Below are 72,089 nucleotides of genomic sequence, written 5' to 3'. Positions count from 1 at the left end.
ATTTGTGTGAGGTCCGTAAACATCGGAAGTGTCGAGAAAAGTGATGCCATTGTCAATGGCGTGGTGGATCAAGGCGATCATGTCGGATTCGGGCTTCGGGGGCCCGTAGAAGGCGGACATGCCCATGCATCCTAAGCCTTGTGCTGAAACCTCTAGACCTTGCGAACCAAGCTTGATCCTCTTCACTGCCCCTGCCATTTCTCTTCTATTATTCTTTTAACTTTCTATTGAGTGAGGTTGCTGTTCTTAAGCGAACAATTTATATTTATAGTTCTTTTTTACCAACTCTGTGGACCTCACGAAACTCGTAATGCTAACGTAATGGAATATGTTGGCATTTGCCTCTGTAACTTTACAAAATCACACAACAGAGTTGTTAAATAAATAGTCGATACGTCATAATAATATTTATTAATTATACGAGTAACATGATACTCCAAAAAATATTCAAAAATTTTTCCGAGGGAACGATAGAAAGTTGGCCCAAACTGGCGGCTAAGCGCTGGTCAAACAAGTTAGGAACATTATTGCCTTTCAGCGGGCCCCACAAACTCGTAATATTAACGTAATGGAATATGTTAGCATGTAATTTTTCAAAATCACCACTTTCGGAGAGCAGTGAAACCTCTACAATTGAACGCCGTCCATTGATGCCCTTGAAATGGACTTGGCCATGTGTCCCATGTTATTATGAGTTGTGAAAACTAAAAAGCCACAAAAGCAATAAAGACGAGAGAGTCTTTAGAGATTTCAGTCCTCTTCCACATAATGTCGGGATTTTTTTCCCCCCCCCCCCCCCCCCCCCAAGATAATGTGAAAAATTCAATCCGCTATGAGACTCATGTAGATTTTAAATTGTGATTATATTGTCAATAATGATGGTCAAATATTTATTTTTTTTATTTGTAAATCTTTTAACAAAAAAAATAAGGAATGGATAAATTTTAAATTAATTATTAATTTTTTTAAAATTCAAATTTAGTGACTAATCAAATAAAATTATTTAAAAATTATCTAGATCTTACGGACCCAATCAAGTGGCTATATGGGATAAATACAATTAAAGAGAACTTATAATTACTTTTATAAACAACCAAAAATATATTGAGACCACACTACCACGTAAAAGACTTTTAACGGCCTTTGAAATATGCCGTTATATGGTTAAGATGCTGATGGCATAAATTAACACGCCGTTGATTCATAAGTCGGAGAAAGTCATATACTTTTTAACAACATTTATACCTTCCGTTACACTAAACTTTACTACTACTTTGGAAATGTAGTGTGAAACTGACCTTTTTTTTTTTTTTTTCTCGTGAAGCGATATATTCTCAATTAATTATTTTTTTCCTTACCTTCACATATACATAATTATAAAGTACATACGTTTACATGACACATAATCTCATTCATCATCAATTAGTTTTACCAAAAAAAAAGAATTACACAATGAATTCTGAATAAACAATTTCGCAATGCTTTTTATTTTAACTTGTATGAGTCAATACAGGAAAAAAGATACTGATAAAGTTATATTACATTGGATAAAATAATATTTACAAAGACTTGAAGTTCATTATCCTAGAAATATATATTACTGTTTAATGACAGTTCACCATCCCAGACTTGGAGTTCCTTTTCCTCTAAAAATGATTAATTCTTTTCTTTTCAAAGACCAACAATAACATTAAATAAAACCTTTACATACTAAAAAATATAATTAGACTAATACATGATAATAATATTACCTTCAACTGAAAATTTTTGTAAAAACTAGTACGTATTCTATAAGTACATATTGTAAAATTGTACCTTTTTTCGAGATTTCATTTCATCAATTAATTCGCAGTGGGTACTTGACGACACGAGTCCCTCAATTATTCTTTTTTTTTTATTGTTCTTTAGCCACATATGTACTATATGATAATAGAAAACAGAAAAAATTGTAAAACTAAAATGCTGAAAAAACCAATTAGACATAATATTATTCATGGTAAAACAATAAAAATACAGGGTTTAACAAAAAAAAATAAAAAATGAAATTGATTGATTTACCTTCTGCGCTCTTCGTCAAATGAGATTAAAAAAAATTAACTACCTATTGTGGCTCTCAAATTAAAGGGATTTTGGAGGATAGGTGCCATGAGGATTTGATAAATAAGTTTTAAAGCAAATTGATGATTGATAAAACAAAAAATATGTTATTGATTGAAGTAGAAAGCTTATTTAGGGGTAGAGAGAAAGAAGCCCGAGTCTGACAAAAGGGAAACCATGAGAATTGAAAAGGGAAGACGAGATTTTTTAGGCATGAGTGAAATAGAAAAAGTAAGGAATTTCCTATTGTTACAGATTAACCTGCAAAGAGAGAGATATCATCTAATTGGGGGTAAATACAGAAAAGTATTTAATTCCCTAGCTTTTAGGATTTTGATTTAATGGCATATGAAACATGCCATACAAAATGAAATATTAATGGCATGTAAATTATGCTTTCAAAAGTATCACAGCAATTTAAAATTTACGCCATTATTTAACAATAAACTAAAGTTATCTATGACATGTTTTTACCATCTGCTATGTTATTATCTCTTATCCTGATGATATTTTACAATGCCTTTGACCATTTACAACAGCAAATAATTATATTATGCAGTAGATATCGTGCCATAGAAAGCCAATTTTGTTGTAGTGCCAACTTAAAAGTCTACAACACGCTTATAATGGAAAAAAGTGTAATTCTAAACTATCGGGAACACCTGTCACAGTTGATCTATAAGCCCCTCTTAAAAACATACAATATTCTCTCATGACGTGGCCGGCACAAAAGCCAAATCAAGGGCTGCGCCGGCTTTACCTGCACCACAAGCAAAGGCCCACGATTTTGCATCACCCTTTACAGCATCTAATATAGGGAGCTGGCTACGGTACATTGTCTGTTACGTACACACCCAATGGTGGAAGGACACACATGCACAGGAGAGAGAAATTACTTACCCAATGCACCCTTTGTGAAGCTGGCTAAGGTGCAGCTGTTAGGTACAGCGTCTGTACCTTAGCCATCTCCCTAATATAGATGTAACCTGGACATTTAAATTAGGAATTTAGTTTTAAAAAATTAATTTAATTTGGGGTACTTATTGTTTCTAATGTTTATAATGAGGTCTAATATTTCAAATAAATAATTCATTGCCATTATTTTTAAAATTTAAGAAAAAAATAATAGAATTTGAGTTTTTGAGAATCAAATATCTAAAGAAACAAAATTTTATGGCTATTGGGATTTTAATCGAGTCTCCAAAACCATTAAAAAGGACATTCACTAAATTTTAAGTATTTTGTTACATAAAAAATATGTCCGAATTTTTTTTTTAATTTTTTAAAAAGGGACTTAAAATACATTTAAAAGAAAAATAAGAGTCCAAAAGGGTTTGAAGCTCCTCCTGTCCCTTAACTAGGTCTTCATCACTCGTTTTCGAAAATTTTGATTTAAAAAAAAATACCTTTTTTAGCAAAGTTTAATACATTTTATTATCTCTTTCGAACTATTTGGCTATGGCAACTAGTGAGGAAAAATTTGTCTTCTAAAATTCTATTATCTTAGAACCCAGGTTTAAGGTCATGTTTAGTATCGAGGTGCTGTAGCTTTTGATCTACAGTTGCTATAAAAAAATTTATAATTATAAATTAAAAGTTAATAATATATAATAAATGTAATTTTTAAATAAGAATTTTGATAAAATTTGTAAAGATATAATAGATTTTTCATCATGCAAGTGTAAAATGAAATGGACTTAGTTTTTCAAGTTATAGTAGTTATTGTTTATCAAACACTTTAGCACTATAACTTTTAAGTTACACCTGTCCAACTTTAATCACAAATAAGATATAAGTATGGAAATTGCTTGGTGAATCATCTTTATAAGTATTTAATCTAATCTGCAATAGACTTTTGGTTGTGATTATATTGTCAAAGGGTGGGTAAAATCTAAATCAATTATCTTCCAATCTTTGTATCAAACTCATTTATTAGTCCACTGGCTATTATTATTATTATAATGGTGCATTTGATATTATTTTTGTTTTGCCATTTCTCGTTTTCCAAAAATTTGTTTGGGACACTTATTTTTAAATAGTATTTAATTTCATATAAGAACGATTTGGTCTCATTCTCTAACTTTAGAGAAGAAAATTGGAGAACAAGGCATTCATGATTTTCATTCTTCAAATAGGTCGTACAAATACCACTTGGAAAAAAATAAACATAAAAATCGTGCCCCTTATCATGTGGGCACATTACCAATATTTATTTCATAATGCAATTCTAATTACCTGTTTAATACTTTTTAATTAATGTTTCTTTTTTCTACAATAGTAATTGTATTATTTTAATAATTTTAAAGGTTCTCTATAAGTAAGATTTATTTATTTTTTATTTTTCATTCTAATATTAATGATAATCCCTAAAAAATTATTTTAATTAATTTTCCTGTAAATAAAATTTTAAATAATAAAAAATAATTGAAATTTCAAATAATAAAAAGATTAATTGAAATATATTATGATTAAAAATATTTTAATTCATTTAAAGATATAATAGCATATTTTTTTCTCGCTCTCTTTCATTGTCTTCATTTTTTCAAACAAACAATTCAACATATTCTCAAATTTTCATTTTATAAATACCATTTTAGAAAGAATCTATCAAAAAAATTTTTATTTTCATTAAAAACTAATTATTTATCGTTTATTAAAAAAATTATAAAAATTTCAATTGAAAAACAATACCACATGCACCATAATTCTCTACTAAAAAGTACACAATTTTCTCTCATTCAATTTGATGACGTGGCTGGCACAAAAGCTAAATCAAAGGCTGCGCGGGCTTCACATGGGCCTTTGCCTAGGTCCTACCCACCAAAGGCAAAGGCCCATGATTTTGTATCACCCTTTAATCCTTGAGTTGGACTATTGACACTCCTCTAAAATTCTTTTAAAACCCTTTTTTCAATTATACTAAACTTAATACCAAAATTACCCTTACTTCTAAATAAACACATTTAATTTGTGAATGTTTTAATTTTTTATTTTTTTTCTCGCTCCTCATGAAAAAAAAATTTCGGTGATAAACTTCTTGATAAAAATTAATGAATCAAATAAATTATCTTTAAGATTATCATGTAAAAAGTTTTAGTACAAACCTAAAAAAAAAAGTCAAATAATTTTATCAGAATATGTTTTATTTATTACTAATAAATTGTCTTATTAATTGAAGAAAAATTTATAGTGAAATTGAGAAAAAAAAATTACATGTGTGAGTGTGATAGCAGAGAAAGTACAAGAGTTTTTTCTTTTTTCATTTTTAAAGAGAGAAAAAACAAAAGTTTGAAATGAGATAAAATAGATGTGAGACATATTATAATATTTTTCTTACAATGTAATTATAATAGAATAGAGGTTTTAAAAGAATTATGGAGGGGTGCCAATAGTCCAATTCTTAATCCTTTTAGAGTGACTGCTGTGGATGTAAATGGACTATGATTCCCTTTTCACTATTTTGATTTTTCAAAATACATTTTTTTTGTTAAGTTTAATACATTTTGTTATCTCCTTCAAACTATTTAGCTATGGCAATTGGTAAGGGAAAATTGTCTTCTAAACAATTTATTACCTAAAGCCTATGGTCAAGTATTGGAACCTATCAATAGTATTGTGGTGAATCGTCTTTCAGGGATTTCGGTCATCTTATAAACATTGTAGAGATTGATTTTTTTTTTTCGGAAATATGTGAAAATAAATCCAACGCTATGAGGTTCTTGTAAACTATTAATTTCAAATCAATAAAATATTAACAATAACAGATTAAGTTCAATCTACCACAATCGAGTATAAAGTTGTACCATGCATGTATCATAAATCAAGACTGCTCTCATACAATTATTGGCAAATTAGGCCTAAAAAAGATTTTTTTTATCTAATAAAATTATCAGAAGTCAAGATTTTTTCCTTGATTATGTAGACATGCATAGGATTAGAGAAGTACCTTAATTTTCTACTGAAGATCTGAAGAAGACTACTTCAATTTTTTCCACTAGTATTATTGGGATCTATAGATTATGGTTGCAATTTTCTCTATTATCCTCAATAGTCTCCTTCGCACGTGTGGGCATATAGAGAACTTTAATTTCCATTTTCTTTTCTTTATATTGGCAGTTACTAGAGTTAGAGTTTAACTATAAACTAAGTTAGCAAAGGATATCCATGAACTTCCTAGCTCTAACTTCATAGTTAAGGCTCAGTCATATCATAACACACCAAAACAGCTAAGTTAGCCCTAGGCTACTCTACTAAAAGTCCAAAGTTGCTCTCTAGGGAACCATGTAACAAATAAAAGCTTAATTAATTAAGACTCCTTTTAAATAACATTATGCATGATCTCAAACCAATAATTACCACTTAATTGACTCTTTATTTGATAATCGTAATTAAATCTAGCCTATGATAAATTATGCACCTTTGTAATTACATATATATCCCTAAGTCACTATTTATTCTAACTATCACTTTTAATATAGGGAAATTATCAAAAATATTGCAACACTTTAAGGGTGTATCAATCGTTTGAAAGTTAATGAAATTATAGCGAATTGACGATTTTTCCCTTGAAAATTATCACTCATATACCCTTAAAATTTCTTATTATCACTTATATACTCTTAAATTATTACTTGTATTATATGAAAAGACCAGATTACCCTTTGACATCATCATATTTAATGGTTTGGTGGACGGCAGATACATTTTGTCAACTTAGGGTGGACGACTGATATATCCTAAAAGTATTGTAGTAAATTTAATAATAGAGTAAACTAAGGGTATACGATTGATAATTTTCCTTTAATATATTTGTAAATAGATTAGAAATAAATGTTATTATTTAATAAACAATTTATTGAATAAAATTGACCATAGATTTAAATGATCAATACAGGGATGACAAAATGCGACCTTGGGTCGAGCCTTTTAAACCTAGGTCCAAGTCAATTAGAGGAAAAGTATAAGGGCCAAGCTTGGCTGGGCTGGGCTTGGACTTTTATTTATTTATTTTCAAATTTTTTAAAATTGTTGTAAACTTGAAATGAGTTAATAGTCAGCAAGTTGTTATAATCAACAATAAATTAAAAAAATAAATATTTTAAAATAAAATAATAAATAAAGAAAATGAAGCAAATGAAAGTTTAGAGATTTAATATTTTAGCACTAGATTTTCGAATTCAAACACACTCTTAATTAATTAAAACTTAAAAGAAAGTTTAATATTATAATTTTAGTTTTTTTAATCCATTATTGATATATAAATTAAGGATTTAAGCTTTCTTTCTTTATTTTTTTAAATTTTCTATTATTTTTAAATTTTCTATTATTTTTTAAATTTTAGTTTTATTATAATTTATAATTTATTTTTTTCAAAAAATAGAGGACTTGCATCTGGGCCAAACTTTTTCCCTTAAGCTCTTGTCCAAGCCATTCATGTGGAGGCCAAGGACAAAACCCATGGGAATGGGCCGGGCCAACTTAGGCTTGGGTTGGCCCGACTTTTTTTGCCATCACTATGATCAAATACCACAAATAGCTTAGTTAAGTATTATTTGTATAGATTCCATCTTGTAAATACATATATATCTATGATTCATGAAATTACATCTCAAAACTATCGATGTTTTGACCGTTTATATAAATCTTACTTCATGATAACTCAAAAAACATAATACATGAATGTGTAGCAAGTGCCTTTAGCCTCTATTAGGGCTGTATTGCACACTCAAGATTAAGGTCGATCAAGTTTGTGTAAATTATGATCAGCAATATATGTTAAACCATATCATAATTCACTACAATCATGTTCATTACATAGATATCTCATATAAATAGTAACTTTTTTATTTGAAATCTCTACTTTAGTAATCAAGATAAAGTTACTTAACGATAAAAATACAAAAGATATAACCTTATAAAATAAAATGTCATTTTATTAATAGATGTGAATAATCTTTTATTTATAAAGAATTTGCGATTTTTATCTTCTATTTTGATATCATATGTGAAATACTAACTAGGCAACCCAAGAGGGGGGGTGAATTGAGATTTTAAAAATTATCTTAGGCAAACCACACAACAATTTAATCTAATGCTTTAATAAATTCGAAAACAATAAATTCAATAAAAGCACAATAATAAATGAGTAAGGGAAGAGAAAGCAAACTCAATGATTTTTACGTGGTTCGGCAATCCCTGCCTACGTCCACGCCTCCAAGCACACCGGGCTTGAGGATTTCACTAAGCTAGCCTCCCAAGGCTTCAAACGCTTACAATTGACTTTCAAGTTGTCAATGGACCTTTACAACAAGAGATTATCCCCAATCTCTTAACCCAAGTGTATCCCAACACTTACAATCTTTTAACTTGATCTTACAAAAAAGATTACAAATGAATCTCTCTCACACAATGTGTTTGATCTCAAGTGAAAGCTCAATGTGTGAATGAATGAGATGAATACAAGAATTTAAAGCTTAATGAAAGTTGTATTCTCAATATTTTGCTCAATGATGATCGTTGGAATTCTTCTTGTTTGAATTGGATTGAGCTTATTTATAGTTGGAGCTGAAAAACTAGCCGTTATAGACTGTCTGCTCGAAAACGGTTCGCCATTAACCATTAACGGTTAACCGTTTAGGCCGGTCAAAGTTACCATTGGACCAATTTTCAAATAAACGGTTTACCGTTTAGGCTTACCATTTCGCCGTTAAATTCTAGAGACCTGCAAAATAAATTTGGTTTAACCGTTCTTACTAAACGGTTCAAAGTTAGCAATCTAGAAATAATCGGTTAACCGTTTTCAGTAAACAGTTCACTGTTATTTTCCAGAATCATCATTTTAACAATACTTTGCAGAAGATACTTTTTGGAAATTATCGGTTAACCATTTTAAATAAACGGTTAGCTGTTTGCTACAGTGAAATTATTTTTCAAATTTATTGTTTGACCCCAAAACTTTATAAAACTATATTATGACCCAAAACGTTATGAAAGTTTACAAATAAGTCCAATTTCAGAATTTTTAAATAATGCTTTGTTAATCTCAAAACTTTCTGAAATTATGATATAGCCCAAAATGCTATGACACTTTTCAAATAAGTCATTCTCCAAAATTTCAAGTAATACTTGTTGATTTCAAAGTTTTCAAAACTCTTTCAATTAAATCATAAACTTGAAAAACAACCAATATAAAATCATTTTTCCATTAAGTATAAAACCTTTATATTATGAAAATAATGATTTATTTAAAATAATTTGAACTTTTAAAAACTTAATCATTCTTAATCTTGTTTGTTATCATCAAAATCAACATTATGGATGCATGTATGCTAACAATATGCTCAATGCATAAATCACATACATTATAAATAAGGGCTAATAATATATGCTCAAAGAAATATTGAATAAATAAATTCTAATAAATTCAAAAACTGTTATTTTATTGCATGCTTTTAGGATACAAAATAATAATAAGCATAACAGTAATTATATTGTCAATAATGATAGTCAAATACTTATAATTTTTTTTCCTTGTGTTTTTTTTAAGGGTAAAGGGTAGTAAACCCAATTCAGTTTTTTTGCTTCTAATCTTCCAGGATTCGAACTTTAATAGCCCTAAAAAAAAAGAAAAAAACCTACATGGAAATCAGCTAGGCCCTTGGGGGCGGCCAATCAAATGCTTACACGCACTATGCAAAATTAAAAAGAACTTATGATTACTTTTGTAAACAACCAAAAATATATTGAAACTGTTTAAAAATCTACTATGTCCTAGTAAATACTCCAGAATCTACTCTATATTGTTGAGGAAAATGATTAAAAAAAACCATGGAATTCAAATTATTGTGCTTAGTATTAATGGAAACACTGCTATTATTATTAGTTCTAGAATATAATTCTCTACTGAAAAATACAATGTTATCTCATTCAGTGTTGTTGTGGCTGGCACAAAAGCAAAATCAAAGGCTACACCAGCTTCACCAGGGCCTTTGCCCAGGTCCTACGACCACAAAGCAAAGTAGGGATGGCAATTATATTCGGATCCGACCTGGATTTGGAAAAATTCGGATCTGCATATAAAAAAATATTGATCTAGATATGAAAATTGGGATCTGCACTAATCCAGATTCGGATGCAAGTGCATTCGGAAACTGAATATCTGGATCCGGATAAATTTTATTTTAAATTAAAAATACATATTAAAAATTAGATGAAAAATTAAAAAATAAATTTATTTGTAGATTTATGATGTTGTTGTATATTATTCCCGTTGAATTATTAATTGTTGATTATGATTGCATTTTATTTGATATTATTAGGTAGATTATTGAATTTCATTTTAAATTAAAATTGAATTAAAAATACATATTAAAAATGAAATTAAAAATTAAAAATTAAATTTTATTTGTAGATTTATGAGATTATTGTATGCTATTCATATTGAATTATTAATTGTTGAATTATGATTGAGTTTTATTTTATATTATTAGGGAAATTATTGAATTTTTAAATTATATATTAAATTATTGAATTTTAATTTTTATGGATTCGAATATTTAGAATATCCGCCCTCATCCATTGCGGATATTACCCGCATCCGGATCCGCATTTTTTTTGAGGATCCGTATGCAAATGTAGAAATATGATTACGGATCCGGATGCACCTACATCCGGATCTGAATATGCATTTTACCGACCCTAAAGTAAAGGCCCGTAATAATTTGTTTATACTATATTTTTGTTAGGTGGTGAATGGTGATATTTTTTATTTCTTAAAATACCCTCAGTTTAACTAGAAACTATGTTTGCTCATTGTCGCATGAGCAAGAGAAAATTCATTATTGAGAAAAAATTATCAGTTGATTCAAGAGGAGTTTTTATGAACAATAAACTTTTGGCCAAATAATCCAAATCTTAAACAAATTTGATGGAATGCAAAGTGTAGATGAGGAGAAAAAATTCAATAAAAGACTAAAGATTAAAAAAAACACGAGTATTATAACACTGAATAAATTATATTGAGTTTGAAGATGTGAAACATCAGTATAATTTTTTTCAACTTATCATATGTCTATAATTGTAATTTATGTTATGGATATTTTGGTAATAATTAATTTTATTAAAATGTGAGTTTAATGAGTAACCTAGCGGGTTTAAATAGCCTCACTCTTTAAAGGGTGTCAAAAGACTACTCTTTGTATAATATATATACTCCACTAATGGTGCGTTTACTTCATGAAATGAGAATGAGGTGGAATAGGAATGGGCTGAAATGAGAATGAGATTTCAATGTTTACTTGGCAAAAATAAATGAGAATGAGAATGTGCTAGAATGCCATTGATGTGTTTACTTGGCAAAATAAATGGGAATGAGGAATGGAAATGAAAATCAATTTACCAAAATACCTATAGTATTATTAATAACAATAATAATATTATTATTATTAATAAATTTTATTAACTTTATTATTTTAGTTATTATTAATTATTGTTAATATTATTTTTATTAATATTATCATTATTAACATTTATTATTATTATTATTATTATTAACTTTTATTAAGTTTTTTGTTTTAGTTATTATTTATTACTGTTAATATTATTTTTATTAATATTATCATTATTAACATTTATTATTATTATTATTAAATTTTATTAATTTTATTATTTTAGTTACTATTAATTATTGTTGTTATTTTTATTAATATTATCATTATTAACATTTAATATTATATTTTTGATTAATATCATTTTTATATCTAGATAATGAAAATTACATTATTATGATTATGATTAAATTTTATTAACTTTATTATTTTAGTTATTATTAATTATTGTTATTTTTATTTTTATTATTAATAATAATAATAATAACAACAATAATGATAATATTGTTAATAATGATAAATTAATTATTTTTATCATTATTTTTATTGTTAATAATGATAATATTAATATAAATAATAAAAAAATTAATAATAACTAAAATAATAAAGTTAATAAAATTTAATAATAATCATAATAATAATAATAATTAATGGCATTTAAAATAATAAAATTAATTGTGATTTGAATGAGGGTAATTTGGGAAATATGAAAAAATTAGAGGGATAGAAAAGTAAACATATATTTCGTTCACATTTCCTCATTTTCATTCCCAACCCTCCATGGGAATGAGATTCTCATTCCTTATTCCCAAATTGTGTGAGATCCACACATTTTATTTCCATTTCCAAATAACATTTTGCCAAGTAAACATGGGTTTCATTCTCATTCCTCATTCCATGAAGTAAACACACCATAAGTACTAAAAATTAACCTTGTAGTATTTTTTGAATTATTTTAGTGTTCAATATCTCCAATCATGATATTTTTGAATGAAATATACAAAATGTTTATAATGTGAAAAAGAAGTCAAGGTTTATGTATGGATGTAAATAGGGTAGCAAAATGAATTCGCGAATCAAATTTGTGATTAGGTATAAATGAATTAGGTTAAAAGCTGGTAAATTCAAATTCAATTCATTTATTAAACGAACTCTAATCTTGAGATGAAATCAATCTTTTTTAAGGAATCATTAACAAACATTCATTGAATTTTTCGTTTAACAAAATTAATAAATAAATTGAGTTAAATTTAGAATGGTTTAAATTCATTCATCTACGATTATAAATTTGTAATATTTTATATCAAATGATAATTGATAACCATCAAAAGTCAAGCAAAACAAATTATATTGACCATCCTAACAATATTTAAAATTTCAAACATCCTAACTCCGAAGTTTCGAATAGGGGTGGGCATCGGATCGGATTTGGATAGATCCGATCCGATCCGATCTAATCCGAATAAATTTGGATCGGATTCGGATTCTGCTTCAAATCCGATCGGATGTAATTTGTGCAATCCGATCGGATTTGATTCGGATCGGATCGAATCGGATTAATCCGAATAATCCGATCGGATTGCACTGCTCCTTAAAAAAAAAAAAGAAACAGAAATTAAATGAAAAATTGAAAACTTAAACAGCTAAACCTAATTCCCAAATCACAAAACCACCCACGCAACCCAGCCACGCGACCTGACGCACCACGCAACCCAGCCAAACCAACCCACGACCACAAACCACACACACAGGCCACAACCTGACGCACACGACGACTCACGCCATCGACAACACAAACGGAACGAACCCAGCCGGATCTTGATCAATGTCCAGTTGCCATTCACGACGAGCAGCTGACGGCGAAAGCAACCTCGCGATAGCCGACTTGTTCATTGTGTAAGGTTCCTGTCTTTATTGCATGATTGTCTAAGGAATTAAATGTGCAGTCTGTGATGAGCAAATCAAGAAGACGAAGTGAAAGGCTGCTGCAGAGAGATGAGCTCTCGACTTACCTATATTTGGATGTGTAATTATCATATAACACCCTGAGCTTTTGATAATGAAGCTAATGAAAGAATTGTGTAAGGACTTGTGTTTCATTAATTCTAGATTTCATTAATTTTTGGTAAAAATTGTCAAAAAGGTCCCAAATCCGAATACAATCCGAACCGATCCGAATCCGAACTTATCTGAAATATTCATCCGATCCGAATCCGATCCGAACTATTTCGGATCGGATTGGATCGGATTTGAAGTTCGGATTAAAATCGGATGGATTTTTTTCCAATCCGAATTATCCGAAATCCGATCGGATTCATCCGAACCTGATCCGAATCCGAAATTGCCCAGCCCTAGTTTCGAACCTCAAAATTGAAATTACAAATCCATTAACAATTAGTATAAACGAACCATCCTAACTCCAAATTTTCAAATGAACCAGTGAACTTAAACCCCCTTTCATATTTTGAATTAATCCACCGGTTCGTTTGAAATTACAAATTCATTAACAAAAGAATAAAAAATCCTTAAAATAAAGATTTTGAATTAATGTGACTTTTTTTGCATAATTTCATATTTTAATTGTATCATTCAATAAATGAATCTTAAACAAATAAACAAATCAGTGAGCCTAAACTGATATTCAATTTGTTTATTTAGTGAAATCAATCAAGTGGTCCATTTATTAAATGAATTAATTTTTCAAAACTAAACACTTTTGACGAATATTGACCTATATTGTCACCCTAGATGTAAATCATGTTTTATAAGAAAAAAATATAAAAAAGTTTATATGATTGAAGAAACTGTTGAATCATATTATTTAGGGAAATTATCAGGCATATATCCTTAAATGACACCAGTATCAAACGTGCTACAACACTTTTCAAGTGTATCACTCATATACCCTAAGTTGACAAAACACTTCTGACATCCACTGAATCTCCGCCCCGGCACGGATCGCTTCAGCTAAAGTGATATGAGCAGAACATGTGGGCTAACATGAGCCGACCAAAGATGAATACAACCAGGGAAACATACCGACCAGAGGTATATACTGAGCCGGCACTCATCCCCAGAGAAGCGGGAACATGATCCCACAGAATCGCGGTAGTTGCGCTTTTCCCAAAACCGTTGAAGGACGCGCGAGATCCACGTTTGCCCACAATGTAACAGTTAGAGTCCCATGAGGGGCTGCCACTACCCGAAAAAGGTGGGATGAAGGGCAAACGGAAACGTGGGGACAGCGGCTATAAAAGAGGAAGAAATCGATGAAGAAAGAGAGAGAAAAACTGAGAGAGGGAAAACGCTGCCAAATTGCAACCAGGCCATTTCCTTACAAATTTCTAACAAACTTCTTGAATCCAAATTACATTGTTTTCCCGTAAATACCTTGTGCTAACTTAGGCATCGGAGGGTTTACGCCGGCAAAACCACCGGCGTCTCTGACCCATTTTTGTGAACGCAGGTCTAGTGAGAGAAAGGAGGGTGATACCAGCCTTAGTGGTTCGAACAAACAATCGATAATATAAACGTTGGTGAAAGAATCTGGTCGGTCCAAGGGCGAGCAGATTTTAACATCAACATTTTGGCGCCGTCTGTGGGGAGCTGGATAAAAAGCTACCACCGAATCAGTAATTACCGGAGAAACAGCGAACGATTAGATATGGATGTGTCGAGAAAGGATGCTTTGAGGGAGGATAACGAAATTGTGGAGACAATCACTCTCCGGGAAATTGCAAACGAAGCGCGGGAGAGGATGATGCAAGACCGATTGGAACGGATGGAGAAACAAATGGAGACTCTCGCGACCATACTGTATGAGCTGAGGGATGAGCGGAGAAAGGATTGTGAAACCCCCGTGGGGAGAGATAATGTTGGAGCAGAACCCAGCTTCTGGAGGCATAGAGTTGAGGAAATCCCTCCGCCGGTAGACCAACTTAATGGGGTGCATCCCCACAGAAGCACTAGTCGGGCTTCAGGAGAACGAGTAGATGAAGGGAAGGACCAACCTCGCCCCGGACGGGTACCGGAGATTGATGGCCGAAGGGCCAGTATTGATGAAGGAGAGCTCAGACAGCGGTTGCAAAACGCTGAGCAGGAATGAGCTCAGATAGCTGCGCGTGATCCTGATCATGCCATAGAATTGGAGGAAGAAGTGCGCAGATTAGCGCAAGTGATAGAGGAGATACAGGGCAAGAGAAAGCCCCCGAGCTGAAGGATAATGCTAGATGAAGAATCTCCACTATCAGCTGTGATCATGGGTACCATAATCCCAAGAGATTTCTGCTTCCTCGACCTTAAATACTCCGGGCGAAGTGATCCACTGGTGCATATTGAACGTTTCAACGACGTGACGGGTGTGCAAGGGTTAACACCAGCCCAGAGATGTAGGGTGTTACCATTGACACTGGAAGGACGAGCCCGAGAATGGTACCGCAAGCTGCCACGAGGAAGTATCAGAGGGTACGAGCAGATGTGCCAAGAGTTGGCCGAACAGTTCCGGGAAGCAGTGGCCCTAGAGGATGATATGATGGAGCTAATAGGAATGAAGCAGGAGGAACAAGAATCCCTTCGGGATTTTGTAAAACGATACCACCGAGCCGTGCTTGATTTGGGGCCTTCAATCACCCGCAGACATTGAGGGGATTAAAGGAGGGAGTGAGGATAGGCCGGCTATGGTATAACCTGAGAAGTCCCTTGGTACAGAATTACTCAGCGGGGTATGAGCAGGCAAAGAGAGACATTGAAATTGAAGAGGAAAAGTCGGCGAGGATAAAAAGTGAACAGCTGGAGGAGCTGAGAAGAAAGGAAAGGAGAACCCCGAGTGGGAGCGGATCGGGAAAGCGAGCTGGGGAATCCTCAGCTATGGGCGGAATATCAGCTCGGTCCCGCCCTTACCCTGTAGCTCGGAGACCATAACAGTTCCAACACAGCCGAGCCCAACCTCCGCGTACTTCATTCTCGGAGCAGCAACGAGAATTCAGGCAGATGGCTGCCCGCCCTTATCACAACGCTCCCAGAGCGTTACATACAAGTGGTTCCAGGGCAGGAAGACCAGACCAGCTAGCGACTATACCAGCCCGAGATGACATTCAGGATAGCCGAGCAGTTCAACTGATAGACCAAAGCTTGGCATATAGACAGTACACTCCATTGAAGATCTCCATGGAGGAATTGTATGAGAGGATCGAATGACGAGACCTGCTGTACCCTCCAACCCCTATAACAAAACCGGCTCACCAACGGGATAAGAACAGATTCTGCAAGTTCCACGACACTCATGGTCACACAATCGACCAATGTCGTGACCTATAATAAAACCGGCTCACCGATGGGATAAGAACAGATTCTGCAAGTTCCACGACACTCATGGTCACACAATCGACCAATGTCGTGACCTGAAGATTCAGGTGGAAGACTTAGTGCGGAACCGGTACTTGGATGAGTATGTAGAGGGGGTGTCCTCGATCATCGAATCACAGTATACACGGGATGAAGAAGTTCAGAGGGGTCTGGGAGGTGAACAGCCGACCATCCATGTGATAGCTGGGGGGCCAACATTGGCTGGGGATTCGAATAGAGCACGGAAGAACTATGGGAGATACGCCATGACTGGCAAAGAGGTGCTTCTAAATTTGCCAGCGGCCAAGAAGGCGAAGGTACGGCAAGTTCCCATTATGTGGACGGAGGATGACGAGGAGGGTATTTTGTATCCTCATGAGGATGCACTAGTGATTAAAGCAATAGTGGCTAGCACAGAATTGCGGCGAATACTGGTGGACACGGGCAGTTCAGTTGACATTCTATTTAAGTCAGCCCTAGATGATATGGGGATTTCAGATTTAAAGCTGGAGCGGACGAATACATCCTTAAAAGGATTTGGAAGGGGACGATTAACTCCATTGGGGATCATTGAACTCCCAATTACTGTGGGGACAAAGCTGTTTGAAAGAACGGTGATGCTGGACTTCGTTGTGGTAGAGGAAAGAAGCCCTTATCAGATGATATTGGGGAGACCGTTCATGAGGATAAGCCAATGCGTTGTGTCAACGCATTATTTAGCGCTAAAGTACAGAGTAAATGGAGTGGTAGGCATTGTAAAAAGCGACTAGAGGATGGCAAGGAGCTGTTATGCTACAGCAGCCAAGGAGACATTACAGGTTACTTCTCTGGATAATCGAGGAGATTCTAAAAAGGGCCACCAAGAACCTGTTGAAAAGCTAGAAGAGATTGTTATATGCAGAAGCGACCCGAGCAGAGTGGTTAAGATCGGATCAGGACTGGTCGGGACAATAAAGGACGAGCTGGTAAAGTGCCTACAGTCCCATGTAGATATATTCGCCTGGTCTCACGGGGACATGCCAGGAATTGATCGCAGGGTAGCTTGCCACAAGTTGGCAATCAAGAAGGGGGCAAGGCCGGTGAGACAGAAGAGGAGATGCTTTAACCAGGAAAGGTACGAGGCCATAAACACCGAGGTGGAGAAGCTGTTGAAAGCAGGATTTATAAGGGAGGCCAAGTACCCGGATTAGATTTCTAATGTAGTACTGGTGAAGAAGGCCAACGGGAAGTGGAGAATGTGTGTGGACTTCACAGATCTTAATAAGGCGTGCCCGAAAGACAGTTTTCCTCTGCCAAAGATAGACCAATTGGTGGATTCGACAGCGGGTCATGTTGTGCAAATTTTAATGTACTCGCAAGCGCACGAATCTGTTGTAGTATAGACTAATGGTGACAAGTGTCGATCCTACGAGGAGGTGGATTTTAATTATATATAGAATTAATTTTGTAAATGGGTAGTTGGATTTATGGTGGAAATGATTTGGAATATGCTAATAATTAAATTAAAATGGCGAGAATAAATTCTAAAATTGGAATTGCAATTGAGAGAATAAATTGAAGAGAAAATCTATTAAATTGACGTACTTGGGTATCTGGATCCGTATCAACATGCATCATGGGCTAAATAATCCGTATTAATGCCAATTAAATCATGAGGGGGGAATCCACACCTCATGAACCACGCTCTAATCAATATGGTGCTAAGGGCTTACCGTGCCAAATAATAATAACCTTATACTAGAGAGCCGGTGTAACCAAGGCGGTACTAGACAAGATTAGTATTGTTTGTTGACGAGAAGTCAAAACATCCACAAAAACTAGAGGGGAAGAGAAAATAAATTTACCAAATTAAGCCCATGACACATGTTGAGACTTCACCTTCAACCCAAGCTTGAAAGAAAATTAGCCACTCATAATTGAACTATGGGCAAAATGGAAATTTATTAAAATACGAAGAAAATACAAGATGGAGAAGGAATTACAGAAAATGGATCCCAAAAATGGATTCAGAGATATCAAATTAGGGGGGAGAGGCCCCCTTTTTATAGATACATGGAGTAAATCATGGCCATCGGATTAAAAACAGTTTGGACGCTCAGGATTGCGCCACGTCATCAATTAACAGTCCACGGTTTGACCACGCGGATGAACAGTAACACGGTTTGACCCGACTTTGAACAGTAACGCGGTTTGACCCGGATGAACAGTAACGCGGTTTGGTTGAAAATAATCCTATGTGATGCATGCACCGTACGCGAGATTTTTCGTCCACTGATATGCTGCCACGTCACCATCAACAGTACATAAGAATTTTAGTCCAACAGGATCGTGACACCTCATCAGTCAATGCCACATCATCGGTCAATGCCACGTCATCATCCGTCAATGTGAACAGTGTGGTGAACAGTAACATATAAAGTACCGTACACGTGAATAGTACCGTACATGTGAATAGTGTCATTTTTCCTTTTATGCTCCTCCTAAGGTTTTTGACCATCCTGAGTTCAAAAGTGATGTCCGTTTTGCCGTCTGATTTCTCCTTTATTGTGAAATGACTATAATGCCCCTAAAATACATAAAATACTTAATTAAAATAAAACACATGTAATTAAATCACAAGAAGGTTAAATACATAAAAGTAAGGGTTGTTAGTAAGACTTGAAATGTAAAATGACGGTTTTCTCCTTTATAAATATGCATTTTCTAACATTCAACACACCCCCCAACCAACTTATTGCTAGTCTCTAGCAAATAAAGCGAAAACAAAATTCAAATTCAAAATGATTTTTTTTTTTTTAGAAACACTCGTGTTTATTCAATCAGATTAATGATAGCAATCAAATAAAAGTATAAGCATTATCTCCAGTCTAAAGCAACATCACACCCACATCAACCATCCACATGAATTAGCCCAGTAGACTTTGTTATAGCTACTTTCAAGAATGACATGTCAAACCCCAAAATCTCACTGGAAGTAGTGACACTCTCACAAATAAATTAAACCCAATAAAAATAGTCACTCCAATGAATGGTAATTGAGAGAGAAAATAATAAAGAAGTGATATCACATGCTCTCACCAAGATGAAATAAATATGCCCTCAGCTTAGAAATAATACGATCTCAAGTCAAATAAAATGTTAGTCAACCCACTTTATTTATCTTTTTTTTTTAATTATGCATCACTACATCTTTTTAGCCCATATAACTAGCTTCTACTTTGGACTATAGTTCCCTAAAATCAAGAAGGACTTTTATTAGGACGTAACGTAAGCTAGGGACATGGTTAACAAAGAAGGGAAATAAGGAAAACAAAGTGTATGTTTGAGAAAAATGCAGAGAATTTTTTTTTTGTTAGAAGTTGCAAGGTGGATTTCACCTATTATTGTTATTTTTATTCTTTTGAAACAACAACTTTTGTTTTGTTTTTGTTTTTTTTTTTTTGCTTTTATTTGGCACAACTTCACTGAACAAAATAATTATTTACATTTTTTCAAACATAAATAGGTGATGGACCTTATAAGACATCGGGTAATACTCCAAATCGGAGTGGGTCAAGATGATAAGCTGACAAAGAAAATGTTTTTTTTTTAAAGGTTCAAAAGGGTTAACTATGGATATATCACAAAAGGGATGGCTAAAAAGGCTCAAACGGGACAAAGATGGCCTTTCCATCGTCTTTTAGGGCTCTAAATAATCATCCATATCTACTAGTTAGATGGGCCTCCCAATGTAGAAACACACATTTTTTTTTTTAAGGGTTAACTCAAAAGAAATCTAAAGATCGTATATAAAATAATAAACTGTTAAGCTATATAAAGAATGGGCAAAAGGGTTACTCTCCAAGAAAAATGATAGGTTCAAAAACTCACTTGGTACTTATTATGACATGTTCATTCCTTCAAGCAACTCATATTTGTCTTTAACATCAACATGTAGAGTAGCAAACATAATGTAACATCACTTAAGACCAAAGATAATACAAATACTAAAATTTGAAATTAATTATGTCATCCAATGTTAAAACAAATCACACAATTTTTTTTTTAAACAAAATTCTACCCCTCAACCTATTCTAAACATGAAAGGAAAATATGCATGCAGAAATGTGAAAATGATGCAAAAAAAAAACAAATTAGAAAAAGTACACTTAAAATGATAGAAAAAGAAAATGGTTTTTTTTTTTTACTAAGAAGATGCGTTTCTAGAGGCACTACACTCCATATTCAGCCATCTTCGACTCAAAAGTTGGAAAATGTATATTCACAGAGGAGAAATTAAAAAGAAGAAAAATCAAAATCAAAACTTAATAAAGAAAAAGAAAATGTCTAATTTAATTTTTTTTTTTGAATTTTTTTTTTTTTTTAAACAATGAAGATGCGTTTCTAGAGTAACTACACTCCATATTCAGCCATCTTCAACACAAAAAGTTAGCAACAATTAGTTTCTACAACAAAAAATCAGTAAAAACCTAACCAAGATTCCACAATTGTCGACTATTCCCTCCCCCCAACCAGAATGAAACATTGTCCTCAATGTTTGAAAGGAAAAAAGTAAAGTTTAGAAGACATCACCTGGGTGGTGCAACACAGAAGAAAATATTTACAGGCGGAGAGTTAAATCTAATTTGTACTTCTTACTGCTGCTACTGTTACCATCATTATTTGGACGCTCCAACACAAAGGTCTAGGGGTCTGGCTCCGGTCTATAAGCTTGTAACAGATCAAGTAGCTCATTAGCAATGTGAGCACAAATAAAGAGTTTTTTCACATTAGCGGGAATGAAATAGTTTTTTATTGCATGGTTAAGAAATGCGATAAAGCCATCATAAAAGTTATTGACATTTAACAAACCGATGGGTTTCTGGTGGATGTGCAGATGGGCCCAAGATGCTAGTGTGATAAGTGCCTCTAGTGTTGCAAGATCTCCTGGAAGGAAAATAAAAGCATCAGCATGATTAAGCATTGCAGTTATTCTTTCTTGCATACCTGAGACGACTAACTCTTCTCCAGTTGATGAGTCCGACGAACTGCCCAATGGTGTTAGGACTCTTGGGATGATGCCTAACATTTGACTTCCTCTGATAAAAGCTGCTTCTGAGACCATTTTTGATAACCCTCAGTTACCTCCTCCATACACCAAGTGTAATTTTCTCGCTGCTATGCTTCGACCAAGATCTATGGCTGCCTCTACGAACTCTTTATGTTTGCCATAGGTAAATCCAGAAAGCACACAAATGTTCTTGACTTGTCTAGTTGGAGTAGCTGCCATTGGAATATTTCTCAAAAACAATTTGTGAGTGCTCGACAAAAGAAATCACATTTAAGAGTCTTGGTGACAGTGGGTCACAGTTGTGTATGAGGTAACATGTCAGTGTCAAATAACGCGTAAAACACATGGCTCGCATGTCAAAAAGGAAACAGTAAAAAGGAAAAAGTAAACAGTAATAAGAAAAAAAAACAGTAATAAAATTATTAAAGACAATAATGCACACAATAAAACAAAAATAACAGTAAAGTAAAAGGATATTTACAGGTAGTTGCAACTGTGGCTCACATCTTCCTCTGGTTTTACGTCCAGAAACGGCTTGAACACCCTCTATGGGTCGAGGATAGGCTTCCTATCCAGTTTTCTTATAAACTGGCAAACAGGGTCGTTTATAGTCAGATTCCCGAGACTATATCGTGCATGCTCTTTCTGGAATAATGACCATAACTGGAGAATCGCTCCTTGCACATATCCACTGGAATGCGTTTCAAGAGACAAAAGGATATTATCCAATGACTCCTTATTCAAGCCATCCCTAATGAATTGAATCTTATCTTCCCTGTTATCAGACATCATGCCTAAAGAACATGGGTTTTTATTGCAACTCATTCTGGCACACTTATGACAAGCAACAAAAATTCTTCGAGCTCGTCGTTTTCTTGCATAATTTCCTTTACCACAACCAGGCATGTATGCAATAAATTTTGGAGGTAACTCACCTGCCGATCGTACTTTAGCCTCGATTAACCAACGAATGTCAGCAGGTATGTTATTCCTCATGAGTAATCGCATGCGTTCGGACCGAGCTTTATAGATCGTAAGGAGGGCATTCTGAGGAAGTGAAGGGAATCGCTTGTGAAGCTTCGCTAGAATCTCATTTCTGTCCATACCTTCGCCTCAGAATATCAGTTATTATGGGAAACTGAAGTAACCGACTTGATTGTCACGGAGTACCGTTATCCGCCACTTCACCGGGGTAACAAACTAAAGCACACAAACAGAAAAACAAATTAAAACACACAAAGAAAATTAAAATCGTCCTCTTATTGAATTTACCTCAAGCTCCAACTGGATGTCGTAAACACTTCTCTCAATGTCTCTGAGTTGGCTTTCTAAACCCTCAACATAGGCTACTAACTCTGGTGGTTGTAGAGCCCAAATGCGATGTGTTTTACAAAATTGAATCTGCCTTTTGAGATGAGTTTTGACACGTTGAAGTGGTTTAAGAATGTTCAGGAGGAACGGTCTAAGTAAGGTACTCATGATTAAAAATGATAAAAGAAAACTTAATAATTAAACAAACACACTTATGCAAAAATAATTTCAATTAGCAGAAGAATAATATAAAGAAAGAAAAAAATCAAATCAACGAAAAGAGAAAAAAAAAATCAATTCAAATCTGGTGGGTCACTCAAATTTATTTCGGTGTCTTTTCCATGTGGTTGGTATTCTAGATATGGCTTTAATCTTTGACCATTAACTTTAAACGTGACACCGTTCTTTGGGTCCTTAATTTCAATTGCCCCATGTGGAAAAACAGTATGAACAATAAATGGGCCAAACCAACGAGAGCGTAACTTACTTGGGAATAGGTGCAAGCGAAAATTGAATAAAAGCACTTTCTGACCTGGAGTGAAAGATTTTCTCATAATTTGCTTGTCATGGAAGACTTTCATTCGTTGCTTGTAAATCTTGGCATTTTCGTATGCATCATTGCGAATTTCGTCAAGTTCTGTCAACTGTAATCTTCTTTCTGAGCTGGCTTGCTGCATGTCAAAATTGAATTTCTTGATGGCCCAATATGCACGATGCTCGAGTTCCACAGGTAGGTGGCAAGCTTTTCCATACACTAGCCTGTAGGGTGACATCCCAATCGGGGTCTTGAAAGCCGTTCTATATGCCCATAAGGCATCATCAAGTCTTAATGACCAATCTTTTCTGTCCGGCCTCACCGTCTTTTCTAATATGTGCTTTATTTCTCGATTGGAAATCTCAACTTGGCCATTGGTTTGCGGATGACACGGAGTTGCCACTTTGTGTGTGATTGAATACTTTGTCAAAAGAGCTTTGAATGCTTTGTTACAAAAGTGGGCACCACCATCACTAATTATTGCTCGAGGGAATCCAAAGCGTGAGACAATATTGCTTTTCAAAAATCCTATCACCACCTTGTGATCATTGATTCTGCATGGAATTGCTTCTACCCATTTCGATACATAGTCAACAGCAACCAATATGTATTGATGGCCAAAAGAAGGGGGAAAGGGTCCCATGAAGTCGATACCCCATACGTCAAAAATCTCAACCACTAAAATTGGATTTAGTGGCATCATGTTCCTTCGTGTAATGCTCCCCATTCGTTGACACCTATCACATGAAGAACAGAAAGTGTAAGCGTCTCGAAATATAGATGGCCAATAGAAACCACATTATAAAACTTTAGTCGCTGTTTTCTTAGCGCTGAAATGGCCTCCACAAACTTGTTCATGACATAATATGCATTTCTCTTCACTGCACATCTATTTTTCATATGGCCATCTTGATTGCAATAATGACATACAATTTTATTGTTAATAGATGTATTCTTCACAAAATAACTCTTGTAAAATTTTTGTTTCAAATTCGGTTTATAACTTATGCCACTTTTGTCAAATACACATTTTTGTGAGTTTAGCAAATTGTCCAACATCTTTTGCCCATTTGTGAATTTTAGCATAATTTCATTTAGTTCATTACTCTTCCTTCTAAGCATTTCATTCTCATTTTTCAAGTCATTCATGTGTGACTCTAAGTGCTCATGTGAAGTGCTAGAATTCTCAAATAATGCAATACTATCATGCAATGTTTTATTTTCTAATTCAAGGCATGTAATCTTTGCACTAAATGAATCATTTTCATTCTTAAGCTCTATCATCTTCTTTTTAAGACAAATATTCTTTTTACCAATCTTCATTAACTCATCATGCAAATCATTAAAAGCATCATGCAATTCATCATATGTAGGAAGAACACTTACCTCATCACGTTCATCACATGATTCTTCCCCTATGGCCATGAGAGCTAAATTTGTCATTTCTTGTTGCTCATTGTTGTGCAAATTTTAATGTACTCGCAAGCGCACGAATCTATTGTAGTGTAGATCAATGGTGACGAGTGTCGATCCCACGAGGAGGTGGATTTTAATTGTGTTGAATTAATTTTGTGAATGGGTGATTGGATTTGTGGTGGAAATGATTGGAATATGCTAAAACTTAAATTAAAATGGAGAGAATAAATTCTAAAATTGGTATTGAAATGGTGAGAATAAATTGAAGAGAATTCTATTGAAATGACGTACTTGGGTATCTGGATTTGTATCAACATGCATCATGGGCTAAATAATCCGTATTAATGCCAATTAAATCATGAGGGGGGAATCCACACCTCATGAACCACGCTCTAATCAATATGGTGCTAAGGGCTTATCGTGCCAAATAATAATAACCTTATACTAGAGGGCCGGTGAAACCAAGGAGGTACTAGACAAGATTAGTATTATTTGTCGACGAGAAGTCAAAACATCCACAAAAACTAGAGGGGAAGAGAAAATAAATTTACCAAATTAAGCCCATGACACATGTTGAGACTTCACCTTCAACCCAAGCTTGAAAGAAAATTAGCCACTCATAGTTGAACTAGGGGCAAAATGGGAATTTATTAAAATATGAAGAAAATACAAGATGGAGAGGGAATTACAGAAAATGGATCCCAAAAATGGATTCAGAGATATCAAATTAGGGGGGAGAGGCCCCCTTTTTATAGATACATGGAGTAAATCATGGCCATCGGATTAAAAACAGTTTGGACGCTCAGGATTGCGCCACGTCATCAGTCAACAGTCCACGGTTTGACCACGCGGATGAACAGTAACACGGTTTGACCCGACTTTGAACAGTAACGCGGTTTGACCCGGATGAACAGTAACGCGGTTTGGTTGAAAATAATCCTGTGTGATGCATGCACCGTACACGAGATTTTTCGTCCACTGATATGCTGCCACGTCACCATCAACAGTACATAAGAATTTTAGCCCAACAGGATCGTGACACCTCATCAGTCAATGCCACATCATCGGTCAATGCCACGTCATCGATCCGTCTATGTGAACAGTGTCGTGAACAGTAACGTAGACAGTACCGTATACGTGAATAGTACCGTACATGTGAATAGTGCCATTTTTCCTTTTATGCTCCTCCTAAGGTTTTCGACCGTCCTGAGTTCAAAAGTGATGTCCGTTTTGCCGTCTGATCTCTCCTTTATTGTGAAATGGCTATACTGCCCCTAAAATACATAAAATACTTAATTAAAATAACACACACGTAATTACATCACAAGAAGGTTAAATACATAAAAGTAAGGGTTGTTAGTAAGACTTGAAATGTAAAATGACGGTTTTCTCCTTTATAAATATGCATTTTCTAACACTCAACACACCCCCCAACCAGCTTATTGCTAGTCCCTAGCAAATAAAGCGAAAACAAAATTCAAATTCAAAATGATTTTTTTTTTTTTTTTAGAAACACTCGTATTTATTCCATCAGATTAATGATAACACTCAAATAAAAGTATAAGCATTATCTCCAGTCTAAAGCAACATCACACCCACATCAACCATCCATATGAATTAGCCCAGTAGACTTTGTTTTAGCTACTCTCAAGAATGACATGTCAAACCCCAAAATCTCACTGGAAGTAGTGACACTCTCACAAATAAATTAATCCCAATAAAAATAGTCACTCCAATGAATGGTAATTGAGAGAGAAAATAATAAAGAAATGATATCACATGCTCTCACCAAGATGAAATAAATATGCCCTCAGCTTAGAAATAATACGATCTCAAGTCAAATAAAATGTTAGTCAACCCACTTTATTTATCTTTTTTTTTTTTATGCATCACTACATCTTTTTAGCCCATATAATTAGCTTCTACTTCAAACTATAGTTCCCTAAAATCAAGAAGGACTTTTATTAGGACGTAACGTAGGCTAGGGATATGGCTAACAAAGAAAGGAAATAAGGAAAACAAAGTGTATGTTTGAGAAAAATGCAGATTTTTTTTTTTTTTGGAAGTTGCAAGGTGGATTTCACCTATTATTGTTATTTTTATTCTTTTGAAACAACAACTTTTGTTTTGTTTTGTTTTTTTTTTTTTTTGCTTTTATTTGGCATAACTTCACTGAACAACATAATTATTTACATTTTCTCAAACATAAATAGGGATGGAACTTAAAAGACATTGGGTAATACTCCAAATCGGAGTGGGTCAAGATGATAAGTTGACAAAGAAAAGGTTTTTTTTTTTTTTTTTTAAAGGCTCAAAAGGGGTAACTATGGATATTTAATAACAAGGATGGCTAGAAAGGCTCAAACGGATCAAAGATGGCCTTTCCATCGTCTTTTAGGGCTCTAAATAATTATCCATATCTACTAGTTAGATGGGCCTCCCAATGTAGTAACACACATTTTTTTCTTTTTTTTTTTAATTTTACCATTTTTTTTAAAGGGTTAACTCAAAAGAAATCTAGAGATCGTGTATAAAATAATAAACTGCTAAGCTGTATAGAGAATGGGCAAAAGGGTTACTCTCCAAGAAAATGATAGGCTCAACAACTCACTTGGCACTTATTTATGACATGTTCATTCCTTCAAGCAACTCATATTTGTCTCCGACATCAACATGTAAAGTAGCAAACATAGCGTAACATCACTTAAGACCAAAGATAATACAAATACTAAAATTTGAAATTAATCATGTCATCCAATGTTAAAACAAATAACACAATTTTTTTTTTTTTAACAACATTCTACCCCCCAACCTATTCTAAGCATGAAAGGAAAATATGCATGCAGAAATGCGAAAATGATGTAGAAAAACTAATTAGAAAAGTTACACTTAAAATGATAGGAAAAGAAAATGGTTTTTTTTTTTTAAAGATGCGTTTCTAGAGGCACTACACTCCATATTCAGCCATCTTCGACTCAAAAGTTGGAAAATGTATATTTATAGAGGAGAAAATAAAAAGAAGAAGAAAAATGAACATCAAAACTTAATAAAGAAAAAGAATTTTTATTATTTTTTTTTTCGAACAATGAAGATGCGTTTCTAGAGTAACTACACTCCATATTCAGCCATCTTCAACACAAAAAGTTAGCAACAGTTAGTTTCTACAACAAAAAATTAGTAAAAACTTAACCAAGATTCCACAATTGTCGACTATTCCCTCCCCCCAACCTGAACGAAACATTATCCTCAATGTTTGAAAGGAAATAAGTAGAGTTTAGAAGACATCACCTGGGTGGTGCAACACAGAAGAAAATATTTACAGGCGGAGAGTTAAATCTAATTTGTACTTCTTACTGCGGCTACTGTTACCATCATTAGTTGGTCGCTCCAACACAAAGGTCCAGGGGTCTGGCTCCGGTTTATAAGCTTGTAACATATCAAGTAGCTCATTAGCAGTGTGAGCACAAATAAAGAGTTTTTTCACATTAGAAGGAATGAAATAGTTTTTTATTGCATGGTTAAGAAATGCGATAAAGCCATCATAAAAGTTATTGACATTTAACAAACCGATGGGTTTCTGGTGAATGTGTAGATGGGCCCAAGATGCTAGTGTCATAAGTGCCTCTAGTGTTGCAAGATCTCCTGGAAGGAAAATAAAAGCATCAGCATGATTAAGCATTTCAGTTATTCTTTCTTGCATACCTGAGACGACTAACTCTTCTCCAGTTGATGAGTCAGACGAACTGCCCAATGGTTTTAGGACTCTTGGGATGATGCCTAACACTTGACTTCCTCTGATAAAAGCTGCTTCTGAGACCATTTTTGATAACCCTCGGTTACCTCCTCCATACACCAAATGTAATTTTCTCGCTGCTATGCTTCGACCAAGATCTATAGCTGCCTCAATGAACTCTTTATGTTTGCCATAGGTAAATCCAGAAAGCACACAAATGTTCTTGAATTGTCTATTGGGAGTAGCTGCCATTGTGATACTTCTCGAAAACAATTTGTGAGTGCTTGACAAAAAGGAAATCACATTTAAGAATCTTGGTGACAGTGGATCACAGTTATGTATGAGGTAACATGTCAGTGTCAAATAACGCGTAAAGCACGTGGCTCGCTAGTCAAAAAGGAAACAGTAAAAGGGAAAAAGAAAACAGTAATAAGGAAAAAGCAAACAGTAATAAAATTTTTAAAGACAATAATGCACACAATAAAACAATAGTGAAATAAAATAACAGTAAAGTGAAAGGATATTTACAGGTAGTTGCGACTGTGGCTCACATCTTCATCTGGTTCTACGTCCAAAAACGGCTTGAACGCCCTCTATGGGTCGAGGATAGGCTTCCTATCCAGTTTTCTTATAAACTGGCAAACAAGGTCGTTTATAGTCAGATTCCCGAGACTATATCGTGCATGCTCTTTCTGGAATAATGGCCATAACTGGAGAATCGCTCCTTGCACATATCCACTGGGATGCGTTTCAAGAGACAAAAGGATATCATCCAATGACTCCTTATTCAAGCCATCCCTAATGAATTGAATCTTATCTTCCCTGTTATCAGACACCATTCCTAAAGAACATGGGTTTCTATTGCAACTCATTCTGGCACACTTATGACAAGCAACAGAAATTCTTCGAGCTCGTCGTTTTCTTGCATAATTTCCTTTACCACAACCAGGCATGAATGCAATAAATTTTGGAGGTAACTCACCTGCCGATCGTACTTTAGCCTCGATTAACCAACGGATGTCAGCAGGTATGTTATTCTTCATGAGTAATCGCATGCGTTCGGACCGAGCTTTATAGATCATAAGGAGGGCATTTTGAGGAAGTGAAGGGAATCGCTTGTGAAGCTTCGCTAGAATCTCGTTTCTGTCCATACTTTCGCCTCAGAATGTCAGTTATTGTGGGAAACTGAAGTAACCGACTTGATTGTCACGGAGTACCGTTATCCGCCACTTCACCGGGGTAACAAACTAAAGCACACAAACAGAAAAACAAATCAAAACACACAAAGAAAATTAAAATCGTCCTCTTATTGAATTTACCTCAAGCTCCAACTGGATGTCGTAAACACTTCTCTCAATGTCTCTGAGTTGGCGTTCTAAACCCTCAACATAAGCTACTAACTCTGGTGGTTGTAGAGCCCAAATGCGTTGTGTTTTACAAAATTGAATCTGCTTTTTGAGATGAGTTTTGACACGTTGAAGTGGTTTAAGAATGTTCAGGAGGAACGGTCTAAGTATGGTACTCATGATTAACAATGATAAGAAAAAAAAACTTAATGGTAAAACAAACACACTTATGCAAAAATAATTTCAATTAGCAAAAGAATAATAAAAAGAAAGAAAGAAAAATCAAATCAACAAAAAGAAAAAATCAATTCAAATCTGGTGGGTCACTCAAATTTATTTCGGTGTCTTCTCCATGTGGTTGGTATTCTAGATATGGCTTTAATCTTTGACCATTAACTTTAAACGTGACACCGTTCTTTGGGTCCTTAATTTCAATTGCCCCATGTGGAAAAACAGTATGAACAATAGGGACCAGACCAACGAGAGCGTAACTTACCTGGGAATAGGTGCAAGCGAGAATTGAATAAAAGCACTTTCTGACCTGGAGTGAACGATTTTCTCATAATTTGCTTATCATGGAAGACTTTCATTCGTTGCTTGTAAATCTTGGTATTTTCGTATGCATCATTGCGAATTTCTTCAAGTTCTGCCAGCTGTAATCTTCTTTCTGAGCTGGCTTGCTGCATGTCAAAATTGAATTTCTTAATAGCCCAATATGCACGATGCTCGAGTTCGACAGGTAGGTGGCAAGCTTTTCCATACACTAGCCTGTAGGGTGACATCCCAATCGGGGTCTTGAAAGCCGTTCTATATGCCCATAAGGCATCATCAAGTCTTAATGACCAATCTTTTCTGTCCGGCCTCACCGTCTTTTCTAATATGTGCTTTATTTCTCGATTGAAGATCTCAACTTGGCCACTGGTTTGCGGATGATACGGGGTCGCCACTTTGTGTGTGATTGAATACTTTGTCAAAAGAGCCTTGAATGCTTTGTTACAAAAGTGGGCACCACCATCACTGATTATCGCTCGAGGGAATCCAAAGCGTGAAACAATGTTGCTTTTCAAAAATCCTATCACCACTTTGTGATCATTGGTCCTACATGGAATTGCTTCTACCCATTTCGAGACGTAGTCAACACCAACCAATATGTATTGATGGCCAAAAGAAGGGGGAAAGGGTCCCATGAAGTCGATACCCCATACGTCAAAAATCTCAACCACTAAAATTGGATTTAGTGGCATCATGTTTCTTCGTGTAATGCTCCCCATTCGTTGACACCTATCACATGAAGAACAGAAAGTGTAAGCATCTCGAAATATAGTTGGCCAATAGAAACCACATTGTAAAACTTTTGTAGCTGTTTTCTTAGCACTGAAATGGCCTCCACACGCTTGTTCATGGCAGAATGAAAGAATATTCTGAATTTCATTTTCAGGGACACATCGTCTAACAATTTGGTCTGCACAATACTTGAACAAATATGGGTCATCCCAAAAGAAATTCTTTATTTCTGCAAAGAATTTAGCCTTATCTTGCTTGGTCCAATGCCCTGGAAGTTTACCTGTAACAAGATAATTAACTATATCAGCATACCAAGGTAATACTTCCACATTCATTAATTGTTCATCTGGAAATGACTCATTCAATGGTAATGATTCTGTAATTGTGTCAAAATGGAGAGGAGAGAGGTGGTCCGCCACAACATTCTCTGTGCCTTTCTTATCTTTGAATTCCAAGTCAAATTCCTGCAAAAGTAATACCCAACGAATTAGTCTAGCTTTTGCATCTTTCTTTGTGAGAAGATATTTAAGAGCAGCATGATCTGTGAATATAATTATTTTACAACCAATGAGATAAGATCGAAATTTTTCCAATGCAAACACTACTGCTAGCATTTCTTTTTCAGTAGTTGAATAGTTCAACTGTGCATCATTCAATGTCATACTAGCATAGTAAATAACATGAGGAATTCGATCAACTCTTTGTCCTAAAACTGCTCCTACTGCATAATCAGATGCATCACACATAAGCTCAAATGGTAAGCTCCAGTTTGGGGCCTGAATGATGGGTGATGATGTCAACAATTGCTTTAATTTTTCAAAAGCCATAAGACATGAATCATTAAAGATAAAAGGTACATCCTTAGCAAGTAAATTGCATAAGGGTCTAGAAACTTTGCTAAAATCTTTAATGAAACGTCTATAGAAACCAGCATGCCCAAGGAAAGATCTTACTGCTCTGACTGTTTTAGGTGGAGGGAGATTAGAAATGAGATCCACCTTGGCTTTGTCAACCTCAATACCTTTGCTCGAAATGATGTGACCGAGAACAATACCTTGTTTTACCATAAAATGGCACTTCTCCCAATTTAAGACTAAGCTCTTCTCGGTACATCTCTGCAGAACTAGCGTTAGATGATGTAAACATTGATCAAACGAGTCACCAAAGACAGAAAAGTCATCCATAAAGACTTCAAGGAATCGTTCAACCATATCAGAAAAAATGCTCAACATACATCGTTGAAATGTAGCAGGTGCATTACATAATCCAAATGGCATTCTCCTATATGCAAATGTGCCAAAAGGGCAAGTGAAAGTAGTTTTCTCTTGATCTTTTGGTGCTATGGGGATCTGATTATATCCTGAGTAGCCATCTAGAAAGCAATAAAATTCATGACCTGCTAATCTATCAAGCATTTGATCAATAAATGGTAAAGGAAAATGGTCTTTACGTGTGACAGAATTCAATTTTCTATAATCAATGCATACACGCCATCCTGTAGTTACTCTAGTGGGTATCAATTCATTATCTGCATTCGTAACTACTGTGACTCCTGACTTTTTGGGGACAACTTGTACAGGACTGACCCATGAACTATCAGAAATTGGGTAAATGATACCTGCGTCTAATAGCTTAAGGACTTCTGTTCTAACAACTTCTTTCATATTAGGATTTAACCGACGTTGCATTTCCCTAGTAGATTTAGCATTTTCATCAAGGTGAATGTAATGCATGCAATCTGCAGGGTTTATACCTTTTATGTCTGCTATGGTCCATCCTAATGCCCCTTTATGCTCTTTCAAAACATCCAACAACTTACCTTTTTGTTCGTCATTAAGGGATGATGAGATGATTACCGGCAGAGAACTTTCTTCTCCCAAAAACGCATATTCTAATGTGTTGGGCAATGGTTTGAGCTCAAGTTTCGGTGGTGATTCTGATGATGTGATGAGTTTCTTCTCTGATGGTGCTAGTTGTTCAACTCTTGACTTCCATTTATTAGTGTCCATGGATGGTGTTGAGTCAAGTAGGGCGTTGACCTCATTGACTGATCTGTCAATATCAAAATCCAAACCAAAGTGAGTTAAACATGTTTGTAAAGGATCATCACTAAGGTTTGAAAGAAAAGTATTATCAACTATTGTTTCTATTAAATCCACATCAACAATTCCATCATCTGCACTGTGAGGTTGTTTGACAATGTTGAAAATGTTTAGCTCCATAGTCATGTTGCCGAAGGACAATTGCATATTTCCGGTCCTACATTGAATATGAGCATCTGCAGTTGCCAAGAAAGGTCGGCCAAGAATAATGGGGATGTGCTTCCTTGAGTCCTGTATTGGTTGAGTGTCAATTACAATGAAATCAACAGGAAAATAAAACTTGTCTACCTGGATAAGCACGTCCTCCACAATACCACGAGGTATTTTTGTGGACCGATCTGTAAGTTGTAACACCACTGGAGTTGGGTGTAATTCTCCCAGTCCAAGTTTCACAAACACTGAATAAGGTAACAGATTTACACTAGCTCCTAAATCCAACAAAGCATTCTCAATTGTGTGGTTCCCTATACTACATGAGATAGTGGGGGAGCCAGGGTCTTTGCATTTTAAAGGAATTTTATGTTGGAGTATAGAACTAACGTTTTCTGTTAAAAATGCCTTCTTTTGAACATGCATATTTCTCTTTTTAGTACAAAGGTCTTTAAGAAACTTGGCATAAGATGGAACTTGTTTAATAGCATCAAGCAAAGGGATATTAACACTTACCTATTTGAAGATTTCGAGAATCTCACCTGTGGATTTTCCCTTCTTTCCTTTCGCTAACCTTTGAGGAAATGGAGCTTTCGGAACGTATTCTCGTGGGTTGGTTTCTTCTTTCTCCTCCGGTGATGAGTCTTCAACATTCACAGGTACAATTTGATTTTCTTTGGTTACCGGCATCTCCACTTTGTTGTCGACTTCTTTTCCTTTTCGCAAGGTCATAACTGCTTTGACCTCTCCATGTTGCTGTGGTGAACTGGTACTTGCTTCATGTACTCCTTTAGGATTAGGCACTGGTTGACTTGGAAACTTGCCTTTCTCAACAGTCATTGCCAAGGTCTGAACTGAAGAAGCAAGTTGTCCCACCATCTTCTCCAGGCTTAAAACTGATTGGGCTTGTGAGTTGAAGCCCGCTTTCAACTCATTTCGTAATCCATCAATGGTGCGGTTCTGTTGCTCAATCGTGGAGTGAGTAACATTCCTAAAATTCTGAAATGCATCCTCCCATGGTCTGGGTTGAGAATAATTCTGGTTTTGATTGAATGGTCTAAATGGGGGCTGAGAGGCTTGAGGATTTTGAGGAATTTGTTGCATTGGTGGAGCTGGAGCTGCTGGTCCATTCTGTTGGAATCCTTGAGACCATGAAAAATTGGGGTGGTCTCTCCATCCAGAGTTATATGTGTTGGAGTATGGGTTGTAATTAGATGGCTTTCTCATTACACCTATGGCATTGGCTTGATCTGGATATGAGTCAGGGTCATGTGATTCTGTTGATTTAGCAGTCGATAACGATGCTATTTGTCGAGCAAGACCTTCAACCATCTCCTTGACTTCTTTGATTCCCGAAGTTGACTCGCCAATGTGAACCTCATTCACTCCTTTAATCCTTCTAGTATTCCTGAGTGATCGACTCCGTTGTTGGGAATTGTCCGCTTGTCGCTGGAAAAACTCCCAAATTTCTGATGCACTTTTTGACATTAGCTCTCCTCCACTTGTTGCCATTAGCCATTCTTGCACATTCGGCAATAATCCCTCCAAAAAGTATTGACATTGGTGCCATTTTTCGTACCCATGATGTGGACACTTCAAGAGTAGCCCATTGAATCGCTCCCAAGTTTCGAAAAACTGCTCGTCCTCTCTTTGTGTGAACTCTGAAATTTCCCTGCGAATAGCATTGGTTTTATGCACTGGGAAATATTTATTCAAAAATTTAGTTACCATTTGTTCCCATGATGAAATGCTATTAGCAGGTAAAGTATTTAACCATGAACGAGCTCTATCTTTTAAAGAAAATGGGAATAATCTGAGTTTAACATCATCGTCTGAAAAATTCTCATATTTAAATGTTTGACAAATGGCATGAAAATCATTCAGATGATTATATGGGTCCTCATTTTCTAAGCCATAGAATGTGGGGAGACAATTTAGCACACTAGGTTTTAGTTCAAAGCTCCTAGCAGCTACATTTGGGTATCTTATGCATGACGTGCTCAAATTAGCTAAGGGACTAAAATAGTCCTTAAATGGCCTCTCCTGTGGTGCTTGTAAATCCATTTTATTTTTAACGTGTTTGTGTGTGCGAAGTGTTTTTTCTAATTCAAGGTCTATAGGTTCAAGATTAGGTAATAATGACCTACGACCATGCATACAAAACAAATAAAATAAAAATAAAGATGCAAACAAAACAAAAAATAAAGATGGGAACAAAACAAATAAAAAATAAAGATAAGGGAGAAATTATGATACTAACCTTATTGCGCTATTACAACCTTACTATAAAAATACACAAAAACAAATACGTGAAATTAACTAAAAATTAAATTAATAAAATAAACAAAAATTACAAAGAAAAAATAAATTGAAAATTAAATTACAGAATTTTAAAGAAGAGAAAAAGAAAAGAAATACTAACCTTTAAATGTAGATTTACTCTCTTTTTTTTTTAATAAGAAAAAAAAAATACAAGAAAACAAATAAAAGAAATTATTCACAAAAATTAATTCTATGAATTAAAATTACTTACCTCCCCGGCAACGGCGCCAAAAACTTGTTGTGCAAATTTTAATGTACTCGCAAGCGCACGAATCTATTGTAGTGTAGATCAATGGTGACGAGTGTCGATCCCACGAGGAGGTGGATTTTAATTGTGTTGAATTAATTTTGTGAATGGGTGATTGGATTTGTGGTGGAAATGATTGGAATATGCTAAAACTTAAATTAAAATGGAGAGAATAAATTCTAAAATTGGTATTGAAATGGTGAGAATAAATTGAAGAGAATTCTATTGAAATGACGTACTTGGGTATCTGGATCCGTATCAACATGCATCATGGGCTAAATAATCCGTATTAATGCCAATTAAATCATGAGGGGGGAATCCACACCTCATGAACCACGCTCTAATCAATATGGTGCTAAGGGCTTATCATGCCAAATAATAATAACCTTATACTAGAGGGCCGGTGAAACCAAGGCGGTACTAGACAAGATTAGTATTATTTGTCGACGAGAAGTCAAAACATCCACAAAAACTAGAGGGGAAGAGAAAATAAATTTACCAAATTAAGCCCATGACACATGTTGAGACTTCACCTTCAACCCAAGCTTGAAAGAAAATTAGCCACTCATAGTTGAACTAGGGGCAAAATGGGAATTTATTAAAATATGAAGAAAATACAAGATGGAGAGGGAATTACAGAAAATGGATCCCAAAAATGGATTCAGAGATATCAAATTAGGGGGGAGAGGCCCCCTTTTTATAGATACATGGAGTAAATCATGGCCATCGGATTAAAAACAGTTTGGACGCTCAGGATTGCGCCACGTCATCAGTCAACAGTCCACGGTTTGACCACGCGGATGAACAGTAACACGGTTTGACCCGGATGAACAGTAATGCGGTTTGGTTGAAAATAATCCGCGGTTTGGTTGAAAATAATCCTGTGTGATGCATGCACCGTACACGAGATTTTTCGTCCACTGATATGCTGCCACGTCACCATCAACAGTACATAAGAATTTTAGCCCAACAGGATCGTGACACCTCATCAGTCAATGCCACATCATCGGTCAATGCCACGTCATCGATCCGTCTATGTGAACAGTGTCGTGAACAGTAACGTAGACAGTACCGTATACGTGAATAGTACCGTACATGTGAATAGTGCCATTTTTCCTTTTATGCTCCTCCTAAGGTTTTCGACCGTCCTGAGTTCAAAAGTGATGTCCGTTTTGCCGTCTGATCTCTCCTTTATTGTGAAATGGCTATACTGCCCCTAAAATACATAAAATACTTAATTAAAATAACACACACGTAATTACATCACAAGAAGGTTAAATACATAAAAGTAAGGGTTGTTAGTAAGACTTGAAATGTAAAATGACGGTTTTCTCCTTTATAAATATGCATTTTCTAACACTCAACACTCATCACCATCACTTGTTTCCTCATCACTATCATCCCATGTGGCCACCATAGCCTTCTTCTTGAATTTGTTGAGAAGAGAACATTCCGGTCGTATGTGTCCGGGCTTCTTGCATTCATAACAAGTGATTGGCTCCTTCTTCTCCTTCTTATTCTTGTAGCCTCTAAACTTTCTCTGCTCATTATTCTTCTTGTAAAATTTTCTGAATCTTGTAGCCAACATAGCCAGCTCCTCATCATCCATTTCGCTTTCCTCATCACTCTTACGTTTTGAAGCCTTGAGAGCAATGTTCTTCTTCTTTTCCTCATGCCCTTTTTCAGCTGCCAAATCTTCTTCATATGAAATAAAAGAGCCAATCAAATCATCAATAGGTAACACATTTAAATCCTTGGCTTCCTCAATGGCGGTTCTTTTTGGTCTCCATTCCTTAGGTAGAGACCTAATGATTTTCTTGACTTTTTCGCTATTTGAAAAAGTCTTTCCTAGGGCTCCTAGAGTATTTACTATGTCCGTGAATCTAGTATACATAGAGTACACATTTTCATTTTGTTCCATTTGGAACAATTCGTATTGTCGAGTGTACCTACTTATTTTAGATTCTTTAACTTGGTTCGTGCCTTCATAGACAACCTCAAGTTTGTGCCAAATCTCATTAGCACTTTCGCAACTAGACACTCTATGAAACTCTTTCTTATCTAAAGCACAAAACAAGGCATTCATGGCCTTGGAATTTAGAGAAACTTTTCTCTTTTCGAAATCATTCCAATCCCGTAAAGGTTTTGGAATATCTTCTCCTACTTCATTTTTAGTCAAAGGCATGAAAGGACCATCATTAACGATTTCCCAAATCTCATAATCTAAAGCTTGCAAGTAAATTCTCATCCTAGTTTTCCAATATGGGTAATCGTTTCCATCAAAGTAAGGTGGTCTAGTGGTGGACTGCCCTTCCCTAAATATAGAATCATTTTGAGTTGCCATTGATCTTTAACTCTAGATGGTTAAATCTAAATAAGAGCACCTAGCTCTAATACCAAATGAAATATAAGTGTGCAACCCAAGAGGGGGGTGAATTGGAAATTTAAAAATAAACCTAGCAAATCCACACAAGCAGCAATCTAATGCCTTAATAAAAATTGAAAGCAATAAGTTTAATAAAGGCACAATAATTAAAGAGTGAGGGAGAAGAGAAACAAACACACGAATTTTTACGTGGTTCGGCAATCCCCGCCTACGTCCACACCTCCAAGCAATCCAAGCTTGAGGATTTCACTATCCAAGCCTTTCCGAGGCTTCAACCGATTACAATTGACTTCTAGGTGTCAATAAACCTTTACAACAAAGAGATTATCTCCCAATCTCTTCACTCAAGTGTCTCACACACTCAAACTCTTACAAATGAAATGAATAAATGAAATTTACAATCAAACTCACTCAATGAGTAGATATTCAAAGATGAAGAACAATGAATAATTCAATGATTTGTGTTTTGCAAGTTGTAAGCTCAAGATATCACGTGTGCTTTTTGTTTTTGCTTGTTGGAGATCTTGAAAATGAGTTGGATTTGAGTTCTTATAGTTTGAGCTCAAAAACTACCCGTTATGCACATTTTGGTCGTAACCGGATTACCGGTTATGGACATCCGGAATTCCGCTTAATGTTACCGTTACAGCCACAAATTTGAATTTCTGAACATTCGAATTTCCGCTTTGTCACATCCGGATTTCCGCTTACGCTCAGTAGCTTACTGCCCAACAATCGGATTTCCGTTTGTCAGGATCCGGAATTCCGCTTTTAATTCGGATAGATTCTGCCTAAAATTCGGACTTCCGTTTGTCATAATCCGGATTTTCGCTTGCTACAGTAACTGCTACAGTGAATATTTTTCCAAATTTATAGTTTGACCCCAAAACTTTATAAAACTGTAGTGTGGTCCATAACGTTATGAAAGTTTGCAAAAAGGTCCAATTTCAGAACTTTAGAATAATGCTTTGTCAATCCCACAACTTTATGAAATTATAACTTTGCCCAAACTATGTGAAATTATAGAATGGTCCAAAAACATTTAAATAGTTTCAAATAGGTCCAAATCTGAAATTTAAAATACTATCAAAGATTTTAAAATTACTTTCATTTTAGTCCAAAATGCTTTAATTCCATAACATCATTTTCTTATTATAAAAGCACAATTCATAAATCTTTACTCAATAAATACATGTGGTTTGTTATCATCAAAATCAATATTTATAGCCATATAGGCTAACAATCTCCCCCTTTTTAATGATGACAAACCACATTCAAAACTTTAATCTTGTTATGAAAACGCTCCCCCTTAATCAATGCAAGTTAAAAAATGATTTGAAAATAGTTTAACAAAAACTCCCCCTGCATACATGCTCCCCCTAGATACATGCATATTTTCATAACACATATGAAATCACTAAGTGAATTTGACCTCTCCTATATGCCCCGAGGGGCAATCAAAGCCCAAGCTCTGGCAGAATTTATGGTTGACTGAGCTGATACAGGGGAAGAAATTCGGGAGGAGCAACCAACAGAGCAGGAGAAGCCAGAGGGGGTGTGGTTGGTAATGGTTGACGGATCATGTAGTGAACAAGGATCCGGAGCAGGAGTTGTAATAGGGAGCCCAGATGGAACCGAAATAACATATGCAGTGAAGTTTGAATTTCAGCTCACAAACAACCAAGCTGAATATGAGGCCTTTATCACCGGGCTCGGACTTGCACACGCTCTAAGAGCAGAGAGGGTAGAAATTCGAGCAGATTCCCAACTGGTGTGTAATTAGCTCAATGATCAGTTCCAAGTAAGGGGAGAGAAGATGGGTCTTTATTTGAAGAAGGCGAAGCAAATGGTTGGGCTTTTCCAAGCGGTGGAGGTAAAGCAGATATCCCGGAATGAGAATTACCGAGCAGATATGTTGGCTAGGATGGCTGCCATTGCAAATCCAAAATTACCTAAGTCGGTTCCACTAGAGGTGAGGACCTCGCCAAGTATAGAGGAAGAAGCAGAGGTGATGAGAATAAGTACTGAAGAATCCTAGATGGACCCGATTTGTGCATATGTCCGCGATGGAGTTTTACCAGAGGACAAAAGGCAAGCAAGAAAGTTAAAATGCCGAGCAACGAGGTATACGCTACTTGATGGAGTGCTGTACCGCCGAGAGTTCACCTTGCCCCTTTTGAGATGTTTGGATGATGAGGAGGCGGATTATGTGCTGAGGGAGATTCATGAGGGAATTTGCGGCAATCACTCGGGAGCAAGAACTTTAGCCTTCAAGGCACTCCGGCAAGGATACTTCTGGCCAACCATGCACCAGGATGGGAAAAGGATGGTAAAGAATTGTAAAACATGCCAAAGCTTCTCCGAGGTTCTTGCACAACCCCCGGAAAAGCTGACGGCTATGACATCCCCGTGGCCTTTCGCTCAATGGGGAATCGACTTGATTGGTCCGTTGCCTAAGGGACGAGGAGCGGCGACATATGCAATTGTGGCAATAGACTACTTCACCAAGTGGGTGGAAGTGGGAGTCCTCAGCCAAATCACAGAGAGAAAGACAACAGATTTTATTTGGAAAAATATCATCTGTAGATATGGGATCCCCTACACCATCATCACAGACAATGGGAGGCAATTTGACAACAGCAACTTCAGAGAATTTTGCCGAAATTTGGGGGTGGACCTGAAGTTCTGCACCCCCGCACACCCCCAGGCAAACGGACAAGTGGAAGCAGCCAACAAGGTGATAAAGAAGCTCCTGAAGACTAGATTGGGAGAGAAGAAGGGAGCTTGGGTTGATGAGCTACCAGGAGCATTGTGGGCCTACAAGACAACTCACAAAACCGCCACAGGGGAAACCCCGTTCGCTTTAGCTTTTGGTCATGAGGCGGTAGTCCTAGCAGAAGTGGGAGTGGGGACACATCAGACGGAATATTTTACTGAGAAGCAAAATGACGAGCAGATCTGCTTAAGTCTGGACCTGCTGGAGGAAAAAAGGGAAGGGGCATCGCATAAAGTGGCCCAGTGTCAACAAAGGGTCATGCGCTATTACAACAAGAACGTACGCGTGAGGCAGTTCCGAGCAGGAGATTGGGTACTTAGGAAGGTGAACCAGAACACCAGGGATCCTAACCATGGCGCTTTTGGCCCAATGTGGGAAGGCCCATACCGAGTGATACGAGCTACTGGACCAGGAGCATATAAATTAGCGTACCAAGAAGGACGAGACGTGAAGAGGTCATGGAACGCCGAACACCTGAAGAAGTATTTCCAGTAAACAAAATGCTCTATTAAATCCTCACTCTGGCAAGTTATTTCTGTTACAATGCCTGATGACCTGTTGCACATGCATGCATTATTTTTGTAATACATTCAAATTTCAATAAAGATGAATTCAGCATGAAATCCCCTGCTAGCGAGCCCAATAAGAAATTTTTTACTAAGGCAACAAAGTGCTTGTTTCTGCTCGGTCCACGAAAGACCAGCAGCTAAAGCTTCGAAATACTACTAAGGCAACAAAGTGCCTGTTTCTGCTCGGTCAACGAAAGACCAGCAGCTAAAGCTTCGAAATACTACTAAGGCAACAAAGTGTATGTTTCTGCTCGGTCAACGAAAGACCAGCAGCTGAAGCTTCGAAAAATCTACTAAGGCAACAAAGTGCCTGTTTCTGCTCGGTCCACGAAAGACCAGCAGCTAAAGCTTCGAAATACTACTAAGGCAACAAAGTGCCTGTTTCTGCTCGGTCAACGAAAGACCAGTAGCTAAAGCTTCGAAATACTACTAAGGCAACAAAGTGCCTGTTTCTGCTCGGTCAACGAAAGACCAGCAACTAAAGCTTCGAAAAATCTACTAAGGCAACAAAGTGCCTGTTTTTGCTCGGTCAACGAAAGACCAGCAGCTAAATTCTGAAAAATTTTACTAAGGCAAGTAAGTGCCTGCTTCTGCTCGGTCAACGAAAGACCAGCAGCTAATTTCTCAAAATTTTACTAAGGCAAGTAAGTGCCTGCTTCGGCTCGGTCAAGGAAAGGCCAAAAGCAAACTCTACGAAAGTTTCTCAGGCAAATAAATGCTTATTCCTGCTCGGTCCACCAAAGAACCAGCAGGCAAGATTAGATAAATTGTCAAGTTAATTTGCAGAAAACAATCCATAAGCAAACATCAAACAAGAGAGCCAATGGAAAGCAGCTAGAAATTTTATAAATGATTAATTGTTTACAAGACTAATGGAACTTTAAAGTCTATACAAAAATAGACCTAAGGATTAGGAAGGTCGACGGCTTCAGCAGGTGAAGAGTCAGCTATCTCAGGAGGTGGAAGATCAGCAGTACTGGGAGGAGGTGGCACGGCCCTTGTCCCACTTTAAAAGCACGTCCCCCAGCTCCCCCCTCTTGCACCCCATCCAAAGGAGCCTCCGCCTGATCCTGCTCACCATGCTCCTTATCTCCCTGGCCGATCTCAGCCATATACCTCTCCACTCCAGCCTCTAGTTTGCTCATGTCCAGTTTGGGATATTCTTCCTTGAGCACGGACATAATGTACTTATAACTGAAAGCAACTCCAGAGTCGTACTCGGCATCCAGCCGATCATCCACGTCAGCGGATTTGCCCTTCGCTTCGGCCAGCTGTTCCTCCAGGGATTTGATTTCCCTCTCAAGGGCGATCCTCAGAGTATCCCTTTCACTTTGGGCGGCCTGAAGATCAGACTTCAAGTCACCCAACTCGCCCTCAAGCTTGGAGGTAGTGGACTCAGCAATTGCAACTTTCTCCTCCAGCTCCGTAACCTGCTTGTTCAGCTCGGCCAGCTTCTCCTTCGACCGATCAGCAAACTCGACCCGCTTCTTCAAGTCCTGATTTTCAGCTTGGAGTTTCCTTTCATGGCGCGTGACCCTGTTCTTGTAGTAGGAAACTATGGTAACCAGCTTGAAGGAGACCCTCTGGACAGAACCAGTCAATTCATTGAGATTCATACTCTCAATGTCTTGGACCATTTTCGGTCCCACTGACTTCTCATAATCCCTCTGATACGGGGTCAAGTAATCACCCTGATCACGAGCCGGAAGAGGGGAAGATCGATCCCCGGAGCGAGTGCTGACCTCAGAACTTTTTTCAGCAACTTTCTCCCCACCACTCTTACGAGTTGGGGGAAGGGGCAGAGCAGGAACAGGAGCCTTGGAAGGGCCGACGCTGGACTTTTTTGGAGGAGGAGGAGGAGGAGGATTGCCGGAGCTGCTCGAAGTCCGACCACGCTTTCTGGTCATAGCGCTGAGAATCTTGCTATCCATTCCAACAGCTATGTCGACTAAGCCCGAGCCGACCAGATTGGTTGACGACAAGAGATCTTGGCAGGTAGACGCGTTCAATAGAGCCGTTTCCACCTGAAGCAAAGATCAATCCTCAAGCCCCCCGATCAAACCCAACGACTCTGAAATAGCAAAGAAGGTTAAAGAACTCGATAAGTGACAATTTGAGTAAGAGCATAGGCAAAAATGAACGACCTGGGGTGACAAAATGTGTGGGAAGATAAATGTCCCCACCAAGCGACCGAACCGCTGGACACCAGTTTCCCCCGGCAAAAAAGAATTTGTTCTTCCAATTTTTACATAAAGAGGGAAACCCAGTGATCGGTTTCCTCTTTGTAGAACTGGATATAAAGTAGTACCAGCCCGCTTCCCTCAGGCTACTCCGTAGCTGGTACAGGTGTTTCACTTCAACAAGGGAAGGCTCCTCCGACCCGCACCTCTCCCACAACACAAACATTGCCGAGAGAACCCTCCAGCCATTTGGGTGTAGCTGACCTGGGGCCAGGTGCATACCGCCCAGTATCTTGATAAAATAACGTTGAAGGGGCAGCCGAACTCTTAGTCTGAAACTCTCCAAATGCATCGTCACATGCCCTTTCGGAGGCCAACTAAGGAAATCACATTTTCCAGGAACTACAAGAAGAACATCGTTGGGGATGTTGTAGAGGTTCCTAAGCTTAAATAGATCAGTGGGGGTGGTGGCACAAGCTATGAAATCAATAGGGTAGGAATCAACCTCCACCCTATGGCCAAGATGCCTTTTCTTAGCAGGTCCGCTCGATCCGGAACTGCTCCCCTCACCATCACCAGCTCCTTCAGGGATCCCAACCCCACTAAAGCTGTGGTTCTCACCAGAGCCCGACGCAGGTCCACCTCTATTCCCTACAAGCTCTAGTTCGGGGGAGGGAGAGACAACCAAGGGTCGTAGGTACTCAAGGGTACCCCTGCCATGGGAAGGGCCTACGCTACTGGAGGGGCCTAAGAAATCTGTGGGTATTGACACGTTGAGGCCTGAATTCCTTGATTCTTCATCACTCTCATCAACAATTAACTTTCTTTTCCGGTTTGACATATCGGAATTCCAAAAGAAAACAAGGAAAACTCGAATATACGGATACAAAATGGGACAACACGAAACCCAATCAACAACAACCAGAGAAGGGATTAAAAGCAGTACCTGAAATGAACTGGCCCTGATAGCGTTGCCGTGACAGAGAAAAAACCAGCAAGTAGAAACTCCGGACGCAGGGAATGTGAGTAAAGTTCAGAAAGGGGGGAGGTTAACGACAGAGAGACGAATAACACGGAGAGACGAATAACAAAACAATGACAATGTAAGTCTAGGGATTTGAAACGAAAAAGGGGAAATGAAAGCATTTAAGTGATGGGGATGCCAGCTCACTCACCAAATATCGAGGACAGATAGCCCGTCGTTTCAAATTTCAAATATGAAGAATCTGGAGGTGCCACATCACCAACCGTTACAAGGGGCCAAGATAGACGTAAGCCCAGATATGCAATGGACATGCTCATTTAGGCCCATACTCAGGTCGGAATCTCCCCAAAAGAAAAATGGTACCTCAGGTCCGCCCCAGCAAACAAAAGACCAGATGAGAAGCTCCCCGGGTTGGTGAGATTTGACCATCAGTTTCTACTCTTCACTCATTTCACTCGCCAGACCAGAAACTGGGGGACTGGTGTTGAGTACATAAAAGCACCAGGTCGGCCATGCTACTATTTCCGCCCCGGCACGGATCGCTTCAGCCAAAGTGATATGAGCAGAACACGTGGGCTAACATGAGCCGACCAGAGATGAATACAACCAGGGAAACATACCGACCAGAGGTATATACATAGCCGGCACTCATCCCCAGAGAAGTGGGAACACGATCCCACAGAATCGCGGTAGTTGCGCTTTTCCTAGAACCGTTGAAGGACACGCGAGATCCATGTTTGCCCACAATGTAACAGTTAGAGTCCCATGAGGGGCTGCCACTACCCGAAAAAGGTGGGATGAAGGGCAAACGAAAACATGGGGACAGCGGCTATAAAAAAGGAAGAAATCGATGAAGAAAGAGAGAAAAAAACTGAGAGAGGGAAAACGCTGCCAAATTGCAACCAGGTCATTTCCTTACAAATTTCTAACAAACTTCTTGAATCCAAATTACATTATTTTCCCGTAAATACCTTGTACTAACTTAGGCATCGAAGGGTTTACGCCGGCAAAACCACCGGCGTCTCTGACCCATTTTTGTGAACGCAGGTCTAGTGAGAGAAAGGAGGGTGATACCAGCCTTAGTGGTTCGAACAAACAGTCGATAATATAAACGTTGGTGAAAGAATCTGGTCGGTCAAAGGGCAAGCAGATTTCAGCATCAACAGTCACCCTAGATGTAAATCATGTTTTATAAGAAAAAAATATAAAAAAGTTTATATGATTGAAGAAACTGTTGAATCATATTATTTAGGGAAATTATCAGGCATATATCCTTAAATGACACCAGTATCAAACGTGCTACAACACTTTTTAAGTGTATCACTCATATACCCTAAGTTGACAAAACACTTCTGCCATCCACCGATCCGTTAACTGCCGTTTGCGAGCGCTGACATCATAAGGGTAATCTAGTCTTTTGTTTTTAAAACGACTTGTCATCCCATTTACATAGTAAAACAACGACATGTCATATGATATATTTTGATAAAAATGACATGTCATCTCATTTATCAAATGATTGTTAATAATTACTAGAAAAAAAAAAGCTATTTTACAACCGAATCTACTCCTCTAAAATTTAACCTAAACTATTGAAGATCTACTCCTCCAAGCTCCAACTTGAATTTTTTATAGTATAATATGTATAATTATAAATAATATGTTGTTAATAATTTTTTATGGTATAAGATAGATATTTTTTATGGATAATTGTTAATAATATGTACCATTAATAATTCATATTTTTTTAATAAAAAATGTATTGTTAATAACAAAATAAAAAAATTGTGTATTGAAAATTTACATTAATTTTCAAGGTAAATTTATTTTTTTACCTCATTTTGAGTTTAAAGGGTAAAATAGTCATTTTGCTCAAATTCTGTTAAGTTCTTAACGGTAGTAAACGGAAAGGTGGACGCCAGAACTCTTTTGTCAACTTAGGATATACGAGTGATATAAGCGAAAAGTGTTGTAGTACGTTTGATACCGGTGATAATTTCCCTATTATTTAATATGTTATATATTATTGATCTATCTGTCATTTTATTCTAGTGAAATGGTAACAATAAAAAGTTGATTAAAACCTTTAAATTTATAATTGTTATGACTCACCATGGATACTTGGTATTTCATAAATTAATTCTTTATTGGCTTAAAAAAAGAAAATCCTATCCAAACTTAATTTAAAAATTATGCTAATATAGACATAACATAAAAAGTAATAAATAAGATATATAATATAGATTTTGTAAATTATTTTTAAAGTTAAATACTAGTATTTTAATATTATTAATATGCAAAATAGATTTTATTAAATCAAAATATAAATGATAGATTAATAATATTAAATTATTTTGTTGTTATTCAAAATAATTTATAATATTTATAATATTATATATTATATTATTTTAATATTATATTTTATATCTATCATAGAAATTTATTTAAAGTCAATTTTTAGATTGTTAAAATCGAAGGGTATAATCATTAAAAAAAATTGTGTAATTATTTATGAAACCAAGGGGGTCCTTTGGCAACATTTACGTTGCCGAGGGGCGTATATGCTTTTTTTTCCCCTGATCTTTATATGAATTAATTCTTAAATGCATCTATTTATCATTTACTGTAGAGAACGTGATCAAATTTACCATAAAAAATACCCAATTACCTGGTGATGCATTTGAAGGACAAAATGATGATAGAAATGGAAGGTGTGAAATGCCTGAAAAGTAACAGGAAATGTTAAAAATACTCGTTCGGATTGCACTAGGCAACACGGGCTAGTAATATCCGGCCCATAAATGAGGCTGGGCTGGGTTTAAGTTTCAGTTTATAAGCCTGAAATTTGTCCCGGAACCTAGATTTAAAAAAAATAATATAAAACATATATTATTTTAAATAATTATATTCATTTGACCTAAAAATTATATATATTTAAGATTTTGAATACTTAAAGTTCATATTTGGAAGCCCAAATTCATTACAATAAAATCAAAAATCATAAAATAAAAAAATAAATTAAAAATATACATATATAATATTATAAAATATAAATTTCGGATTTTTTAAGGCCATATAAAAAAATCCGATTTGGTGTCGAGTTTTGAAGTCCGGCCTGATTGTTCAAAATACATGTTTGGGCCAGATTTGAGCATTGCCATACCCGGGACCAGCATGAGCTTTTACCATCCCTAAGCATAATTAATTGGTTGAAATAATTTAATTTTCGGTAATGTGATGTGAAATTTTGTGAAAAAATTTGGTAATCTCGTAGAGGCCACTTTGTAACACAGCAAAATATTCGATTGATCTGAAATTATTGAATAATTTTCTGTTGAGGAGGTATGTCAATTGTAACAAGATGAAACATATAATGGCTATAATAAATTCAGACCGGTGGCGAGGCTACGTGTAGGATGGGAAATTTACAATACAAAGTTTACGAAATTGCCACTATTTTATTTACAATTGCACCACTATATTAATTTATAACTTTGTCATTCATATAAATAAATAGAAAAAAAAGGAGCATTTCCTTCATTCAAGATTCCAGAACGTGCTTTCTTTCTTAGCTTTTTCAGTTCTTCGTCTTATGCTTGATAAGAATAGATAATAAATTTATTTCTTATTAATAAGATGGAGAAGGAATTTTTATCAAATTGTATTGTTATCTATATTTAAAGAGAATTTATAAACACTATCAATTTAAATTTGATAATAGACGAATTTAATTCTCGAAAGTATGGTAAGACACAACTTAATAGTGTTTAATTATAACTAAATTACTTCTTAGATATAATATATTTGCTTATGTATTAACAAAAGTGTATTTAATATTTATATTTTTAACCGACATAATATTCGGATTTTGAAAAAATTTAGCCCACTCAAGAAATTTTTCCAGGCTACACCCCGGATTCAGATCATCTAAACTTCCAAAAATTTCAGAAAAATATTACTCCATTTTGATTTATTTATTGTTTCTCATATATTTGTATAAACACAGTACATTATTTTGCTGCTCAAAGCAGAAGAGCAGAAGATACATTGATTTAGTTTTGCTCACAACACTACATACGAACTCAATACAATATTCACTAAACACTTGTGAAAAGTGCAGAAAGGTACTAATAGGGTGTCCTATCAGAAGACACGATGACTTTATCTTTACTCACAATACAGTAATTTTACCCACAACAAAACCTTGGAACTAAATGCAATTGCAAAATCGGTACTAAGAAGGCAGACTACCAATGCCCTTTATGAAGGTTTCCATGAAGACAGTGGAGGAGTTTCAGAATCTTCATAGGTAGGAGTGACACCCCCATATCGATGACCCCGTACAGCATCTGCTGAAGCAATGGATTCAAGCTCAGCAATTTCTTCCGGAGTTAGTTTCACTGACAGAGCTTTAATATTTTGATTCAGGTTTTCAATCTTGGTGGTTCCAGGAATTGGACACACATCATCTCCTTGGTGATGAACCCATGCTAATGCAAGCTGAGATCGGGTGCATCCTTTCTTTACAGCTAGTTCATTAACACGTTCAAATAGCTTTTTGTTATGCTCTAAATTTTCAGGTTGGAACCTGGGTAGAAGCTGCAAGATTTAGAAAACAGCTCAGTACCAAAAGTGAACTGTAATTGAATCATTAAAAAAGAACATCATTTTGGATAAAGCATGATTTTAGAGGAGGTTTAAGTAAAATTCAATAGACCAGAAAACAAGGAAAAAGGACTAGTTGAGGGACTTCTCCTAGGCAGAGGATGTTTATAGTAAAACATTTTGGAATGTTAGACAAAGGTCTCGCAAGAAGTAAACTCTCATTAGACTTATCAATTGATTTCACATTAACGTGCATAGGCAAAGCAATATAACAAAAATGGAAACTACCACAAGGATGTAGAAGTTTGGAAGAGTCATTAAACTTCTTGAGGACCCAGTAATAGTTTTGAGATAATGAAACAATTTTTTTCCATTTTTTTTATCTCTATCAAACTTAAGGGGTATTATCATATATATAAATTGAATCCAACATGCTAAATTTTTCTGTCAATCAACGAAGTCATTGCATAGATAATTCCCCAGATTTTCAATGCAAAGAAAGCCTTGCTCATGTTTGAAGAGGTTAATGAGCATAATATGAGGGACAAAATTGAAATCTATGAAGAATTTCAGACTATAGAGTAGAACTAAACAAGAATTATTATTGTATTGCTGGAAATGAGAATGAACGTGTGATAAAGAAGACAAGTAATGCAAATATGACGAAAGTAAAACTGCATGATTAGTAAACACCAAACATTTAGCTAATGACGAGTAAGTTTTGGTAGACAAGTCAATTCGAAAAAGATTACAGTGTATTCAGTTGTTAGTAATTGAATTTTCATTTTTCCTCAATCTTCTCCATGCAATCTATACACAGGTAACTTCAGTGTAATTAGAAGATCGAAATGAACTAGTAGAATATTTAAGAAACAGAATTCTTAAACAAGTCCTACTGGGTTTGGTTAGAATGAACTATAACTATCGTTCTAGATAAATATCAGAGGTTTATAAGATAAAATAGTATGCAAGTCACTGTAGAGTATCTTGAGAGAAGGTTTTAGCCATGCTTGTAGGCATCGAATAATAATGGTAGAAAACATTTTAAGGCCCAATGAACATGCATAAAAATTGGTAATAAATGCATGGTAGGCTTACGGACATGTCTAGAATCATCCTGTGCAATGCTTTCAACCAACTTTGGCCCGGATGAAAGAAACCCACGTCCTAGAGGACTGTAAGCAACAATTCCAATGCCAAGTTCCCTGAGCAGAGCAACCACCAAAATTGCGTTAGCATGCAAATGTTAAATCATCTACTCATAATTTCTTTTCCTTTCAACTAGGTCAAAACAATTCATTTGGCCCAAATAATGCCTTACCTGCAAGTAGGAACAATCTCTTCCTCCACATCTCGTGACCACAAGGACCATTCCAACTGCACAGCTGTTATTGGATGGACGGCGTGAGCTCGTCTAATTGTTGAAGCAGAAGCCTCCGATAGACCTATATACTTTATTTTACCCTCTTCAACTAGTTTCTTGAGTTCCCCAATCTTACAAAACAACACAAGTAAAAGAATTAGTACATGATAACAGAAACCTCACCCATCAAAGTGACCCATGCCTGTATTTTTAAATATTCTGTGTTTCATATTCATTGGCAGCCGAGCTACCCAGAGGCTAACAGACTAATATAGTTTAACATGCATGATTGAGACAAATATATAAATTAAAAGCGACAAACCGTGACTTCAATGGGGACTTTAGTGTCAATGCGATGTTGGTAATAAAGATCAATACAGTCAACATCCAGACGCTTCAAGCTGGCCTCACATGTAGCTCTTACATAAGCAGGATCCCCACAGTATGAGTACTGGCCATCCTCATATCTGATACCAAATTTAGTAGCCAATTCAACTCTTCCTCTGTACCCTCCTTTCAGAGCCTAATCCCAAAACCAAATTAATCAAAGCCAATATACTATTATTTGCCAATTCCAAACACACCCTTTTGAAATTAAAGGAAGGAAACAGAAGATAAATTACATTACCTTGCCCAGAAGGATTTCATTTGTGTGAGGTCCGTAAGAATCGGAAGTGTCAAGTAAAGTGATGCCACTGTCAATGGCATGGTGGATCAAGGCTATCATATCGGATTCGGGCTTCGGGGGCCCGTAGAAGGCGGACATGCCCATGCATCCTAAGCCTTGCGCTGAAACCTCTAGACCTTGTGAACCCAGCTTGATTCTCTTCACTGCCCCCGCCATTTCCCTTCTATTATCCTCTCAACTTTCTGTTGAGTGAGGTTGCTGTTTCTAGGCGAACAATCTATATATGTATATATATTGCTCTGCGGGCCTCTCAAAACTCGTAATGCTAACGTAATGGAATATGTTAGCATTTACGTCATTAACTTTACAAAATCACACAAGAGAGTGGTTAGATAAATAATCGGTACGTCATAATGTTATTTATTAATTATAGGAAAAATAGCAAACATACCTTTAATATTTAGGCAAAGGGATAAAAATTTTCCTAATGTTTTGCAAAAAATACTTACACCCCTATTCACTAATGAAAAAAATTATTTTTAACAAAAATAATAATTTTAATGTATAATTATCGTTATACCCTTATACCACATAAAAATATAATTATTAATTATCTAATTTATCTATGTATTGTTAATAAAATTATAAATATACCCTCATTGACCAATTCTTCTATTTAATTTTTTATTAAATTCTCTCTTCAAGCCAAATAAATTTAATCCATTATCAAATTTTATGTTTATTGGATATGTTATTTAATACAATTAAGATAAGATTTTTGTAATTATTGTTGTAACCAGCTTTTTTTTATTTTGTTGATTATACAAGTTAAAATGATTGACGTGTAAAGAATTGTTATTCTTATAGCATTAATAACTAATTTTATTTATTTATATTCTTGAGTAATGGATTAAATTTATTTTGCTTGATGAGAGAATTAGATAAAAATTTAAACAATTATTTGAGCAATGAGGGTATATTTATAATTTTATTAACAATATATGGACAAATTAAATAATTAACAATTTCTTTTTGTGTTAGAAGTGTATAACGGTAATTATATATTAAAATTACTATTTTCATTAAAAATAATTATTTCTGTTAGTGAATGAAAGCGTAAATATCTTTTTTTAAAATGTTAAAGAATTTTTATCCCTCTGTCTGAGGGTGTGTTAATCATTTTCCCTTAATTATATTACTGGCATAATGCTTCACAAATATTTTAAAATCTTTCCAATCGAACAATTAAAAGTTAGCCCAAACTGGCGGCTAAGGGCTATCAAATTAACAAGATGTGGGAGTATGATGACTGACTCACAGCGGGCCTCACAAACTCGTGAATCGTGATGTTAATGTAATGGAATACGTCTAGATCTAATGAAAGATCAATTAAATGGTTATATGTAATAATTAATATTAAAGAGAATTTATGATTGCTTTTAGAAACAACCAAAAATATATTGAGGCCAACTTGAAAATCTACTACGGTCTTATAATTAAAAAAAAATGAATTTTTAGAGAATAATAATTCTCCACTAAAAAGGCCAAATCAAGGGCTTCACCTAGGGTTGGCAGAAAAGCCCGGGCCGGCCCAGGCCCGCATCAGCCCGGTCCAGGCCCGCGGGCTTTAAGCCCGGCCCGTGGCTTGAAATTATGGGTAAGGGCTCAAAGTTAATAAAGCCCATAACATATGGGCTCAGTCAAGGGCCTAAATGAAAAGCCCGGGCTTTATAATAAATAATAAATAATATATATATATATATATAAATGTATAATATATTATAAAATTGGAAAAAAAATTAATTGCTTTACAAAATAAATATATGTATTATAAAATATATATATGTATAATATATATATATATATGTATTAAAAAATGTATAATATATTAAAAAATTGAAAAAATAATTAAACAAAATAATAAAAAAATCGGGCAAAGGGAAAGGGCAAAGGTTTTGTCACAAAATATCAAAATTCCTAAATCGGTAAATCTCTATTAGTTTTTTTTTTATATTAGTGGTTGATTTGTACGTTGTGTACGGTATTTGTATTGTTAGTATTTTTATATTTTGTGTTGCTAATCATGTATTAGAGAATTATATTTAAGTTTTTAGCCTATTGTAGTATTATGTATTGGTTAATTATATTTTGAAAATTTATAATTTTATTTTTTAAAAAAAAATTTAAAATTTCGTAAAAGCTCGGGCTTGGCCCGCGGCTCGGCCCAGGCCCGGCCTGTCCAAAACCCGCTCAACTTGAATGGGCTTTGAGAGGGCCTGGACTTATTTAACATTATATGGGCCTGGTCCTGGGCTTGGCAAAGCCTGGCCCAGGCCCTTAAATTGCCAACCTTAGCTTCGCCTGCACCACGAGCAAAGGCCCACTTATTTGCGTCACCCATTACAGCATCTGATATGGATTAAACCCAAACACTTAAAGTAGGATTTAGTTCAAAAAGTTTTAATTTAAGTTGGAGTATTTATTTATTTATTTATTTTTTTCAATGTCCATAATGAGGTTCAACATTTAAAATAAACAACATATTACTATTATTTTTAAAATTTAAGAGGAAAAATAGAATTTGAGTTTTTGAGAACGAAATATGTAGAGAAATAAAATTATATGGCTATTGAAATTTGAACCGAGTCTCTAAAATCACTAAAAAGTACAATTATCACTAAATTATAAGTATTTTGATATATAAAAAATATGTCCAAATTCTTTTATTTAATTTTTTTAGAATGAGCTCAGGTACATTTTAAAGGAAAAGTAATGGTCTAGGAAAGGCTTCATAATTGCCCAGGAAGAGCCGCCCATGACTATCACTATCTTTCAAAAAATTTTGACAAAAAAAAGTAATTTTTTTTTTTTTGTGAAGCTTAAGGCCCTATTTGGTATTGTTTTCCAAATGTTGTTTTCTTGAAATAAAAATAACAATGAAAATGTTATTTTTAAATTTTAAAATATATTTAGTATCATTTTTGAATACTTATCTAGTATTTTCTGAATTTAGAAAATAGAAAATTAGATTTGAAAACAATACTGTATGCACCCTAATATTTTAATTATATCTTTTGAACTATCTGGCTCTATAGCAATTTGTAAGGGAAATATTGTCTTTTGATCATTCTATTATCTTAGAACGCGGGTCTAAGGTCATGTTTGGTATTGAAGTACTGTACCTTTTGAGTTACAGTTGTTATGAAAAAAATATTGTAACTATAAAGTAAAAGTTAATAGTATATAATAAATATAGTTTTTAAATAATAATTTTTTAAAATTAGTCAAGATATAATAAATTTTTCATCATACAAGTATAAAATCAAATCAACTTAGTTTTCAAGCTATACCAGTTAGTGTTTACCAAATACTTTAATGTTATTCTTTTTACCAAATACTTTAGTGCTATTCTTTTTACACTATAGCCGTTCAACCTCAATCTCAAATAGGACATAAGTATGGAAATTACTCGATGAATCATCTTTTAAGTATTTGAGTGAGATATTGTAGTGATCTTTTTTTTTCTAAGTACTTGAAAATTAATCTAATCTGCAATGAGATTCTTGCAGACTTCTTGTCGTAACTATATTGTCAATAATGATAGTCACATGCTTACAATTTTTTTTTTGTGTTTTTTAAAGGATGGGTAAAATCCAAATCAATTTTTTTCTTATAATCTTTGTAGGATTCGAACTCCAATAGTCAGTCAAATGAAATTAATTAAAAACTGGTTAAATCCTTAGGTGGGCAATCAAGTGCTTACATGTAATAACTAAAATTATAGAGAACTTATAATTACTTTTGTAAGCAACCCAAAGTATATTAAGACTAACTTGAAATTCTATCACATCTTAGTAAATACTCTAAAAATTTACTTCATACTGCTGAGAAAATGAGTAAAAAAAAGTCATGGAATTCAAATAGTGTCCTCAATATTATTGTGAATACCTGTCACCATTGATTAATTAGCCAATGGCTATTATTTTTTTTATAGAAGATAAGCATGTATTTGATATTTTTTTGTTTTGCTATTTTTCATTTTCCAAGAAAAAAAAGTGTAAAATTTGTTTGGTACACTTATTTTATGATATTTAATTTCAAGTAAGAATGTTTAATCTCATTCTCTAACTTTAGAGAAGAAAATTGGACAACAAGGCATTCGTGATTTTCAATTTTCATTGTTTAAATGGGTACCACAAGTACCACTTGAAGAACAAAAAAATAAAAATCATGTCTGTTATTATGTGGGCCCATTATCAATATTTATTTTATAATGCAATTCTAATTATCTTTAATACTTTTTAATTATTTTTTATTCAACAATAGTAATTGTATTATTTAGTAATTTTTAAAAGGTTCTTTATTAGTAAAATTTATTTATTATTTATCTTTTATTTTTTATTCTAATATTAATGATACTCCCTAAAAATCATTTTATCTAATTTTTTATAAATAAAAATTTTAAATAATAAAAAGTAATTGAAATTTCAAATAATAAAAAATTAATTGAAATATATTATGATTAAAAATAATTTTAGTTTATCTAAATATTATATCATAGTATGTATTTTTTTCTCACTCTCTTTTACCGTCTTCACTTTTTAAACAACTCAAACATTTTCAAAATTTCATTTTATAAGTATATTTCAGAAAGAAGGCTCATTCTATTATGCCTTGATTAAAGTAACGGTATCAATACTGTAAGTAAGCATAATTTATGTAAATAAAATATAAAACTTGTAAATCAATATTAATTGTAAAATACATACATTTTAGAAATTAAACATAAGACTTGTAAATTGAAGGTAAAACGAGTAAATTAATATAAAACTCGTAAATTGATATATTATTAGTAAATAAAACAAAAACTTGTAATATAATATAAAACTTGTAAATTAACATTAGGTGCAAAATAATGCACAAATGTAAATGGAGGATAAAACAAGTAAATTAATATAAAACTAGTAAATTAATGTATTACTAGTAAACAAAACAAAAACTTGCAAATATAACTTAAAGCTAGTAAATCAACATTAACAATAAAATAAAACATAAATTTTGGAAATGAAGAATAAGACTTGTGAAAGGAAAGTAAAAACAAGTAAATTACTATAAAATTAGTAAATTGATGTATCATTAGTAAATAAAACGAAAACATACAAATATAATATAAACCGAGTAAATCAATATTAAGTGCAAAATAAAACATAAAATTTGTAAATTATGCTCAAAACTTATGAATAAAAGGTACTAACAAAAAAGCTCTTATAAACTAAAAACTCATTATAATGTTTATTACCTTATATATTTAATGATTTTTTTAAATTAAATTGCATAATGCTAGTTTTGCATTTATGTAGTACATGTGATGTTTTATTAAGGATGAAATTTATTCGCAGAATTAGATTTTGAAAAAAAAAACTATTTTAATATCTTTCATAGTTGTTGTAACATGAGGTTATTTTGCATCCGTCTACACTTCTGCAATAACAACCCTAAATGGTCTCTTAAGTACAAGTAAAAAGTTTGAAACTACATGAAGCATACATAGAACTCAAAATTAGATATAATTTTATTGATATATCATAATATTTGTCAAGTAATATGAGAATATTTATTTATTTATTTATTCATTTGCTTGATCCACGTCAAGACTCAAGATAAATAATTGCACTTAATTAACTTGTGTAATAAACAGATATTATTATAGAAAATGGGAAAAATTATACAAATGTTCTTAAATAAATATAGAATTTATGGTTAAACCAATTCAATAAAATTTATTCCACTTTTTTAGTACAATTTTTGTTTAATTAATGAGTAATTTTTTCTTTATATTTTTGTAAATGAATAAAACATTTTTCACTAAAATTGTGCAGAAGCAATGTTAATTTTTTAAATAATTAATAATCTTGTATGAATTTACTTGTTTACTTTATGTTTACTAATTTTATATGAAACTAGTAAATATAAAGTAAAGCAAGTAAATTCATACAAGATTATTAATTATTTAAAAAATTATAAAATATTATTTGAATGGCAATACCAATTGCACCCTAGTCCGTACAATTTCACATCATTCAATGTTAATAAGGGCAATTTTCAGAAACCTCCCCTGAGGTTTGATATAATTTCACTTAAATGGCGAGTTTGATTATATTCTCACTTACCTCCCTTGCCGTTAGTATACATACGGTTTGACCATTAGTTGACTTGTAAAATTATTAAAATATCCAAACCACTTAAACCAAGCCTATGATTTGGCACCAACAACTTCATACGGGTGCTTTTACCAATGAGTGTGTTTATGGACAAAAATAGGGTACCATACTTCTCTCCAAATTCAACCTAGGTCTTGACTTTTCCGGCAACAATCAACGATGGGTGGACGGGCTTTTGATAGCAAATTGATCTCCGGCAGCACGTGACTCTACCTCCGCCAATTTTGGCCGCAATATTTCTGTCAAGTTACCGGTAATCTTGGCTATGCTTATATTGCAAACTCTTTTTGTTTCTCATTTTAACAAAATAAAAAATAAAAAAATCACCATGTTCATTTTCATGTTCATGTGCTTTTTTTTTTTTTGGTGAGAAGGTCTATCTCTAGTACGAATGAATCTCACTCTTTTTTCCTCATCACCTTTCTCTCTCTGAAAAGGTTTTTTTCCTCATTCCATTATTTAAAAAAAAAATGTAGAGACAAGAGCAATTAAGTAAAATATACACATATATTGTTGTTTTTAATTTATAATATAAAGTAATAAAATATTATTTTTGAATTTCATATATAAATAAATAAATATTATGACATAAAAAAGCAAAAACTGTTTACTCTCCCCATTTTGGCCGAATTTTCCAGAATAAGTTGCAGCTCTTGATACTATGACTCTCCTCCATCTATATATTCTACACACACTACACAATACTTGCTTCCCCCCATTCTCCATTAATCAATTAATTTATATGTTTTTTTTTTAATTTTATAAGAAAGGAACAAGCATTTTCTCAAGCCCAGCTGCTCTTTTAATTAATTACTATTGTAAGTACTCAATATTTAGACTAAAAAGTTGGATTCAACTCATCTCCTTCTTCCTTTTATATAAATCATTTTTCTTTTTTTTTTAACCATATTTATTTATACCGAAATGAAATGAAATGATATTGATAGCTAGATGAGTGTAAGATTGATTATAGATGAGTATTAGGATTGATTGTTGTGTGAATATCAAAAACAATTTTATTAAATTGGTAAGTAAAAAATGGCACATGAGGTGTTCGACAAAATGCCTATTACGGTTTGTTTGTCTCATTTTAAGTAGATTAAGTAGAATGGCACATTGATGGGAAGACAAATTTTGTAAGCTCATCATGTAGCACGACAAATCTGCGAGAAACGACTTAAAATGCATTTATGAATTCTGCAAAATTGCGCACGCAACGAGTGGAGAAACGTGCTCGCGCGTGCGACAGGCATTGAAACGCGCGCGTGATGAGTGCTCGTCTCGTTCGTGTTTCAGCGCCCATCGCGCGTGCGAGAAACAGTCGTTGCGCGCAGGACGTGTGCTTCTCGAGCGTGTGACCAGCTCACTCATCGCGCACGCGACAAGCGGCCATTGCGCGCGCTTTGCTTCGCTGTCGGTGATATGGTGTGTGTTCCTACATGGTTCAATATAGTTATGATAATAATAATTTCAAGATTTTATGATATCTTAACATTGGATATGAATTCTTATGGCCATCTACATGTTTTAATTCCAATTAACTTGGAAGACAACCATTGGGTTGTACCCTGGGTAGACTTCCGGTGCAAGCAGATGTCTATCTATGACTCAATGAAGGAGTTTCAAGAGGAAAAAACGTATTGTCAGCTTTTGAAGCCACTTCAAGTTATCTTTCCCCAATGGCTGGAAGATGTTGGGTTTTACGACATCCGGCCAAACTTACATAGTGCGGAACCCTGGAAACTGGTGAGCGTTGATGATGTGCCTCAACAACAGCCCGTAAGCGGTGATTGTGGGGTGTTTATGTTAATGTTTACAATGTACTTAAAGTTCAAGCTACAATTTAATTTTGACAGTTGGCATGCACAATATTTTAGGAGGAAGATTGCCATTGACATATTTAATGGTGATATTATGTTATAAATGATATATTAATCTTTTATATTAATTATTGAATCTTGTGTCAACCGAACTTCAATTCATATATTTAAGATTGTTATTATGTCTGTTTTAATACCTTGTGTTAATGAGTTGATTGTTGCTTGGTGAGAATCAAGAGTTGCCTTCTTTTTGTAATTTTATTGAGATGTTGGTTGGTGAGAATCTGTGTTGTGTTATAAGTTGATAGTAGCTTGTGTCAAATATTGGTGGTTTGGTTTTTGTAGCAAAATTGAATCCCTTGCTGGTGGAGACTGATATAGTCTGTTGCTGAGAGAAGTAAATTATGTTTTTGTTGTTTTTTATTTCACCTCTAGGCAAACATCCTGTAATTTAGGGAGACAACATTTATCTCTTGGGAGACGACAGTCGTCGCTCCAACTTTTCGAGACAAGCATTCTGTAATTTGGGGAGACAAACACTGTCACACGGGAGACAACAGCTTGTCTCTCCAAATTTTAGAATGCTTGGCTCGATGCTTGTCTCTCCAAATTTGAGAATACTCACTGTAATTTCGAGACAAGCATTCTGTAATTTGGGGAGACAAGCACTGTTGCACAAGAGACAATATCATGTCTCCCTAAATTACAAAATACTTGTTTCTGTAATTTCGAGCCAAGCATTCTGTAATTTGGGGGGACAAGCACATGTCGCACGGGAGATAAATGTTGTCTCCCCAAATTACAGGATGTTTGCTTGGAGGTGAAATAAAAAACTACAAAAACATAATTTACTTCTCTCAGCAACAAACTATACTAATCTCCATCAAGTTATTTGTCACCCAACCGACAACACAAATAACAAACATTTTAATTTATGCCGAGACCTAAAAAACATTAATATCAGTTAATTGAATTGGAAAATAACACTAACAAGAATGTCACCATCACTTAAATAACAGTCACATGTGCATTTCCGCCGCTTACAGTTGGTCACAATCACAATTTGACTGAATTTCATCAGCCTATACATCTACCAGTCGCCCATATACAAAAAAAGAACAAAAATAATAACTACAGTAACAGTGTGCCATGATAGATAGCTGAGTTATACTTTATACATGGCATTGTCACTATGTTAGTATCACATTTATACAAAATATACAAAAACTCAATCTTGTGCCTATGACGGAGTATAAAAAGATGATACGACATCTCACAACGTCAACAACTTCATTAACCTCTCCTTTGCTATCAGCATGAGGTAAATCATTTTTAATATTATTTTATGAACATTCATCTGCAAAGACATCTTTATCGTCATTTGTTGCCATCATCTCAACAAAATCTTCTATTGCCGTTACTTGCTCGATGTGAACCTCATCATTCAAATCAGGAAGAGCAAACTCATTCTCATCCGCTAAGTCAAAGCAGTCCATTTCAACTGGCCTTTTGTTTCTATCATATGTGAATAAGCACACGTTAATAAGTGAAAGTAAAGTAATAATAATAATAATAATAATAATAATAATAATAATAATAATAATAATAATAATAATAATAATAATGGCATTGCTAAACAACAACAACAACAATTACAATATTACAGAAAAATGATAATAATAATACATTTTAATGTTTTTCATGTCACATAACAAACAAAAACTGAGTACGTGCGACAAAAAATGTCGCACGTTGTCGCCCAAAAATACATAATGTCTGTATGTGAGACAAGAGCATGTCACCGCACAAAATACAAAAACATTATTTCACTTGTTTCCCAAAAATCCTATTTGTCGCCTAAAAAAAAAGAAATTGCGTTCGTGTAACAAAAAACTGTCTCACGGGAGACATAAAACTGTCGCCCAAAAATACAGAATGTATGTGTGACAAGAGCATATCGCCGCACAACAGACAAAAATCGTATTTTTGTGCGACAAGACTTGTCCCCTGTGAGACAAATTTGTCGCCTAAAAACACAGAAACTTAATACGGGCGACATCAATTCATCGTACATACGACAACAATGTCACCCAAAAACTCAGTCTGTATTAGTGCGATAAGGACTTGTCGCACGGGAGACAAACTTGTCACCCAAAAATGCAAAAACTGGGTTTCTGCGACGGGTGCACACAAACACTATAAATTCATAAATATATCAATTTAAGCAAACTTTGGCGGGAAAAATAAAAATTACAGCTAGTTTTACTTCTATTTTACACACCCATTTGCATAACAATAACAAATTTTTTGTTTTATAGCCTTATTACGCTATGTATGGTGTAAATCAAAAATATAAAATAACTAATAATTAAATTTTTTCAACTCATGGCCATATATGGCTAAACTCATTCTCCTTTTAATCAAATTTTCCACCACCAACCCATGAACAAGACAAATAAAAAACAACCAACAACCACTTATAAAACTCCAAAAACAAGAAAATCAAAGGTATTTAAAAATTTTAGACTTTCATAAAGTAACTAACCTCTTACAAACTCCAATAACGGTGGCATTTTCCGGCCACCGTTGATCGTCACCGGTCGCTGGCCTTTTCCGACCACTTATGTCTTTCTTCTTCATGGGTTATGTATGCTCTTGATGTGTATTTCTTTTTATTCCAGCAAATGAGAGTAGGTGAGTGGAGTGAAAATTGTGAGAGAATGCCATCCATTGCTTTTTGTGCTGGGGAAAGAGAAGAGAAGGAGAAATGCACTCTTTTACACAATAGATATTGTGTCTAATCGGTTAATATAATTATCCAATAGATTTTAAACCATTTTTTTATTGTTATTTGATTTTTTTATAATTTCAGCTTGTCTTTTACATATTTTCCCTCATCAACTAACGGTCAAACCGTATGTATACTAACGGTAGGGGAGGTAAGTGAGAATACAATCAAACTCACAATCTAAGTAAAATTATATCAAACCTCAGGGGAGGTTTCTGAAAATTGCCCATGTTAATAACATGGCTGGCACAAAGGCCAAATCAAAGGCTGCGCGGGCGTCACCTAGGCCTTTGCCTGGATCCTACCCTTCGCAAGCAAAGGCCCACGATTCTGTATTACCCATTAATCCTTCTAGAGAATCTGCTATAGATGTAAATGGACCCTCACTATCTTTTTCACTGTTTTGATTTTTCAAAATTCCTTTTTTTTTTTTTGAAGTTTAATGCATTTTATTATCTCCCTCAAACTATTTGGCTATGGTAATTGGCAAGGGGAAAATTGTCTTTTAAACATTCTATTACCTTAAGACTACGGTCAAGTACTGGAACCATGGTGAATCATCCTTTAGGGATTTCAGTCAACTTATAAACATTATAGAGATTGATTTCTTTTTTTGCGAAATATGCAAAAATAAATGCAGCGCTACGAGGTTCTTGTAAACTATTAAATTCAAATCAATAAAAGTAGCAATAATAGCGTAAGTCCAAAATCTATCACAATCATGTATAAAGTCGTACTATGAATGTATCATATATCAATACCACTCTCATACAGTTGTTGGTAAATCAGGCCTAAAAAATATTTTTTTTCTTTAATTTAATAAAATTATCAAAAGTCATATTTTTTTTCTTGATTACATAAAAATAAATAAAATTAGAGAAACACCTTAATTTTCCTACTGAAGATTTGAAGACAACTACTTTAATTTTTTCCACTACTATTATTGGGATATGTAGGATATGGTTGTAGTTTTCTCGACTATCATCAATAGTCTCCCTCGCACATGAGGGCATATAGAGAACTCTAATTCCCATTTCCTCTTCTTTATATAGGCACTTATTAAAGTCAAGATATAACTAGAAACTAAGCTAGCAAAGGGTATCCATGAACTTCCTAACTCCAACTTCATAGTTAAGTCTCAGTCATATTATGACTCCCTAAAACAACTAAGTTAACCCTAAGCTATTCTACTAAAAGTCCGAAGTCGCACTCTAATGAACCATGTAACAAATAAAAGCCTAATTAATTAAGACTTCTTTTAATTAATATTAGACATGATTTTAAACCAATAATTACCACTTAATTGACTCTTTATTTGATAATCTTAATTAAATCCAGCCCATGGTAAATGTTTTTTCTTTGTAATTACATATATATCCCTCAGTCACTATTTATTCTAACTATCACTGTTATTATATTTGTAAATAGATTATAAATAAATGTGATTAATTAATAAATAATAGATTACAAATAAATACGATTAATTAATAAATAATTTATTGAATAAATTATGACCACATATTTAAATGATCAATATAGGGATGGCAAAATGCAAGCTTAGACTAGGCTTTTTCAAGCCCGGCCCCAAGCCCGTTAGAGGGAAAGTATAAGGGCTAGGCTTGGGCCGGGGCTGGGTTGGGCTTTCACTTATTTTTTTTCATTTTTTAAAAAAATTGTTAAAAACTTGAAATGAGTTAATAGTCAATGAGTTGTTATAATCAACAACAAATTAAAGAAAATGAATGTTTCAAAATAAAATAATAAAAAAAGAAAATACAACAAAAAAGTGTAGAGATTTAAATTTTTTAATACTAGATTTTTTAATTCAAGTATCTTCTTAATTAATTAACATTTAAAAGAGAGTTTACTATTATAATTTTAGATTTTTTGATTCATTATTGATATATAAATTAGGGACTTAAGCTTTCTTTTTTTTTCCCATTATTTTATAAATTTTAATTTATTATTCAAATTTCTAATTTATTTTTTGAAAAAAAATAGAGGGCGTGTGTCTAGATTTTTTTTTTACTTAAGCCCTTATCTAGACCGCTCATATGGAGGCCCGAGCCAAATCTCTTGGCAATGGGCCGGGCTCATCCCTATGATCAAATACTACAAATAGCTTAGGTAAGCATCATTTGTATAGATTCCATCTTGTAAGTATATATATTTCTATAATCCATGAAATTATATCTCAAAATTATTAACGTTTTGACCGTTTACACAAATCTTACTTTGTGACGACTCAAAAACCATAATACCTGAATGTGCGCTAGACTCCTTTACCCTTTATTAGCGTTATATTACCCACTCAGGATTAAGATCGATCAAGCTTATTAAAGTTTGTATAGATTATGATTAGCAACATATGTTAGATTAGATCATAATTCATTACAATCTTGTTCATTACATATATATCTCATATACATACTAATTTTTCTACTTGAAGTCTCTACTTCAGTGATTAAGATAAAGTTACTTAACAATAAAAATACAAAATATACAGCCTTATAAAATAAAATAACATTTCATTAATGGATGTGAATAATCTTTAATTTATAAAGAATTTGTGATTTTTATCTTCTATCTTGACATCATATGTCCAATATATAAATCAAATACTTTATAAATAAGGGCTAATAATGTATGCTCAAATAAATAATAAATAAATAAATTTTAATAAATTCAGAAATTTTTATTTTATTGCATGCTGTAAGAGTACAAAATAATAATAAGTGTAATAGTAATTATATTGTCAATAATCATACTCAAATACTTATAACTTTTTTTTTGTGTTTTTTAAAAGTAAAAGGTGGTAATACCAAGTCAGTTTTTTCGCATCTAACCTTTGAGGATTCGAACTCTAATTACCAAACAAATAAAACTACATGGAAATCAACTAAGCCTAGGGGCGGCTAATCAAATGCTTTCATGTACTAAGCAAAACAATAGAGAACTTATAATTGCTTTTGTAAACAACAAAAAGTATATTGAGACTGTTTAAAAATCTATTACGCCCTAGTAAATACTCTAAAGTCTACTCCATATTATTGAGGAAAATGATTGAAAAGAAAAAAAATGGAATTCAAACTATTATCCTCGGTATTATTGAGAACAACTGTTACCATTGATCTACCAGCCCAATAGCTATTATTATTAGTTTTAGATTATAATCCTCTACTGAAAAATACAATATTATCTCATTTAGTGTTGATGTACGTGGCACAAAAACCAAATCAAAGGCCGCGCCACCTTCACCGGGGCCCTTGCCCAGGTCCCACCCACCACAACAAAAGGCCCGCAAAAAATTGCTTATATTATATAGGGAAATTATCATTCGTCCACCCTAAGATTACATCGTTATCAAAATTACTACAAAACTTTGACAGTGTATCAGCCGTCCACCCTTAGATGACAAAACATATCTCCCAACCACCTTTCCGTCAACTGCCGTTTACAACCGCTGACGTCATAAGGGTAATATGGTCTTTTAAGATAGAAGCAGCTATGGGAAAATATGACATGTCAGCCATTTACCAGACGACTGAATGTTTTGTTGGACGACACGTCGTTTTACGGGATGACACGTAGTTTCATCCATGAAAAACGACGTCGTTTTAGGGAGAAAAAAAGAACGACGACGTTTCACATTGGCGCATCAAAAAGCTTTATTGCAGCCACGCACCCAATTTGTTCATTCATCGAGAGATAGCTTGCACGCATACCAGCCATTCCTACTTATTTTTGTTCCCTTATCACCAAATACGTTCAATATTTAACCATCAAACAAGTGTAGCTGACATCTGTGGAGGTTGAATTGAAGTTTGAATCAAGGCGTAAGCTGATAACGCTTGAAGACAACAAGTGAAGGATCGAGTTGTTAGGTATGTTCATATATGATACTTGTTTCTTGCAATGCATCTATTATTTAATCAATAGATGTAAAAACTTGTAAGAAATTATTTGAATTTGTCATTTTTTAACTAATGTTAGAAACCCTAGACTGTAGAAACTAACGAAATGGTGAGGAAAGTTTTGTATCTTAATTGAAGTCCTTGTTGCTGTAGAATCTCGTTAATTTCCTATTTTTGTTTTTGAAAAAGCTTGAGTTAGGATTTAATTAGGTTATTCTTTGTTGCATTTGATATGGTAGCATATGTCTCCAATGGAGTTAGTGATTCATTTCAAAGGAGAAAAATGTTGTGTAGGTTTGATTTACCCTGAAAGTTGTTCTGTTGATAAAATAAGGGTTGAAGCATTAAAGATAACAGGAGTACATGGGTTAAATGAAGCAGGACAAATCTTGTTAACTGTTATAAATCCAGATAGCAAAGCGAAGGTTGTGGTGGATTCCGATTTTGGGTTAAACAGATTATTCGGGATTCATAACTCAATGGGTTTAAACACATTTGAAGTTGAAGTGGTGCCAATGTTATACCCTCAATATCCAGATTCTTCATTACTGCAATCGTTGATGTTTAACTTAGGGATACATCTGCCTTCAGAAGCTATAACTACATTGAATGATCAGTTTAATAGAGCAGAGCATCAGAGTACTCCCAAAGTTAGGCATCCAACTAAAGATGAAGATGACTTGTTATCAAATTGGTCAAGCAAGAGATTAGACAGTGGTGATGATGATGAGGGTGATGGTGAGGAACCTACTGTGCCTGTTGAAGATGATTTGCTATCAAAATGGTCAGACAAAGGGGTTGGTAGTAATGATGATGATGACAGCGAAGAGGGTGATGGTGAGCAACCACCACCTACTGTGTTTGTTGATGATACCGCGCCTGTAGAGGACAGTGATGACAGTGATGGTAGTGAGGGAAACCAACGTGACAGTGATAGCGATGCAAATATTTTTTTGGATGATGATACTAGGGAGTTCCAAATGGTTGTTAATTCTTCAGATGAGGACATGAATTTAGGTAGTGTGCAGTTTAGAAATTATTTAAAAAAGCATGAGTATAAGTTAGATGCTGATGGAGTACATAGGCTTAGGGTGGGTGATGTGTTCAAGGATATAGGTCATTTCAGAGAAGTGCTGCATGAGGTGATGGTTAGGAAAGGGTTCAATATTAACATCAAATACAGTGAACCGAGGAGATATTATGCAACTTGTAAAGAGCCTAGTTGTCTATGGTTTGTTAATGGTGCGAGATTGAATGACCGAAATGGATTTTGGTTGCGAGGATACCACAAAAAGCATGAGTGCAGGCTTACTAAGAAATCTGTGAAGGTGACTTCAACATGGATTGCTGAAATGATAAAAGGGCATGTTGCTATTGATGCTAATGTCAAGATATCTCTGCTTAGGACTTATATACAGGAAAAAATTAGATTGAAGATTGAGAAACTAACAATGTATAGGGCTAGAGAAAAGCAAGGGTTTTGGTGTACGGTGATCATTCTAAGGGCTATGAGAAGTTATTTCAGTATGCTGCAGCCATTCATCAGGCTGATCCAGGAGCTATTTGCAAGGTGTTATGTGACGCAGTGAGTTATCCTGAGAAATGTTTATTTAAAAGATTCTTTGTTGCATTTCCTAAACAAAAGAATGCTTTCTTCAATGGTTGCCGACCCTTCACTGGAATTGATGGCTACCACCTGAAGGGAAAATATGGAGGAGTGTTATTGGCTGCTATTGCTACAGATGCTAACAAAGGGATTGTCCCATTGGCTTTATGTGTGTGTGAAATAAAAAATACTGAAACATGGACCTAGTTTCTTGAACATTTGCACAACTATTTAGATGATGGAAGACATGTCACATTCATTAGTGACAGGCAAAATGGACTGTTGAATGCGATTCCAAACACATGGCCTTTTGCATATCATAGGGCATGTTGTAGGCATGTGTATGCTAACTTTGCTAAAGACCATGCTGGTGCCAAGTTGCGGAATCATTTTTGGAGGGCAGCCAAGAGCAGTAACAAGCACGACTTTAATGAGGCAATGGCATTGATTAAGGAAAAAAAGATAGCGGCTTATAATTGGCTGGAATGAGAACTGCAAGGTTACACTTGGTCTATGCATGCATATGATAGAAATTATAAAGTTGAGAGAACTGACAATAATGCATTTGAATGTTTCAATAGCTGGATTTTACCTTATAGAGATATGCCTGTGCTATCGATGCTTGAGGAGATTAGGTGTAGACTTATGAAAAGATTCACAAAGAGAAAAAATGAAGCAAAAGCTTGGGCAAAATCTGTTGCTCCGAGGATTTATAAAGAGCTGGATACATCTTACAAGAAAGGAGAGAAAATGATCGTGCACCCTTCGGGAGACTTGAATTTTCAAGTCATGGATAAATCTTATTATCCAGCTTGGAAGTTTGTTGTGAAATTAGAGGACAGAACGTGTGACTGTGGGTATTGGGAAATTGCCGGTTTGCCTTGCTCTCACACTATGGCTTGCATAGGTTATGCAAGACACAAAATTGAGGAGTACATACCATTTTGCTTCACCAAGCAAGCTTACATTAATACGTACTCGGTTATGTTTTATCCAATTCCTGATGAGCGTACATGGGACCGTGGTGAAAGGCCACTAATTGATCCCCCAATTGTGCCAAAAAAGATTGGGAGGCCAAAGAAATGTAGGAAGAGAGCAGCAACTGAACCTCAGAAATGCAGCAGGAGATTCTTTGTCAATTGTTCAGTTTGTAGTGACTCCAACCACAATGTAAGATCTTGTCCATTGAGGCCTTCTATTGCACGGGCAGCACGAGCAAGGAGTACTAATTCTCAAGTATGTTGTTTATATTGTTTTTATTGTTATTTAATATAATAGTCATTGCTGATCAGCAGTATGCAAATGCTTAACTTGACTGTTTATATTGTTTACAGTTCTCAGCTAGAAATTCTTCAGCCTAGCCAGCAAGTTTTTCAAGCCAACCAGCAACTCCTTTAGCCCAACCAGCAACTCCTTTAGCCCAACCAGCAACTCTTTCAGGCTAGCCATCTCAGCAGACAGTACAAGCAAGTGGTCCAGGCGAGGGCTCCAATATTGGATCAAAGAAAAGAAAAAATAAAAGTACTACTACAGTTGCTGGAACAACCAGAAAAAGAGGTTGAGTTTCATTAATTTGTTTTAATATATAATTCACAGTTTATAGTGCATACATAAGAGTTTGATTAATTTTTTCTTTTGTAATTTAGGAAGGAAAAGGAAAACAGATGTCAACACATCCCAAGCTAACCAATTCCAGAATCCATCACAGTCGTCAACTGTAACATGTGCTTTAAAATGAGTTTGATACTCAATTTGTTGGGAAACATGTCATCAATTTCAATTTCTTAAACACTTATGTTGGTTATGTTATTTCATTTTTTCAATTTCAGATTCCTAAACTCTTATGTTGGTTTTGTTATTTGATTTTGCCAATTTCAGTTTCCTAAACTTAACTATGCTCTTGCATGAGCTAAACCATGTTTTGGATTTTTATTGAACAATAATTTGAAGAAGATATGTTATTTGCACGGTTTGGATGTTAATTAATTACACTATCACTGTTTCGATTGATTATTGACAACATTATTGTTAAGGATATATTTTGTTAGGAACATTACATGAGCTAAACCATTACTGTTGAAACTTTATTACAAGCCATATTACTTTCTCATAAAGACAGTTACAAATACACACACTAGCAGAATTAAGATATATTTAAGCCTTCCTTCAATGAGTTTCAGCCTCTTTTTTAATTTCACCACATCATCATTTAGCTTCAGGTTTTGCTTGTATGCCATCTCATCATTAGTAGTCGGATATATGAGAGATTCCGTAGTGAACCATTCCCAAAAATCACAGTGCTTCACTCCACAATGCTTCCACCTGCATGACCAAAACAGTGCATTAGGATTTTGCAATGTAGTTGACACCATGGCCACTGCTTGCACGCCACACTTGCAATATTTTGGCTGACATTTCACTTTTTTATATCTTTTAAATCCACTGACACCAGAACTTGATGCTTCACTGGAGGTCATTTTCAAGGAAATGTGCTACTGATTTATTGTTGTTAAGGAGTAGCAATTTTTTCATTTTTTTCAATGAGGTGTGTGTGTTGATTTGTTGTTGTTGAGGAGTAGCTAATTTGGGTTCTTTCAATGAGGTGTGTGCTGATTTGTTGTTGTTGAGGAGTTGCTAATTTTTACTTGCTTTCAATGAGGTTTGTGCTGCTGTTTTTGGCTCATTATATAGCCAAAATTGTTACCGTTGTTGAGTCCAACGGCTACATTTGGCATTGTTTCATCTTTGGGGCAGTTTTGCCTTTTTAACATTAATTTCATGCGTAAGGGCAATATCATCATTGTGTTTCAATTCTGTTAAGTTGTAAACGGCAGTTGACGAAAAGGTGATTGGGAGATATGTTTTGTCATCTAAGGGTGGACGGCTGATATACTGTCAAAGTTTTGTAGTAATTTTGATAACAATGTAATCTTAGGGTGGACGAATGATAATTTCCCTATTATATATTTATTGGGTAGTGAATGGTGATATTTTTTATTTCTTAAAATACTAATTAGAGACCAGGTTTGCCCATACTCGCATGTGTAAGAGAGAATCCATTATTGAGAAGAAATTATCAGTTGGATTTAGGAGGAGTTATTTATGAACAATAAACTTTTGGCCAAATAATCCAAATATCAAACAAATTTGAGGGAATGCAAAGTGTAGACAAGTAAAAATTCAATAAATGACTAAAGATTCAAGAAAACATGAGTATTATAAAACTGATTAAATTCATATTGAGTTTGAAGATGGAATAAAACATCAGTATAATTGTTTTCAAATAATCATATGTCTAGAATTGTAATTTATGTTATTGATATTTTAGTAACAATTAAGTTTATTAAAATGCTAGTTTAATGAGTAACCTAGAGGGTTAAATAGCCTCAACCTTTAAAAGGTGTCAAAAGGCTACTCTTTGTATAATATAATATATTCCATTGAAACTAACCCATTTAATACTAAAAATTAACCTTGTAATGTTTTCTGAATTATTTTAGTCTTCAATATCGACAATCATGATGTTTTTGAATGAAATATACAAAATGTTTATAATGTAAAAAAGAAGTCAGGGTTATATGATGTAAGAAATTGTTGAATTAATACATGTATAGATGTAAATAGGGTAGCAAAATGAATTCATGAATTAGGTTAAAAGTCGGTAAATTCAATATAATGAATTGGGTTAGAAGTTTGAAACTCCAAAGTTTCTAACTTCAATGTTTAAATTACAAATTCATTAACAATAGAATAAACGAACCATCCTAACTCCAAAATTTCAACCGAACCAGTGAGCTTAAATCCACATTCATATTTTGAATTAATCCACTGGTTCGTTTGAAATTACAAATCCATTAACATTACAATTAAAATCCTCAAAATAAATATTTTGAACTAGTCAGACTTTTTTTTTTGTGCATAATTAT

The 72,089-nt window shown here is 34.8% G+C and overlaps 6 protein-coding genes across 6 annotated transcripts in view; 2 read left to right on the top strand and 4 right to left on the bottom strand.

Annotated features, from left to right (window-relative positions):
* Positions 1–208, bottom strand: part of LOC18034358 (probable aldo-keto reductase 2) — a 1,654-nt gene extending 1,446 nt beyond the window's left edge. The window contains exon 1 of the mRNA XM_006423686.2: positions 1–208. This exon is cut by the window's left edge and continues 18 nt beyond it. Within this exon, the coding sequence (XP_006423749.1) occupies positions 1–198 (198 nt within the window). The 5' untranslated portion in view covers positions 199–208.
* A 16,264-nt stretch (positions 209–16,472) lies between these two features.
* On the top strand, positions 16,473–17,596 carry LOC112096345. The gene is made up of 2 exons (XM_024179772.1): positions 16,473–16,660; positions 16,831–17,596. The coding sequence occupies exons 1-2, from the start codon at positions 16,473–16,475 to the stop codon at positions 17,594–17,596; spliced, it is 954 nt and encodes a 317-aa protein (XP_024035540.1).
* Positions 17,597–43,000: 25,404 nt separating this feature from the next.
* On the bottom strand, positions 43,001–43,984 carry LOC112096344 (proline-, glutamic acid- and leucine-rich protein 1-like). The gene has a single exon (XM_024179771.1). The coding sequence runs from the start codon at positions 43,982–43,984 to the stop codon at positions 43,001–43,003; it is 984 nt and encodes a 327-aa protein (XP_024035539.1).
* A 112-nt stretch (positions 43,985–44,096) lies between these two features.
* LOC112096343 lies at positions 44,097–45,074 on the bottom strand. Its single transcript, XM_024179770.1, has one exon. It carries the CDS (start codon positions 45,072–45,074, stop codon positions 44,097–44,099), a length of 978 nt encoding a protein of 325 aa, XP_024035538.1.
* A 4,107-nt stretch (positions 45,075–49,181) lies between these two features.
* Positions 49,182–52,079, bottom strand: LOC18035442 (auxin-induced protein PCNT115). Its single transcript, XM_006423685.2, has 5 exons — positions 51,815–52,079; positions 51,509–51,709; positions 51,145–51,317; positions 50,926–51,028; positions 49,182–49,817 (listed from the first exon to the last, which is right to left on the bottom strand). Exons 1-5 carry the CDS (start codon positions 52,028–52,030, stop codon positions 49,479–49,481), a joined length of 1,032 nt encoding a protein of 343 aa, XP_006423748.1. The 5' UTR covers positions 52,031–52,079; the 3' UTR covers positions 49,182–49,478.
* Positions 52,080–68,766: 16,687 nt separating this feature from the next.
* LOC112096342 lies at positions 68,767–69,524 on the top strand. The gene is made up of 2 exons (XM_024179769.1): positions 68,767–69,399; positions 69,498–69,524. Exons 1-2 carry the CDS (start codon positions 68,767–68,769, stop codon positions 69,522–69,524), a joined length of 660 nt encoding a protein of 219 aa, XP_024035537.1.
* The last annotated feature ends 2,565 nt before the right edge of the window (positions 69,525–72,089 follow it).

The sequence above is a fragment of the Citrus clementina genome, unplaced genomic scaffold (genome assembly GCF_000493195.1).
Source record: "Citrus clementina cultivar Clemenules unplaced genomic scaffold, Citrus_clementina_v1.0 scaffold_8, whole genome shotgun sequence".
In the NCBI taxonomy this organism is placed as follows: domain Eukaryota; kingdom Viridiplantae; phylum Streptophyta; class Magnoliopsida; order Sapindales; family Rutaceae; genus Citrus; species Citrus x clementina.
Note: the sequence above shows the minus strand (reverse complement) of the source record. Positions and strands in the feature narration are given on the sequence as shown.

Bases quoted from the DNA above. Each gene is read 5' to 3' on its own strand.
- LOC112096345 (XM_024179772.1), top strand. From the start codon at position 16,473: ATGGCTGCCCGCCCTTATCACAACGCTCCCAGAGCGTTACATACAAGT. The intron at 16,661-16,830 runs GTATGAGAGGAT...GGATAAGAACAG, and splicing joins AAGATCTCCATGGAGGAATT to ATTCTGCAAGTTCCACGACA.
- LOC112096344 (XM_024179771.1), bottom strand. From the start codon at position 43,984: ATGGATAGCAAGATTCTCAGCGCTATGACCAGAAAGCGTGGTCGGACT.
- LOC112096343 (XM_024179770.1), bottom strand. From the start codon at position 45,074: ATGTCAAACCGGAAAAGAAAGTTAATTGTTGATGAGAGTGATGAAGAA.
- LOC18035442 (XM_006423685.2), bottom strand. From the start codon at position 52,030: ATGGCGGGGGCAGTGAAGAGAATCAAGCTGGGTTCACAAGGTCTAGAG. The intron at 51,710-51,814 runs GTAATGTAATTT...TTTTGGGATTAG, and splicing joins ATGAAATCCTTCTGGGCAAG to GCTCTGAAAGGAGGGTACAG. The intron at 49,818-50,925 runs GTCCGTAAGCCT...TAAATCTTGCAG, and splicing joins CACAGGATGATTCTAGACAT to CTTCTACCCAGGTTCCAACC.
- LOC112096342 (XM_024179769.1), top strand. From the start codon at position 68,767: ATGCCTGTGCTATCGATGCTTGAGGAGATTAGGTGTAGACTTATGAAA. The intron at 69,400-69,497 runs GTATGTTGTTTA...TATTGTTTACAG, and splicing joins CAAGGAGTACTAATTCTCAA to TTCTCAGCTAGAAATTCTTC.